The sequence below is a fragment of the Sarcophilus harrisii genome, chromosome 1 (assembly GCF_902635505.1).
Source record: "Sarcophilus harrisii chromosome 1, mSarHar1.11, whole genome shotgun sequence".
Classification (NCBI taxonomy): Eukaryota; Metazoa; Chordata; class Mammalia; order Dasyuromorphia; family Dasyuridae; genus Sarcophilus; species Sarcophilus harrisii.
The window spans coordinates 70,396,681-70,468,769 of NC_045426.1; positions in this window are offsets into that span (position 1 = coordinate 70,396,681).

The following is a 72,089-nucleotide window of genomic DNA, read 5'->3' on the forward strand; positions in this document are numbered from 1 at the left end:
AAACACTATTGGGTTTTGTTCTGTTTCATTTGTCCTTTTTGGTTCAAGATGCAGGGAGCAGTGTCCACTATCATAAATCCTTTGAGCTCAGCTTTCCAAGACAAATGTTGTAGCCAGACCAGCAGAGAAAGCCTGAGATGACATAAATGCTATGTGGTTTACTGTTTAAAATACTGATCTTTGAACATGAATTTCGTGGACTAATGCTATATAGGAATTGAGCTACATTATGAACCTAATCCTAATAACTGATTAAAATGTTAAGTAAGCACAGGGTTAACGAGAGATCCTTAAACATTTTTTTCTAGAGACCTCCTATGTTGACTGATCAATAGATGATGAAGGTGATGGTCCAGTCATTCAACCTCAACAAATCTATCTAAATCTATTATTATTTAGCTCACATATCATTTATATTGTTCTCAAGGATAACATTGATAATTTTTTAAATGAAGTTCAGAAGATAGGTTTTTTTAGTAGAATCTACAAAATACTGATTCAGCAGAAAAAATGTAAAATAGATAAAAGTAAAAGCATTGACTCTAATTGTTGCCATTTTATAGAGAAGTATACAAGGTACCACATTAAGGAAGCCAAGAGTTTTAAAATAATGACAAAATCTAACACATAGAGAGCACTTACTAGTTAAGTGCTCCACAATTTTCTCATTTATCCTTCACAACAACCTTGGTAAGTAAATGCTACTTTTATCCCCATTCTACAGTTGAGGAAACTGGGGAAAACAAATTTGTTCAGAGCCATATAGCTAGTAAGTGTCTGGTGTATTTGAACTCTGATCTACCTGACTCCAGGCCTAATACTCTATTCACTATGTCATCTGTCTGCTCACTTACTATTCTTTCTAAATAGGGAGATATGGTCTCCAATTATAACAGTAGTTTAATGTGCATTATAATCTGTGAAACATCAGAGAGATGAGAGAACTATAAATTAATATAATAAATATCAATGACAATATATTAAGTAGCATTGGCAAATAGAATATAGCAATGTGGTTAATATATTATCAAGTTCAATTTAAGAAAGGAATGCAAGGATAATTCAGTATTAGGATAAAATTTAGCAGCATACACTATATTGATAACAATGTACTTACAAAAATAGATTTTTATGACCAATTCCAATCAATGTTCAATAGAGTTTATTTATGTTGACCCTTGCCATTATCAACCATCAGGTAGATTTCTCCATCTTTCTTTCCAAGTGCACTTGGATATCCCACCATATATGTATGCTCTCAAGTTATATCACTGAAATCTAATGCATCAAGTTTTTCCTTATCCAAGTCCTGACTACGGTCAGTGTTTCTTACAGGTACTAAGTTAAAAGATATGTTGCAATGGTTATTTTTGTCTATAGGTTGGACTAAATGGTCATAGAAGTCTCTTCAAGCTCTCAAATTCTTTGAATCTAAAACCTCAGTATCTTTGACTCCTTTAGTTTCCTCATGTCTTATATCATATGAATAACATCTCCCATTTGTAGTTCCTTTCAATTCTCAATCATAATTCTAGTCTAGGCTCTTATTATATAATCTTACTATATAGACTGGACCTACATGTACTTGTAAAATTATTTTCTAGTCATTCTATTCAATCTTAATTAGAATTACAGGATCATAGATTTTAAGTAAAAAGAAACTTCAGAAGATGTCAAGTCCAATCCCCCCCACCTTTTTCTTAAAGAAGAGGAAATTGAGTAAGTGGTTTGCCTTGGAATCAGTGATATCAAATAAGCATTAGAAACCAAATGGGAACCCATATCTTCATTTCAGAGTCAATGTTCTTTTCATGGTATCAATCAATTAACAAATATTTGCCAGACATCACAGTAAGAATTGGGGACAAAAAGAAAAGAAGGAAAGAAGGAAGAAGGAAAGGAAAAAGAAGGAAGGAAGGAAGGAGGGAGAGAGAAAAGGAAGGAGGGAAGGAAGGAGGGAAGGAAGGAAGGAAGGAAGGAAGGAAGGAAGGAAGGAAGGAAGGAAGGAAGGAAAGAAGGAAGGAAGGAAAGAAGGAAGGAAGGAAAAGAGAGAGAAAAGGAAGGAGGGATGAAAGAAAGGGAAAGGAGGGATGGAAGGAGGGAGGATATATACACACCAAAATATAAAGGACATAAATACATATAAGTGGAAAGAACAGTAGGCAAGGAGTTTTGAAAACCTAGATTGTGGTACAGGCTCTGCTATAATTGAGGTTTCTTCCATCTCTAAAATTCTTTTATTCTAGCTGTGTGACCTTAGGGAAATAGCTTACTAATAAGTCATATTTATGCAATAGTTTAATTAATTACTTTAATTAAATGTTCCCAACTCTTTTCTTACAAAAACCCTATAAGATAAATGTTACAAACCTTATCATATTCATTTTATAGATGAGGAACTTTAGAATATGAATGATTTCTCCATGATTTACATAGTACATGTTAACTAAGGCATGGATTGAGTTCAATCTCCTAATGCCAAGTCTATCACTGTATCCACTATTAGCATCATTTCTCTCAATCCTATTGGGATTTAATTTCCTCATTTGTAAAATTTGAGTTGGGCTAGGAGGGTATAATCAATTATCTTTAAGAGCTCATCTTCTGAAACCACAATTAAAGTGCTATATCTATTCAGCAAGAGACTTATCAATCCAGGGAAGACACTGCAGTCTTAAGTTTTATTACACACACACACACACACACACACACACACACACACACTCCAAATGGTATCCCAATGTCCATCAAAATAAAGTCTTCAGAAAATAGAAAATTTACATATCTACAGCATGTTTAGAATAAAGTAAAAAATACAAATAAAGATGAGAGGAATAAAAATGCCCGAACAGCAAACAAGACTGGATTCTTAGCATTTCAATGTATCACTAACTTGGACTAATTATGAGCCAAGAGAAGAAGTGACTTTAGGTTCCTGAAATTCTACAAGCCTTCTTCAAAAATGACAGAATTAAAACCTTACTACTGACCCACATTGACCTGTTGGTTAAAAGAATGGTTTGGAAACATGAAAAGGGAATGAGAAATCATGGTAAGGATGGTTCTAATTCTGACTATTCCTTGCCAGGAAATTAAAAGAGATAGAGGTGTGGGTTTAATTACTGAGGATAGCATAAAACTAGTATCACTGGGGTATGTGTGCAAATTAGTGTTCACAAAGAAAAATATGAAAAGATATAGAGTTTTGCAGCACTGACAGTGATTTGGTATCTGATGTTAGGGAAAAAAATGAAACAAAGATAGGGAGATGATCTGGCTGCTAGTACTTTCCTCCTCTGCCTTTATGCAGTGTACACCTGATGATCAAAGTATGATGAAATACTGAGAAAAGATGCTAACTACACAGATTGTATTTAGTCCATTAGTTTTTAAGCTCCTTAAGAATATTGCATTTATTTTCTTTGTATACTATTCTATTTATATTCTACTTGTAACAGTCTCCAGCACATAAGAGAAGATTAATAAATGAATATTAATTGATGAATTTGTGAGGTCTTCCTAGATTCTGTTCAAGAAAATTTGAGGACCTTAAAACTAGGGCAAGAGGAATCTTTAGAGTATTAGAACAATATTCTAGCATCTGTCTCTCTATTGTTCTAGTATCCTCTAGAGAACTATTCTTTCCCATTCCATCATGCAGCAATTGTCTTTAGATCCTTTGGACTAAGATATTTTTCCTTGTTGATTATGTACCTGAAGTTTCCTAGGACAACTGTAGAACAAAAGCTATTACCGCATACATTTTCAGGAAGACTTCCTTAGCTTTATAAAGTTCCATAAATGAACTCTCTTCTCTATATTCCCCTGGAATGTTGTGGGGATGGATCTCATGAGGTGGCATCTACTTAAATTACTTTCTAAATGCCTTTTGGCATTATGTAGAGAGTGATATTCTAGTGTCTTTCCTAACAACATATTAGGACAGAGCAATGGACTCTGGATTTGGGAAAAAAGGATCTGGATTTGAATCCACTTCAGACACTTGTTAGCTGTATGATCCTAAACAAGTCACCAACTGGATCTCATTTTTATCCTTCAAAAGAAGAGAGGTTTTGAAAGTAACCTCTTCTGAATTGAAATGAAACCATAACAAAGAAATCACCTAACCAGATTGCATGACTAGATTTTCTTTCTTCTTTCTGTTTTGGCCATGAGGAAGAGAACAAGAACAAGCAAGACAAACTCTGGGCTAGCCATCATCTACAAAAAGGACAGAAAAAGTTTTCTTCCAGGTTAAAATTGAAATTAAGGTTTAATTAAGTTTGATAGATGATAGCTGAATAAAATTGTTATTTTTATTTGTATTTCTGAAGAAATGTTATACTATCAAATATTTAAATTGTGTAAACTTAAATGATTTTTTAATAGAGAGATATATAAAGATAGTTTACACAGTAGTTTCTCTACACTACCATCTGGAAGTATATATAAATATTACTAATTCTACTTCTCAGGGAAACTGAAGCTAATATTTAAGGTATATGTGCATTATGTATATATATATATATATACATAAAAACACACACACACATAAATTGTCTATACATTTTTTAGTCTCCATCAGGATTTTTCTAATTTGCATTTCAAATGTCTAGAGGGCTAGGACTACATCTGTTTAAACTTGCTTTGTAAAGTGCCATACTTAATAAATGCTTTTCAATGAGAACGATTTGGCATACCGATCAAGCTTTAAACTGCATCACAGAGAAAGTGGTGCATAATCAGACAGTTGGCTTTGACATGATCATGCTTTATTCATGAAGCTGTATGACGGGTGGACTATAATTCCCAAATTCCATAGGACTCACCAAGACTAAGCTCACAGAATAGAAATCCCTAAAATCTTAATAACTTGGGTATATGTGACACATACTGAGAAACTATGTTATGGAACCACAATTAGGTATTTTGAAGACACTGAGGCACCAGGGAAGATTCATCCAAATTAAGGCAAAATTTACTTTAGAACAAAAAATCTCTTCTGCTAATATTTGCATCATGAAATTCAAAGCAGTGTCAGTTCTTTGCATCATATGTTGGCCTTAGATATTATACAGAATTCTCCATTCTTATACAAATAGTGCCTCCAGTTTCACTAATGGAGGAAACAATAAGTGGATATGGAAGCAATTGTGGGACATTCATCTATCTTTGCCAATGTAAATGTCAATATTTCTAACATAAATCTTAATTTTCAGAACATGTATTCCTTCTGAAACATAAAAATATAAAAGTTGATGCTATTATGGGATCAAAGGTCATTTTCTTATTTATGTTGTTTGGGACTTATACCACATTTAGTCCAATCCAGTATCTTGCAAATGAGAAAAGTAAGCCCAGGAAGATTCTGTGATTTGCCTCCAATAACACAAGTATCATGTGGCAGAGCTGAAATTTGAAGCCAGATCCTCAGTCTTCGGCTAACATTATTTCAACTGTCTTTGTCACTGTGTTACATTCCAAGTAATGTAACTACTCCAGACCCTAGTGTTCCTCTTTGCAAAATTATTATTAGATATACTCTAATGTCTCTTCCAGATCAAAAGAAAACAAATAGATCTATGTCTGAATTAAAAGCTGCTTATGGACAATACTGTATATCTCTGATTAAAAACTATTCTCCTTTGTTTAAATGTTCAAAGTTAAAAAAGAGTTTGATGCCCTTAAGATGTTTCTGACAGAAAAGCAGTTTCCAAAAAATTGCAGAAGCATGAAGAGACTTAGCTGAGAAGCATTCAACCAAAATGAGGCATTAATAAGGAAGGAAAGGAAAGCTAGTTAGAAGTGAGTGAAAAGAAGGATGGTTTTCAGAGTAACCTCTTCTGAATTGGAATAAGGTCATCACAAGGAAATCACCCAAGCATATTGCATCATTACATTTTCTTTCTTCTTTCTGTTTTGGCCATGAGAGAGAGAACAAGAAAGAAAGACCAAGAAAGAAAAACTCAGGGGTAGGCATCATCCTTTTAAGGGACAGAAAAGAAATGGCTTTCCTTCATGTTGAAAGTAAAATCAAGATTTAGTTAAGTAGTAATAGATAAGAGCTAGTTGCAGAACATTCTTAACCTGTACCTAAATATTTGTAATTCTGAGAAAAATGTTATAATATTAATACTGCCCAAAATTATATAAATGTAAACAGTGATTAAAATGTGACAGAAAGTAACTTCCTTCATATATACATCTGTGTAATAAAAACAACAATAATAATAGCTAATATTTACATGAGTGGGTTGGGAGAACAGGATGGAAGGGAAGAATGATGTTTATGTGTGGGTGGGTTGTAGATGTATGTGGTTGTATTTGATAATTGTTAGAAATTGTGTTTCAGGGCTATTGATTATAATAAATAAAACATTGTATATTAGACAATTTTAATCTATAAGAGAGAGCAGGGTACTATGAAGATAGTAGAACCTATTTAGATTTGAATATGACCTTCTCAGACTAGTTGAGAATCATTTTTCTTTTGGTCCTGTACCTGCTAAAACAGAAGGCTAAAGTAAAAGAGAAGTAGGAAAACAGGTAGTTTCCAGTAGGTTTAGTTCCACCTGAATTGAGTGTACCAATTTCATGAAACAATTCAGTTAGAGAAAGTAGGTGATTACTAATGAAATGGTACTTGTCCAAAACTTCTAAAGAACTTTACTAGAAAACCAGATAAGAATATTATCAGCAGTAGACACTTATATAGATTAATTACCTTACAGATCTACTCTGCAAAATTTAATAGAGCAATTCTATTCCCTTCTTCCAGTGAATCAAATGAATGCAAAAGACAGAAATGGCCTAAGTGCTTTTTGTTTATTTTCTCAATGTGGCTAGGAGTCTTGACTCACAAAAGAGAATATTTCTGAGGCTATGAGGTTGGGCTCAAAAAATGAGTTGTAACCATTCTTCTCTGGGGAAGAAATAGCAAGCTGTAATTTAGCAGAAATGCCATAGATGTCTGTAAAAAAATAAAGAATACATAGCCAACCACATATGGCTTGCAGCAGAGCAGACCAAATAACTCAGCAAATGAGATGAGTGGATTAGAGAAATTCATAGCAAGTTTATCAAACAGCATGACTAAACTGACAGATGACAGCTTTAGCATCAGAAAATGGCTTTTTGGTTGTTATTCAGAACATTTTTATATGACTATATAACTTTGATTTCTTCTTCTGAAAACTGTCTATTCATGTCCTTTGAGACCATTTATTAATTGGGGAATGACTTTTATTTTTTTAAAGTGACTCTTTTCTAAATATTTTGAGACATTAGAAATTAACAATGTTTTTTGATACTACTTCAACAATGAATGGTACATTTTGGCAAAATGTAATTTATATGTTTATCTCTCTTAAATTTATTTTATTTTTGCTTTTGCTTTGTCTGAGAATATGACTATCTAGTCTTGCTTTTTTTTTAAGCTTCAGCTGAATAATAAAAGCTTCTGTTCCAGCCTTTTATTTTCACTCTTTGTCCATCTATTTCAAGCATGTCTATTGTATACAAGATATTTCTGGATTATAATTTCTAATAATCCTGCTATCCTGCTTCTGTTTGATAGGTTAATTCATCCGATTTACATTTAGCTTGGATATGATTTATGATTACTAACTGTATATTTCCTGTATCCCATGTTTTTTTATTTTTCTCTTTTTTTCTTGTCCTTCCTCAAATGTCTATTTTGCTTCTAACCATTGCTTCCTTAACCCGCCCTCCCTTTTATCATTCCCTGCCATTTTGTTTCTCCCTTTCCTCTCCTATTTCCCTATTGGGTAAGATAGATTTCTATACCCAACTGAGAGTGAGGTTTAAGCATTACTTGTCACACCTCTGCTTTCCCCTCCACTATTAAAAGTTCTTTCTGGTACACCTCTTTTCTCTGTTCTACTTCTCCCTTCTCTCTTGTCCCACTGCATTCTTCTCTCTCACCCTACATTTATTTTGTTAGAGATCATTCCACTCACACTCATGCTCTCTATCTAGATTCCTTCTAACTGCTCTAATAATGACAAAGTTTCTTAGGTGTTCCATACAAATATACAAAAATATAAAGTTTAATTTTATTGAGAACTCTAATACCTTTGAATATTTAACTTTGTAGGCTTTCCTTGAGTCTTCTCTTGGAATATTCAATTTTTTATTCAGTTTTGATCTTTCCATAAGGTATGCTTAGAAATCGTTTGAATGTATATGCATTTTTTCCTCCAAGGGATTATATTCAGTTTTGTTGGGAGGTGATATTTGATTATAATTCTCCTGTGCATCCTTCCCCACCCCCACCATAGAATATCATATTTCAAACCCTCCTCTCTCCTTTAGGGTGAAAGTTGCTGAATCTTCCATCATCCTGACTATGGTTCTATGATATTGGATTTTTTTTTTCTGGATGCTCATAATATTTTCTCCTTTAAATGGCAGCTCTAGAAATTGTCTATAATATGTTTTGCTTTGGGGATCTCTTTTAGGTGATAGAGTCTTGCAGTTTCTATTTTACCTTCTATATCTCAAATACAAGAACAATTATCCTTGATAATATCTTGAATTTAATCATGATTTTCAAGTTAGTTGAAAAATTCTTAAATTCTGTCAAATTTATTTTAGGTCATTTGTTTTTCTAATGAGATATTTCCTATCTTGTATTTTTTCATTCTTTTGACCTTATTGTTTTTTGATACCTCATGGAATCATTAGGTTCCAGTTGTAGCTTCCAGTTGCTCAATTTTAATTTTAAAGGAATTATTTTCTTCAGTGAGTTTTTGTACTTTTTCCCCCACTTGATTAGTTCTGATTTGTGAGTTCTTTTTTCCCAGTGAAGTAGTGTATATCTTTTTTATTTAGCCTATAGTTTTTAAATGACTTGTTTTCTTCAATGAATTTTTGTGCCTCTTTTCTCATTAGGCCAATTCTGTTTAACATTTTTTTTTTCAGTATTTGTTGTGCCTCTTTTACCTAATGGTTCTCTTTTCATAATTCTGTTGCAACATTCTCATTTCTTTTCCAAATTTTTCTTTTACCACTCTTACCTCTAACTTTTGGAGAAATTCTAGCTGACCTGGGTTCAATTAGCATTTTTTGATGCTTTGATTATAGCTGTTTTCCCTTTGTCTTCTTATTTTATGTCTTGGGTCTTTCTGGACATGATAGTACCTTTTTATGAGCAAGTTTTTTTTGTTGCTCATTTTCTCAATCTATTTACTTTAAATTTTATGTTAAAGTGGAACTCTTCTCACCAGAGTTGAGGATGTACTGTCCCAAGCTTCTGACTTTCTTTGTGATGCCATTTTTAGGACTATTTGTGTCCTAAATAAATTTTAGGTGTTGTCCTGTGAAAGGTGTAGTCACTGCTCTCCTAGTCTAGGCTGTGTTCTTTACCCAAGAAGTGCTACTGCTCCCTTTCAGTCATAAGTATTAGCACTTCTTTTGGTCCTTCAACTGTGACAAGGGTTTCTGCTTTCTTATAACCAACCACAAGTGCTGCTCTCAGGCTTGGATCTTGCCCCAGAACTGCTTATGAGCAATAGAGATAATAATCAACCCCAGCTACTGGGGCTGCTGCTGCTACTGAAGTCCCAGCCCTCTCCAAATCACTCCAATAGTAGTCCTGTCAGTCTCTGGATCTATGCCTACTCAGTGTTGTAAGCCTCTTTTATGGATCTCCTAACTTGTCTTATTCTAGGAAAAAAATGTTTCCCTCTGACCACTGTTGACTCTGTCACTACAAAGTTTAATCTGAAGTATTATTTTAAAGTTTTTTGGAGTAGAATATTGAAATAATTCAGTTGGGGCCCAGCCAAAAAAGTCCTCCATTTTGTCTCTGCCTCCAGTATTTGCTCTTTAATTAGCAAAAGGTCCAGAATTAATCAGCAGAGTTATATATTTATAAATAATAAAACATGGATAGTAAACAGAATATGATGCACATAATGCACAATGATATATCTCAATTGCTTTTTAAAATTTCTTTTTTAATCACAGTTGAATTCAAATAATGTGGCTTATTAAAAGAAAATAGTGATTAGTTAATTGTGTGGTGCTATTTCAATATTTTTTTAAGGTAAAAGTTGCTCCACCCTGCACTAAATTTCCAATTCCTTCAGGTTTCTACCATCTGGAATAAACCATTTCCCCTATGTAACCTACAGAATCTAAACTAGGCACCACTACATAACTAATGGAAAATAGACAAACTGTTAATTTAATAAGGAAAAGGATTAATCAGAACTTCCCCATAAAATAGTTGCCTGAATGGGAAGCAGGCTGTCTAGGTTTTACATACCTGCTGCAACAAAAAGCCTGACATTTTCAGCAGACCAAGTAATGTCCAAGAAATCTATGAAAAGCTACAGTGATTACTTACAAACTAAAACTGTACCTCCCATCCCCCCCAAAAAAATCACCTGTAAGACCCGAAAATTAGGGAAAGGGTTACAAAACAAGCAGAGATAGGCCAGTGATATTTGTAACCTGCAGGACTCAGTGTCTCAAAGCAGTAATAATGGAAAACACCACTGAGAAAACCCCAAGATGGTGAGTAAGGCTCATGGTAGGAAGCTCTAATACTCTTGAAATTGGCAGTTGGAAATAACCCTCTCTTTGGCAGTTAAGAAAGGAATACCACAGGAATGAGAGTTCTGAAGTTCCTAACACTCTGTCCTGTAATGACAGATAAGCACTCTGAAACTCAAAAGATCTGTGAAAGTCTAACACAGGGAAGCTAAAGTCAACACAGGATCCCAGGGCTCCCTAACTGAGATCAATATGGGCCAACCACCTCACCCAAAAGCAGCATTCTCATTTTCACAACATAATCAGAGAAAAAAAAGGAAAAGGAGAAAGTTCTGAATGTAATGGAAAATTATTATGCCATAAAAAAATGATGAAAGATATTATTTCAAAGAATTCTGGGTGATATAAACTGACTCAGAGTGAAATAAATAGAGCCGGGAAATGTATGCAAGAACACATTGTGAAGAAAAAAAGAGACTTATGAACTCCCATCAATGAAATGATCAATTATGGTTCTAGAAAAATCAATGATAAAACATGATATCTTCATCCTGACAGAGATGGATGCATATTAGGTATAGAAGGAGTCATATTTTTTAACACAATACTTGCAGATACTCATTAGGTTTTACTATTTGTTACAAGGGTTTTTCAAGGTTATTTTTTTCTTTCTTTCTTTCTCTAGATTTAAATAGGGAGAAAAAGGTTGGGAGAGGGGAAGTTACTAATAGTGGTGTCCCAAAAGTGACTTTGAAATTTTTATTTAATGCATAAAAAAGAACAGATGGATATTCAGAGGAAGCAAAATTTGGACACTTTTTAAAAATAATGTATTGAAATTATTATACTTATATTTGAATGTGTACACATATATAAATATGTACATATATTTAAAAGTGGTATAAAATGAAAATTCACTATTTCATAAATGAATCTTTTTATTTTTTATATGTTTAATTTCAAAATGAAAATTGAAAATAAAATATAAAGGAAAATTCTACTCTGCTCCTTCCCCTCAAAAAAAAATCATTAGACAAACCTCAGATATATTTTTTTCATGATGTAATAACAAAGATAATGGCTATTATAGGTAGTTAAGGATTTCCACTTTCCACATTGGAAAGACCAGATGATGAGAAAATCATTCTTCTTGAAAGAGAGCACAGAAGTAAAAAAAATAAATGGAATGGTTCTGCTTTTTTCTCAATTGTCCATTATCCATCCTAAGCCAAGGATCCAGTCTTTCCTTCTTGTTTTTAATATGCATTTTTAAAACTCTTTGCGTTGTCCTGAAAATGTTAATTTCACAAAGCTCTAAAAGGTATCACAAAAGTGATACCTACATATTACATATTGCCTTTTTTATGACTCAGCATGACCCTAGGCTTTTTGCAGGCAATGCCAGAAAAACAAAAGCTCTAGCAAAACCTTCCAATTTGGAAGGATTTCAAATATGGACAAGAAAATGGATTCTGTGTCTGCATCCTAAAAATGATCTGTTCAGAGATAATAGCATAAAGTCAGCAATTGATAATTTATGTATTTATTTTGTGCTACAGCAATTCATGAATACAATGCATGGGGTTAGGATGAGGGGCAGCATTTCAAGTGATGAAAGGAAAGTTGCTAATTAGCTATCATTCAAAGTACTGAGAAAATATTCATGTATGTGTAGCTCCTCACCAACTAGCCAGAAAGATCTTTGAGGGTAGCAAGTGAAGCAACCTTTGCATTACCTTTGAAATTGTTTATTATGTTATAGGTATCAAACTCAACATGTCTAAAACTGAACATATTCTCTTTCCCCCAATTCTTCCCCTCTTCCTAACTTCACTGTTACTGTTGAGGGAACTACCATCCCAACGATAATGTGTGCAGCAGCTACTCCCTGGTAAAACTCCTTGGGCAGATGGGTTAAGCCAGGTTGAGTATAACCCACTTATTATCTCTTAGTGAGTTAGGGGATGTCTTCCTCAAAATGTGAAGACAGCAGAATGGGCAGATTTGACCAAATGTCCCAAAGACTGAAGGAGACATTGAAGAATGCTTAGAGCATCCACTGCTTACTAATCCATTGTCAGTTATCTCAATTGTTGTCTTTCCCCTGGATTTCAGTAATTTTGGAAGAGAAAGAGGTTCACAACTTTGTGCAAATTCTGTCCCACTTCAATTCATGCATAAGTCAAGACGTTGGTGTATGTCATTGGTCTTCTTTGAAAACAAAGGGCAAACAACAACAACAACCATCATCCTGGTTACTCAGATTTCCAACCTAAATGTCATCCTTAACTTTTTGCCCTCTCAGTGCCCCCATCCCATTAGTTGTCAAGTCCTGAAATAGTCTAAAAACATTTTGAAAGGTAAAGAGACTACACAACCAATCCTTTGTAAGATTATAAAATAATCTTCTATATAACACTTTCTCTTCTCTGACACCGCCAGCACCCTTAACAAAATTAGCAAGAATTGCTTTCTTGTTGGTCTTCCAGTCTCATTGCTCTCTACTTCACTTGATCCTCCACTTGTTAGAGGAAAGATGTGATCATGTCAGTTAACTGCATTGGCTCTTGATCACTTCCAAAGTGAATATAAATTGCTCTAGATTTTGAAATCCTTTGATTGGACTTCATAACCTGGTTCCTTCTTAACTTTCCAGGCTTCTTACATTTTACTCCCTTCCATGTACATACAGTTTACTCAATTCTGTATTACTCACCCTCCATCTTCTGACTGCATTTTTATCTCCTATAACTTGAGATTGTTTTCCTCCTGACCTCTACTTCTTAACTTTCTTGGCTTCTTTCAAATTTTTGCTAAAATCCCACCTTCTACAAGAAGCTTTTCCCAAGTCTCCCTCAACAATAATATCTATTTGCCCTGAATTATTAGCATGTTGTCTCCTTCTTTAGACTGTGAGGTCCTTAAGGTCAGGAACTATTTTAACCTTTATTTATATCCAGAACTTAGCAAAATGCCTAGCATATAGTAAGTGATTAATAAAAGCTTGTTGACTGACAGTAGGATTTCAATAATTACCAATTGATCAGTTCATTTAGCTTATTTGGTTATAATGACATATAGTTGTCAAGATAACTGAGAGAACAGAATTGAGTTTCTGTTTGAAGCAGTAAAAAAAATAAAAATAAATACTTCTCCAAAGCTTAACCTGAGCTAGCCAGACAGGCAAACCTACTAGGCAGGGGTAACCCATATTCCCTGTCTTTATTTCTCCCCACCTCTGACAATTCCTGACCAACCAGACTGTGTCAAAGTGACTCAGTAGGAAGGCTGACATAGTCTTTTATACCATTTGGATGAGCTGGGAGTCACCAGCTATAAACCTCATAATAAATTAGTTTTGTGCCAAGACTTAACAGATGCCTTGACACTGTATCCTAAAAACCTCCTGACCTTGTTGAGGTTCAAAAGGAGCTGCCAAAAGATGGGGGTTGCAAGACCAGTGTCGTTAGGCTCCTCAAAAGAATTTGCAGGCTTGAACCCATCTCCAAGTCAAGGGGCGAAGTTTATTGTACTTGTAACGCCAATTGAAATAGGCTAAGTTCCAAAAGAATTTAGAAAAGAACCTAAATAAACATTTATTAGAAAAGACAAATCTGGTTCTTCATTTCACTGATATGCTCATTTTATGGCATAGAGGTAGAGTTGGGGAGTGGTCTAGTATGCACCCCTATTGAATTTTATAGTTTAGAAGTGGGGTTGTGGAATAATCTGATAGACAGCTCACCATTTGTCTCAGAAACCCTGTTATCACTAACCAACAGATTGTTATCTGGCAGTCAGCAATGTTTATAGGACTATACGATAGTATTCTTAAGGCCAGGAGACTTTAGGATCATTGACAGACAGATTGTTAGAACAATAGCACTCCTAAGGTCCAAGGCCTTTACCTTACAGCGGCCTTCCAAAATCCTTGGACGCTGCCCTGACCTGCTGTGCTGGTGCACCTTAGGGACCCCAGCCAAATCTTGGTCTTGAAGGGCCTATAAGGTTCAAAAAATAGTTAGAAGACAATTTGGCAATTGTAGGGTCAGTCTGATTTTAAGGATGGGAGAAGTGAAATAAAACATTCTTTCCCTCCAGTGTCCCAGGAAATTTCTTTTATCTGTCCCATTACTGACTCTAGAATTTGAGTGTTTCCATCTACTCTGTAGCTAGGCATTGTCTCACTTAGAGTGTAAACTCCTTGAAAGAAAGGACTGTTTATATCCTCAGAATTAAGTACCCTGCTTGAGATATATATCAAGCACTTAATGTCTTTTTTTTCATTCATTCATTAACTGGCTGGTCTGCCATCTCAGGATCACTAATTATTAATGAAAATAGGTCGGAAGGTATAAATTGTTCAATATAATTTATCTATCAGCAAATTATGATTTACTAGCAAAAGAAAAGGGGAAAAAATCGTCAGACAATTCTTCCCATGGTATGACAGTAATGATCACTCTCTGAAAAAGAAAACTGTTCCATAATCAGGAATTGACCTTTGCAACATTTCATTATCAGGAAAAGGAAGCAGCAAAAATTATAGCACTCCAGAAACTATGAACTGTTTCAAATAGAATAACCCCAAAGCAGGATTTAATCCAGAATTTTCCACTCAAAATCTGTAGGAATCAGAAAACATAATAAACAAAGGAATGAATTGCTCTAAATGGAGAAGCTATTCAAGTTTCTTTGACATGATTGAAGATTCCACTTTCCTCCCCTCTTGTATCTTCTCTCTCTCTCTCTATTTTGCAAGCTCTACCTCCTACTATTCCAAATTAATTGCAATTTGATGACTCCCAAGATCTTTTTATCCATTCTTTCTCTCCGGGTGAAAGGTTCAAATTCCTTTCAGCAATTCAGCAAACTTTCTAGTTCTTATTTCTGGCAGTGCTGTGATATTACCTGGCAGAGATGTAGGAATACAAGAAAAGAAATTTCAAACTAATAGAGAGAAAGGTGTAAAGAATACATATGTAGATTTTCCTTTCTGAGAGATCCATCCCACTGAGACAAAAAGCAAAGTTTACTTAAGGACCTCTTATTGGAGGGGATTGGGGGTGGCTAAAACTTGATGAGAACAAAAGGAGTGGGTTGAGTAAACAGACCTTCAGAAGATATTTTTTGAGTGTATTTCCATGCAATCAGCACCCTCAACTGAATCAAATCATCCACAAAGCTAGCAATTGGTACTTGAGTATAACAGCAACTTCTCTCTTCAAAAGGAAATCTGCAAAATGCTGAAAATGAAGGAAATCTGTAAAATGCTGAAAATCTAAAGATATATATTGATCTTTAGGATCTAAAGTGTCTTATCTCTGAAGTTTGCTTTGTCTTCTGCTTGTTTGGACTTTTTTCCATTTTTCTTCTTACCACTTCTTTTAGTTTTTCATTTCTTTAATGAGTGAAATGAGATGGTGTTTGTAAAGTGATTTGCATACATTATATGTATTCAACCACCACCACCACCATTATCCTCATTATATAACCTGTCATTCAGGACTAGAACTCGAAGCTCATTTGGTTTGGTTGTTGAAATTTTCTCACAAACACTATTCATTTAAGGTGGAGGGGTATAATGCTCCATCATGGCTTCCACATGGGAATATTACAATATAATTTGTGCCTTGGGCTCCACAGGAAAAGAACAAGGACCAGAATCTCCAGCTCCCATGCAAATATTAATGGTAATATTGCATTTAATACAAACACCTTTTATTTAGCCATCTTCTGTCAAAAAAGGTAAAGCAAAGATTTAAGATATAAGTTTATAATCAAAACAAATATAACTCAATTCATTAAACTATTAAGCATTTAATATACTCCAGACACTGTTCTAAACACTGAGAATGCAAATATGAAAAAGAGAGATGATCTCTACCCTCAAGGAGTTTAAGATCTAATGGGGTCCCTCACAAAAGGAAGCTGGGAAGGGAGAATGGAGTTACTACATAAAAGCCCTGGGAGTCAAAGCCAAGCAGAGCTGCTGATGGAAAATGGAGTTACCTGGAAGGTTGTAAGCCTTCTGCAAAGGAAGGTTTTAGTTCTTCAAACTCTTAATCCTCTCATGAGTAGGAAGAAAAAACTGAGGGCGAGTCAGGAAAGTGCAGAATATAAAAATCTGAGTCAGAATGTCAATGAAATTTCATGTGACCAATTTATATTGAAGCTGGGCATAATGTTTCCAGAGAGTCAAAGCAAAGCAGGACTACTGATGGAAAAACTCTGATAGACCTCCATTTTTTCCAGTTCTTTTTAGGTTTGAAGATCCCCTGGAAGATGAAAATTCTTGCCTTAATATTAGGTGTCACCCCCTCAGGCTCCAGTAATGATAGCCTAAAACCCTTAATCCAAGAGTTTTTGGAATAGCAAAAACTTTTATTTAGTTCAATGTTCTCAGCCATATTCAAGTTCAATCCCAGTAGGAAATGCATCCTGGCAACTACTTCTGCTGATTCTGCAGCCATAGCTACTGAAGACCCAGAAAAGAAAATTTTTGCTACAAAATTTTTGGTATTCACCATCAGAAACTAATATAAAGTTTATCTATGGAAAGATGACATAAAAGCATTAACATTTTCTTTGTTGCTGTACTCTTAAGGACCATGGGCTACATTTTCCTTCTGTGACTTGCTTCTAAAACTTTTTGTAGGTCATTTTTTGTAGATGTTACTCTATGGTTGAGGCTTCCCTGAAAAGGGAAAAATAATTAGAATTGATAAAGTCAATATCTTTCCTCCCAATGAGTTCTATCTTGTATCAGAGATCTTACTTGCCAGCACTCTTCACTCTTACCTACTTAATTAACACAGTACCATAGAAGAGAAAAGGCTAGGTTCACAGCTCTTTATTATGGTTCTATCTCTCGTCACTCTCCTCTATTTGCTTCAAAACACTAATCCAAGAGAATTGAGCCAAAGATGGCTTATCCACATAGTTATCCTTTGCTCTATATCACAAACACTCAAAAAACTTGCTCACTATTACCTGTAAGATCAAAGAGAAACACTAGTTTGGAATTTAAGTCTCTTAACAATGGGGTCACATACTACAGTTATTTCCAATTTTCTTACATATTACTCTCTTCAACAAATTCTGCAATCAAGCCATACTGCCCTGCTTAAAGTTCTGTATTTCAATTTCTCTTCTCCTTGCCTTTGCACTGCATTCCCTATATCTGAAGTGTACTTCTATCTCACCTCTTGGGATCCCTGAATTCCTTCAAGATTCACCAAGTACAACATTTCATATGAAGTCTATCTGATCCTCCAAATTGCTGGTGTTTTAACTTCCCCAAAGTACCTTATATTTATTTATTTATATTTTTGCATGTGCTTATATATTTATATGTTGTTTCTGCCTATCTACCTACACACACACACACACACACACACACACACACACACACACACAGAGAGAGCCATTAGAATATAAGTTCCTTGAGGAACAAAGATATTTTATTTTTATCTTTGAATCCCAAACATTTGGTACATTCTGACACATAGTAAAAGCTCAATAAATATTTGAAGCCTTGATTACTCTTGAGTAGAAATTTGAAATATTAGCCTACAAATCTTATGATTGTGAACAACATATAGTAAATCACCTAAAAATCCTGAAAATTGGAGATTTTAATCATCACTGCTGGGTATCATAGATTAGTACTTTTTTTGTAAAAATGGAAATGTAATGAGTCTCGGTTGCTATTACAACCCTTACCCAATCTGGAAACTGATCCAAAATCATTTATCCCCTGTGGTTCTGGGATAAATAGTGGAGAACCAACTCAGTTATCATAGTTGAGGATCTATACCATCATCAGCTCCATTCTTTTGTTGGCTAAAAAAGAATTTCATCAAATAAAAACTCAAGTTATGTACGTTTTGGGTATGAGCTATTTCTTTCCTCTTGTGTATGGCACTGTTTACCACAAAAATACTCATTTAGAAAGAAATTGATGCTAAGTATAGGAAATAAGATGGATAGGAGAATCTAAGCAATTTCCGTTTTCCATTATTCCTGCTCACCCAAATAAAACAGGAATTCAAACAGGCCATACATCAACCAGTCATACTTAATGTGGAATCAGTGGGCTTGTGAAGACCCAGGATAGGAGACATCACCCCCTCATAAAAGAGGCCAGGTCAAAAGCCACACCTGTGGGTGGTAAGAAGAACTCAGAATAACACCTACTTTAAAATTGTCAGTGCAGAAAATTCTACTAAATTACCTTGAGTTGTACTGGTTTATAGCTCCAATCTTTCAGAGGATCTTAAGTTTCAGACTACTCAAGCAAAGTAGTAGTTGTTTAATTGTCCTTGAATACATTCCCAAGTAACTTCCCTAAAATTATCAAAATAATCAAGTGCAGTATGAAAAATCTCTGAACAGGATGAGAGGAATTTTCACCGTATTTGTGGGCACTCCCAAAGTAATTATTCTTCTTTGAGGTTTTAGATCTTCCATAATTATGCAGCCCTGCTGCCTTCATTCATACCCACAGAGATATGCAATTATAACAAGTCCCCGACACTTTCTTTGGTGCTTTGACCAATACCCAGTGCAGAAAGCCTAGGATTGTTTAAAAAAAAAAAAAAAAAAGATTTTAAAAAATAAATAATAAAAATAATGAGAACTTTAATTATAAAAATATTTTTAAAAAATACTAATTTTTGAAATTCTACATCTAAAGATAAAAGCATTTGACAATTAGTAATGAATTGAACAAGTTCTTTCCACATGTGAATCAAAATCATCCCAGATATCTTCTCTCCTCCTAAAACATCAACATGGCCTAGAATCAAAGCTCTAGGGTTATCTGGACTAAGTTTTATCTTGGGAATTTTTGACAAATCATTCCCTCTGGCCTCAGACATAGAGTGGTACCATAAGACTAAATTTTCTAGTGATCCCCACCTGCTTTCCTATTTCAGGACTTCAACCCCAGGGCTGCACTTTTAATCCTATAGAATTAAAACTCCCTGGAGAAGCTGGAACTCACCCTGTAGAAAAGGATCAGTGCTCAAGTAACTCCAAATGCTTTGTAATTTCAGGAGAACCTCAAGTCTAAAGTAGTCCTTAGAGAAAATTTAAACCCATCTGAGATAGCAAAAGAGTTTAGACTTTGGGGGCAAGTGCCTTCTCTTAGGGATTTTTGAGGGTCATTTTCTGTTGGATGTTCTGTTAACCTGAAGGCTTGGTTGGATGCCTCCCTTTTTCTAGCAATCTAAGCAATGGTTACATTCAGATCTTCTCAAGGGATGATCCTGATTAGGGCCATAAACTAGAATAATTATTTGAGAAAAGCCTTCAAGACAACTTTGAATTCTATTATGTCCAGTGTTTGAGTTCTGAGTTGTAGGTGAAATTATTCTTAATGTTAAATTTTTCATCATAATTTTCTATAATTTGATGCCCATACATTTCTGTATAGTTCCTGAAAGAAGTTTTATCATGCATTGTCTGCAGATGATGATTATATTATCTATATTATCTTTCCTTTTATTGAGAGAAAGCTCCACACAGCATTTTAGAAATCTACTTTGGATAAGTTAAGTAGCTGAAGAACAGGAAGTTCTTCTCCATCATGATTCCCAATAGAATAAAAATGTGTCCTATGCTTTTCACTTTCCAATATCAGCTACCCAAGCACTACATCTATAGGAGCCCAACAAATAAATACATATTTATTGGATTAATTAGCTATAATTATTCTTCCTCACATGAACTTTTTACTCCCAACTAACAGGCTACTAAATTTTTCTTCAGAAAAATTAGACATAAAGGAAATATTTTCTTTAGGTGAATAACTGTTTGGGACAATCATTCATTGAAATATCTTAAAGCAAATGTTTGACTCATTTCAGTGGCTTCAGGGGGTGATGAGAGTTCAGTGACAAAAACTGACAAATAAATAGCATTAGTATTTATTATCATATCTTTAGGTGGTTATAATTACTTGACCTTTAATAGTGTTGATTTACACAATATTCTGAAAGCATTGCAAAAGACAAAAAAGATTAGGGAACCAGTCTAACACAAAGCCACCACTTTAAGGCAGTCCATCCCCTCATGCCCAGACCCTTTTGTCAATCTCCCTTCCTGATGCCTCTCTCCATTTCAGTTCATTCTCCATTAGGCTATCAGTTATATTTATAAAAAGGAGATTGATCATTTTCTCTGTCTCTGTCTCTGTCTGTTTCTCTCTCTCTCTCTCTATTTCTCTCTACATATGTACGTATATGTATATAAAATAGATACATTACTCACACATATATTATTTGCATCCATCCATCCATATATATACATATGGGATAGTTAGATGGCACAGTGGATAGAGTGCTGGATTGGAGTCAGGAAGACTTGTGTTTTTGAATTTATTTAAATCTGGCTTCAGATACTATTTGTGTGATCCTTAGAAAATCACTTAACCCTGTTTTTCCTCAGTTTCCTTTATTTATAAAATAATCTGGAGAAAGAAATGGCAAACTGCCCCAGTATTTTGACCAAGAAAATTCCAAATGGGGTCATGAAGTCAGACATCACTGAAATAACTGAAAACAAAGCAATAATAATATATACTTATGTATGTTATGTCTATACACACAAAAATGTTTGCATGTTGTCTCCACACTAAACTATGAGCTTAAGAGTCAGTCCTGTTTTTACCTTTCTTTATATTCTCAATGCTTTACACACTACCAGGAATATTTAAAAAATGCTTATTGACTGACTTGAGAACCAAGTAAATGTACAGTTGCTAACACAAATAAACTTTTTTTTTTAACCAATAACACACAACTCTGGCACATGAAGATAGCTGAGTTGTATTATTAATCACATTTTTTCTTGCAAGAAGCCCCTTGAATACAAGTTGGCTGGTGAGAGAGACATTATTATATTGGGGAAGAGTGCTGAATACGGAGTCAGAAAAATTATATTTGAGCCTTAGTTTATAACTCTTGCTATGTGACTAAGGGCAAATCACTTAACTTTTCAGAGCCTCCATTTCCTTATTTTCAAAAAATGTATAATTTTAGGACTTGCTTAACAGGATTATTATGAAACTTAAGTGAAATAATGTTTATTATGTAGCACAAATCATAGTTTCTAATAAATACTATTATTATTAGCCAAATCTACATAATGTGATAATGTAATAACTGAGTTTACCTTGCTAAACACTTCAGGCATTCCCTTAGGATCAACAATTTCCTCAAAGTCCAGAGAAATAGGTATAACCCTGGAGAGGAAATGAGATCTGTCTTTAGAATAGTTCAACTTATACCATTAGTTTTCTCACAAGTACATTTTCCTTGCTAGCATAAAATAGAACTAAATTATTTTTTGAGCAAAACACCAAATTCAGTATTTCTCCACTCAAACACAATCTATGTGATAGCAATGTTGTTAAATTATTCCCTCCAAACACCAAAGATCTAGTATTAGTCAAATCTTTAATCAACCTTGACATTAGAAAGATATACAGGGGTGGGGGTGGAGAGAGAGAGAAAGGTAGAGAGAAAGAGACAGACAAACAAACCAACAGATAAAGAGAGAGAGAGAGAGAGAGAGATGCCTGTTTCATAATAAGCTAAAGATTTCAATAGGATTATCTGATTTTTACCAAGTTGTGATTTAATTTATTTACAAGCAAAACCTCTATTGATTCCAACTATGACTACTTCTGGATTGTAATTTTCTTTAAACAGAAGTAAAATACAGAGGAAATGTCTAGTATGTTGTTCAGGCTAAAATGTCTTTTCCCTATACACATAGGGAAAGAGCATTTTGATCAGGTAGACTCTAATATATTTCCCTTTGTTTTGGTGCTGCTAATGATGTCTGGAAATTTGCCAGTGTAAGGCTCTTAAAGAGGAAAAATGGGATAGTCTACCAATGCTTTAACTATTCAATTCACACATGGAGGTCTGATATATCATCTCCTTTTATTACCAGACAGGAAAAGATAATTCTGATGTTAACCACTGCCATTTATGCACATGCACCCACAGACAGACCATAAATGTAGTAGAAAAAGAATCACTAGAAAAAAGAGCTTGCATTTTCAAAGGTAGATTAATCATTACAGGGAATGCCAGATAATCATTACAAAGAAACAAAGACTATGAAACTACCATCAAGTAAAGAATCAGAACCAACAGGGATCAGTCTCTGAAATGAAGATGGTCCAGCCTAATGTTAGGGGTTTAACTAAAAGAAATCTGTCAAAAAGAAATGGAAGAAGACAGTGTATAGAGGCACCAATACATTTTTGTTCTTGAAAATCACCTTAATTCTTTGAATTAATTTAGCTGAATGATAGTTTTAAATAACTAATGAGCTACAGATGTCCAACCCTGAAACTGCAATCAGCAAAAACATAGTCTATCACTTCTTTTCAAGAAGAAAAAGGGATTTTATCTGCTCTCATTTGCTCATAAACTCTGGTGTCTTTGTGAAACAGTTTTAGCACCATCTTCAGAGTGGTGATTTGCGTGCAACCTTGAAAAAGAGGACCATTTTCTATTAAAACATAAGATTATTCTTTGCAAACAATCAGTACACTGCGTTTTTAAAAGAAGAAGATAACCAAGCTAATGAATGGGCCAGATTGGCAACAAGTGGCTTGTTTTTCTGGGGCTTTTTCCCCCTATCATCTGCTATTTTCAATGCTTAAGTTATTATTGCAGGTTGGCACAATATTTTTTCCAGAAAAAATTCATAAACCATTTACACAGGAATCATAAGCATAATATTCTAGGGAGGGAGGGAAATGTGCAAAGATTCTGTAGTTTAGCTAGATATGCTAGATGAAGAATAAAAAGACAGGCTAAGTAAGTGGAGAGTAAGTTCCAAAAGCTAGAACTCTTAGGAATGATTACCAATCAGTTTTGAATGGCAGACACTCAATGTTTAGGAACCCACTTGGTCTAGAAAAAAGAAAGTTTAACATGTGGCAGAGTGATTTTATCCAGTATATGCTGAATGGCTCAACCAAAGCACAGGCTTTGATTTCCCCAGTGTTTAGCAGATAGACTAAGTTGTCAGTCATGGACCCACAGGTCTTGGGTATCAGGAAGAAAAATCAATGGCTACAATACTGGATATTCCAGCAACAATACTACAATAGTTTAAGTCTAGACAATTCAAAATAACGAACCAGAATTCAAATCAAGTTTCCTGGAAACTGAAATGTAAAGCCAAGCAGTGCTTATATTATTGAAATAGTATTTCTTTTCATTTTTTCCTAATACCAAGTTCAAAAAAATTAAGGGATTCCCATTATTGGAATTTCTTTCATTGACACAAATAGATAGCAATTAATATATGATTTATTAAACAAACTCCAGATAGTCACATGAGCCCTTAACTGATAAAGTGACTAATTTGGGATCATATGGCTATTGATCATGAAAGAAAGAATTTGACTCTACTCTTTTCTCATACCCAGTTCAGAACTACATCTACTAAGCAAAGATTCCTTACCCTCCTTATCCCAAACCACCACCAATAAACACAAAGTAAAGACACTTTGGTTTCCACTCTTAACTGAAATTTTAATTAAGCAAATTGAGACTTAGCTGGGTATTCAGTGACTTTTTATTAAGGATCTTAATATATTATTAATCAATCACTTCTAGATCTGAGGATTTCATTGGGTGCTATTATCTGAAAAACAAGGTCTATAAAACCTGAGCTTCCCCACTCTCCTTCTCTATCCCTTAATTTAATTGGATCTGCAATAAAGGTTCTTTCCAATTCATCATCAACAGTCTTGCCTTGTTCCTTGTGATTAGGTGTATTTTTTTTAGCTCTTTAGCTTGATTCGAATTTCTTAAGAATTTAAAATGTGGTTAAAATCAACTATTAAGCATGACAAGAAAGGAGAATTAGTCACAGCATCTGTAGGTCACTTTCAGATCCAAATCTTTTTCAAAATTTCAAACTCTTTTTAAATACTGGTTTTCTCTTCTTAAATTGTATTTGTATTCACAAAAGACTACAATGCATTCTTGCTGCTGAGACCAAAAATTCAAGTGTTAGCAAACTGCTGCTTTCATCTACTTCTTAAACAAATAAGTTATTTTGGTATTCAGATACTATCTAGGGGTAAGTAAGACATAGCCAAAGTATAGAAAATAAATTCAGCATATTTGCCTAATAATCTACCTAAAGGAACAGAGCTAGAATTCACAGAACAGAGCAGGTCCAATTTTAGCATTGATACAATCATGTATTCAGGAGAATGCATGCTAGGATCATGATCGTGTTCCTATCTGGGCATCCCTACCAGCAGGCTTAGGACAGAAAGGATCTCAGGATAAAAACAGTCACAAAACCATAAGCATGGCAAATATGACCCATCAGTCAACACTCTCACAGCATTCTTCCTTCTGATTGCTGACTCCTCAGTATCTGAGTATTTGGCTCTAGCTTCCTCTATTCTTGTATTCTGAATCTTGATCATTGAAATATCCTCCTCCACATAAATTCTGTTTAATGATGATCCTTGGTACTGTAACAGGAGGGTCTCCCAGACTTCACCATCTGAGAATCAAATGTGTTGCATTTTCCAGCACCTTTTAAGTGGGATTGGAAGAGGGTTGTAGGTATCTAGTTGGTCACTGCCCCCCCCTACTGATTTCATTCCTCCAATTGTAAGGACATCTTCTGTTATATAAGGCATCTAGATGGTGCAATGAATAGAATACTGAGATTAGAATCAGGAAAACTCATCTTCCTGTGTTCAAATAGGACCCCAAAATTTTACTAGTTGTGTAACCCTAAACGAATTGCTTAATTTCTCATCTGTAAAATGAGCTATAGAAGAAAATGGCAAATTATTCCAATATCTTTACCAAGAAAATCCCAGCATGGGATCAGGAGTCTAAAATGACTAAACAACAAACAACTGCACCTTGATTCCATTTAGCCATTTAAAGTCAGATTAGCTTTTACAAAGGAATATTGACTTCAAAAGTATAACAAGAACAAATGCATACAAACATCCCCCCCAGCCAGAATTCAAAGACACAATCTCCATTAATCTACCTCTAGTGAAAGGAGGGAGGGTTAGGGTTGCAGATTAACTCAGTTTCTGCATAACATGCGCTCCACCCAAGTTCAAATTCATACACCCTCTTCTCTAGGGACTCTGACTTCTCAATATCTTCCTACCTATCTGATACAGGTATCTAACATCTCCCAAGTAGAAGTCTCTATCTTTGATGATATGGGTATGCTCCAAAGCCCCATTACAATATGAAATGGATTCAGCCATACCCCATACTCCAGCCACCAGTACACTTCAAAGTCATCATCTAGGATGATTTACAGAATTCATAGGATTTGTTCACTTTGGAGAGGGGGGAGACCTGAGATTATGAGAGGCAGCTAGAGCATCCCCATGAAAACAGCACTAGACTTCATCTGAAATTACAACTGGCTTCAAATCCTGACTCCAGCAAATCACCTTAGCATATCTAGTTCTAAATTTCCTCATCAGGAAAATGAGGGAGATGGATATGCTTTATAGCTTTAAATTCTCTGATCTACAAGTTGGAGAATAGTCATGCAATAATAGGTTTATCAGAAGAATGTGTTTAAGGAATGAGATAAATTCATTTTTTGTACTAAACCTGCAGTAATTTATATAGATTATACTACTATTTATATTTGGCCCTTTCTTTTAATAAACAAATTTCCCTCGAATACTCTAAAAATCATTGATTTTGTCAGCAGGAAGAAATCCTTGAACCAGCAGAAATCATAGCATATCTATAATGTGGAAGATAAGGCTTAAAGAAGGACTTAACACATCTAAGAATTAAGTGACCTGCCCAGAGTCACAAATCAGAAGTTTCAAAGGAGGGATTAAACCATAGTCTTTCCATACAAAATGCAGATCAAAACCAAGAATAGAATAAATGAAATCACCACAGGAAACATTTGCCCTCCGAGAGTAATCAATTTTAAGGTTCTAAGAATTATTTACATTAAAAGAGCAAAACACCATTAAATCTCAATATAACCTATTCCATAAAACAAATACTTGACTGGATAATATACTCTCTACCACATAGTACAAGAGTAGTACTAGAATGTAAAACTCCTGAGTGTTTTATTTTTGCCTTTCTCTTTTTCCTCTCTGAACATTTAAAAGGAAGATTGTCTTCAGCTAATCCTTGCTATCTTTATTATTGAATCATAATGCAAGTTATTATAAACATTTGAGTAAAGGAGGAAAGAGATGTTAGGTGGAGCAATGGAAAGAGTAAGGAAGATCTGAGTTCAAATTCGGCCTGAAACACTTAGTGTCTCTATGACCATCAGTGAGACATTTAACTAACTAACCTCTATCTCTCTATTTTCTCATCTGCATAATGGGGATAATATCTTCTTTCTTCCAAAAAATGTGAGAATTCAAGGTGATAGTTGTGAAGCATATTGCAAATTATAACTTCACTTCACTTTGGTTGCCTTAGTTTCCTATCTGTAAAGTAAGCCAGAAGAAGGGAAAGGAAAAACCACTCTAGTGTCGTAGCCAAGAAAACTCCAAATGGGATCATGGGGAGCTGGGAATGATGGAACAAAAACAAAGAAAAGGGAAGTGGGGTGAAGTACTAATTGAGGACTGGGATTTGCATATTGCAAATTATGACTTCACTTCACCTTGGTTGCCTTAGTTTCCTATCTGTAAAGTAAGCCAGAAGAAGGGAAATGACAAACAACTCTAGTAGTGCCTTTGCCAAGAAAACTCCAAACAGGATCATGGGGAGTTGGGAATGACTGAACAACAACAAGGAAAAGGGAAGTAAGGGAGAAGTACTAATTGAGGACTGGGATTTGCATATTGCAAATTATAACTTCACTTCACTTTGGTTGCCTTAGTTTCCTATCTGTAAAGTAAGCCAGAAGAAGGGAAAGGAAAAACCACTCTAGTGTCGTTGCCAAGAAAACTCCAAATGGGATCATGGGGAGTTGGGAATGATGGGAACAAAAACAAAGAAAAGGGAAGTGGGGTGAAGTACTAATTGAGGACTAGGATTTGCATATTGCAAATTATGACTTCACTTCACCTTGGTTGCCTTTGTTTCCTATCTGTAAAGTAAGCCAGAAGAAGGGAAAGGAAAAACCACTCTAGTGTCGTTGCCAAGAAAACTCCAAATGGGATCATGGGGAATTGGGAATGACTGAACAATAACAAGGAAAAGGGAAGTAAGGGAGAAGTACTAATTGAGTACTGGGATTTGCATATTGTAAATTATAACTTCACTTCACCTTGGTTGCCTCAGTTTCCTATCTGTAAAGTAAGCCAGAAGAAGGGAAAGGACAAACCACTCTAGTGTCGTTGCCAAGAAAACTCCAAATGGGATCATGGGGAATTGGGAATGACTGAACAATAACAAGGAAAAGGGAAGTAAGGGAGAAGTACTAATTGAGGACTGGGATTTGAATATTGCAAAGTATAACTTCATTTCAACTTGGTTGCCTCGGTTTCCTATCTGTAAAGTAAGCCAGAAGAAGGGAAAGGACAAACCACTCTAGTGTCTTTGCCAAGAAAACTCCAAATGGGATCATGGGGAATTGGGAATGACTGAACAATAACAAGGAAAAGGGACGTAAGGGAGAAGTACTAATTGAGTACTGGGATGCATATTGTAAATTATAACTTCACTTCACCTTGGTTGCCTCAGTTTCCTATCTGTAAAGTAAGCCAGAAGAAGGGAAAGGAAAAACCACTCTAGTGTCGTTGCCAAGAAAACTCCAAATGGGATCATGGGGAATTGGGAATGACTGAACAATAACAAGGAAAAGGGAAGTAAGGGAGAAGTACTAATTGAGGACTGGGATTTGAATATTGCAAATCATAACTTCATTTCACCTTGGTTGCCTCGGTTTCCTATCTGTAAAGTAAGCCAGAAGAAGGGAAAGGACAAACCACTCTAGTGTCTTTGCCAAGAAAACTCCAAATGGGATCATGGGGAATTGGGAATGACTGAACAATAACAAGGAAAAGGGAAGTAAGGGAGAAGTACTAATTGAGTACTGGGATTTGCATATTGCAAATTATAACTTCACTTCACCTTGGTTGCCTCAGTTTCCTATCTGTAAAGTAAGCCAGAAGAAGGGAAAGGACAAACCACTCTAGTGTCTTTGCCAAGAAAACTCCAAATGGGATCATGGGGAATTGGGAATGACTGAACAATAACAAGGAAAAGGGAAGTAAGGGAGAAGTACTAATTGAGTACTGGGATTTACATATTGCAAATTATAACTTCACTTCACCTTGGTTGCCTCAGTTTCCTATCTGTAAAGTAAGCCAGAAGAAGGGAAAGGACAAACCACTCTAGTGTCTTTGCTAAGAAAACCCCAAAGAGGATCATGGAGTGTTGGGAATGATTGAACAATAACAAAGAAAAGGGAAGAGGGGGAGAAGTACTAATTGAGGACTGGGATTTGCATATTGCAAATTATAACTTCACTTCACTTTGGTTGCCTTAGTCACCTATCTGTAAAGTAAGCCAGAAGAAGGGAAAGGACAAACCACTCTAGTGTCTTTGCCAAGAAAACTCCAAATGGGATCATGGGGAGTTGAGAATGACTGAACAACAACAAAGAAAAGGGAAGTGGGGGAGAAGTACTAATTTGCATATTGCAAATTATAAAAGATTATCTAAATGCTAGATACCATCATCATCATTATTACAATTTACAATCATGGACAAGCATAAAGAGGAGAGTTTAAGGGGGAAAGAACCTTTTCTTAGAAATTCCCTAGCTTCTTGAAGAGGTGTATATAACTGATGACTTCAGCTCACATCTGCTCTAAGATAAATGAAGAGCCAGTAATCCTTCTCTGTCCCTCCCTTGCCTACTGCAATTCAGTCCTATTTTTCTTTTCACTTTTCACCCATTATTCCTGTGTCACCAATTCCTTTCGGCTCAGCTTTTCAGGTCTTGGAAAAGGACAGGGAGGCTGACTCCATTAATGAAGCCACTTGATTCCTGAGGTTCCTACCACTTCCTCTCAGTTTGTCTTTCCCTTATTATGCTTCTTCAGGAATTCTGGGGGTGTGAATCAATTCTGTCTTCTGGCTCAAAGTTTGAAATAGTCTTCAAATTATTTTTCAGAACTGAGAAATGAATGATGTATCTGTAAATTACAAATCCCAAAATGGCAGTCAGTTCCCAAACCCCTATTACATAGGCAAAACTCCTCATTTCACAGAGAAGCAAACTGAAGCCAAAGTATTAGAAGGTGGTTGTGGATTTCCAAAAAAGTAAAAATCAGAGAGATTTTTAATCTAAGCCTTTGGTGCCAGATCTCCTTGTCCTGTACCACACTGATGAAGATATGCTGACTAAAATATGTCATGACAATGATGAATAAATATATACATATGCTTTCATGCTCCTTGGGAACTTCCAAAAATCATCTCTTTTAACATTAGTGCTTGACTTGGGCAAATTTAAAACAAAATGAATATAAGTGGTTAAGTCTAGAACTCATCTCTTTATTTCCAAACAATTAGCTGTATCTTCAATGTCAAATCTAATCTCTGTCCTGCAATAGTGATCCAGAATAGAGAAGAGAGAAAGAAAGAGGGGAGGAAGGGAAAAGTTCTATCCCAAGACCTTCAAAAATGACAGAATAATGGAAGATCTATTGAAAATAGCTAAGCATGGCATCTCAGATCAAGAAATTCCTAAGTATAAAACTGCAAGAACCAAGAAGCCATTACCAACATATCTATTGTTTCTAAGAGCAATACAAGCTTTCATTAAATCAATCAATCATTTCTTGAGCACCTATTATCTGCCCAGCAAGGCACAAGATGAGAGGCAGGATGGTTTTCTAGAGAGAGAGGCTTAATTTTGAAGTGAGGAAAACCTGTTTCCCGTAAGAAGCAGTCTTACATCTGAGATATATTGGCTCTGTGACCACAGGCAACTCACTTAACCTCTCAATGCCCTGGACTCCTCTATGACTATAAGTTACAGACTAGTTGGAGTACGGATGGAAGAAATTTTCCACTTAGGTGAGCTCCTCACACTTAAGAAGTTGCAAGTCCATATTATGAAATAGTTGAAAAATGGCAAAAGTACTTAGAATGCAGAAATATGAGAGGTCAGAGAACTCTTTTCAGTCCAGAGGGATAGCAAATTTAAGATTATCTGGGCAGCACCAAGAGGCAGGAATTCTATCCTCTCACATTATACAAGCACACATTTGTACCACAATGATTCTCTTTCTGTCCATAGAGAGTCTTTCCCTGTATTAATCAAATTATGTCACATCAAAAAGGAAAAAAAAATGTGTGGGGAGGGAAAAGCACTGCTTTAATTTAAGTTTAAGGAGGTAGGAGAGGAAAGGGCAGGCAGGTAGATAGCACTGTGGATAGAATATTGAGCCTGAAGTCAGGAAGAGTCAAATCTGACCTCAGACACCAGTTATGTCTCCCTTCCCAAGTCACTTCACTTTGGTTGCCTCAGTTTCCTATCTGTAAAGTAAGCCAGAAGAAGGGAAATGACAAACCACTCTAGTGTCTTTGCCAAGAAAACTCCAGATGGGATCATGGGGAGTTGGGAACGACTGAACAACAACAAAGATATGATATGGAAGTGGGGAGAAGTACTAATTGAGGACTGGGATAAAGGTATATTTTGACATCCAAGTCAAATTCAAAGGGCCTTTGTGATATAAATAGCTTGTGTCAATTAGTAAACATTTTCTGATGGAGGTGATAATGTCTGCTACTGAAGTTCTTTATTAGATGCCCAATACAAGTTTATTTAAATGGGTACAGCCAAAACAGAGGACCAAAGTAAATATTATGGGGATGATAACATTCTATTTTAAAGAAATTCACATATACCAGTTGTTCCAAAAGTCTTAAGTAAAATTTTTAGCTCTCATATTTTATTAAAACTGCACAAGATTTTGAGAATGACTTCTATATAGTCCGAAGTCTTCCTCATCCACAGATTCCCTGAAAACTGCCTGAGACTCAAAATATGCCTTAGTATATTTAACTAACTATATTTAATATATATATATATCAAACTATATTTAAATCCATAGTTAATAATCTTTGCTAAACTTCTATGTTACTACACCAGAAGACACATTTACTCAAAGCATTTAATTAAATGGTATTAAAAGAAAACAAGAAAAATCCTTCCATTACATACATAGTGGTACTACCTTTTCCTTCTCTTCCATTTCTATAACACTAGTGAGAGAGGTGACATTTAGGGAATACTTAAAGCCAAGAAAATTAATACTTTTGAGGCTTTGGTGGGGGTGGATAATATGTTCTTTTGAACTCTCATCATGCCCTGGACTCTAAACAACAAGGTTCATAAAAATTATTGCAGAAACTTTGCTTAGAAAAATATAGGTCAAGACAAAACAAGAAAAAGGTGTTTTTGTTTTTGTTTTTTTCCCTATACAAACAGATACTAAAAGGAAGTGGCACTCCCTTAAAAACCCAAATCTTTCCTAAAACTATTTTAACTTATTACTTCAAATGTGTTTTCCCTCTGGGTATTGAGAGTCCTCACTACTAAAATTCTACTTTGGTGCCTTAATCTGATCTGTAGGTGGCCCTCAGTGCCCAAAGGTGATGTCTGAAAAGTATGTGCTCAGTCAAGTGGCAAGAGTAAGAACTTGGTGACAGACTAAACTGCTGTCCAAAGATCAGACAACTGAAGTTCAAAGATACTCAGCCTCAGAATGCTGGCTGTAAAGGGCTGAAACTCTTGAGTTGATGTACTGAGGAGAACAGCTGAGCACTTAAGGCTTAACTACTGATTGGACAATATTCTATTAGCATATGCTTGGAATGGCCCTTTCCACTATTCTGTGCTGGTTCAATCTTTTGGTGCATACAAAAAATTGTGGGAAGAATTAGGGTAGAATAAGACAAGCCAGGGTCACTTTGGCAGTAGAGGAAGAGAAGGAAGGGCCTGCATCCATCCTGTTCACTTCTACCCCTAAAGACCAAGAATAAAGACCAAGGACTTTTGCTTATCCTGACTCCGGGTGACTCTTAAGGATTCTAGGGTGCTTAATAACTCGATCTTCACAGCTGGCCACCAGGAAATGACTAGAATTTTTTCCCCTTAAATTGACAATTCATGAAGATTTTTTTCAAATTATGGAGAGATTGTGTTCTCCTCACAGCTTACATGCAATTGTGATAAAATCATAATTAATTTAATCACATAGAAAGTGCTGAAAGAATTCACAGAATGAACATCACAAAGAGAAAACAGAGGAAATAGGAAGAAAGAAAAGGAAAAGAAAGAAAAAAAATCCTTGTGCCATATAAGCATAATCAAGCAAAACAAATTCTCGCATGAACCATACCCAAAAATGTAATTCTCATTCTGCATGTTAATCTAGATTTTCTCTATCAAAAAAGTGGACAATATCCTTTAGCATCATTCCTCTGGAATCATGATTAATCATTGCAATGACTAGAATTCTAAAAGTCTTTCAGAATTTCTCTCTCTCTCTTTTTTTCACAATATTGATATTATAAATTATTTTCCTGGTTCTGCTCACTTCAGTCTGTATCAGTCTGTGTAGGTCTTCCCAGATCTCTCTGAAATAGTATTTTTTTTATTTTCTTATAGCACAATAGTATTCTATTACATTGATATAGAATAATTTGTTCAGCCATTCCCTAATTTGAGTATTCTAATTCTTTGCCACTATTAAAAAAAAAAAAAACTAATAATAATGTTTTGTCTTGTATAAGATCGTTTCCTCTTCCTTGGATCTTTTTGGGATATGGGTTATGTAATGATATCACTGAATTATAGGATATGCAGTTTAGTAACTTTGGGATATTACCAAACATCTTTGCAGGATAGCCAGACCAATGCACAGATTCACCAATAGTGAAACATCAATAGGTTTGTTTCCCTGAAGCCCCAAAGCCATTTATCATTTTTCTTTTTTTTTTGTCACCTTTGCCAATCTTGTGACTGTGAAATGGAACCTCAGAATTTTATTTTTTCATTTGCATTTCTTTTATTAGTGATTCTAAACATTTTTCACAAACAAATCCAATATAGCTAAGATTAGAATGGAAATAATTAGGAAAAAAATCTTTACCATATATTTCTTTAATAAAGGTCTCATTTTTAAGATATATGAGAAACTGATTCAAATTTACACTAAAAAGAGATATTTTCCCAGTTAATATATATATGATTGAAAGATATGAACAAGAAGTTTTCAAGGGAAGAAATCTAAGCTATATTCAGATATTACTTTTGAAATTTCAAAACAAATCTACAAGGTTGATGATATAAATATCAGGATATCCATTTTACAAATAAGGAAGCTGAATAATAGGTGACATGAGCAGCCTAGGGGTCAATAAATGGCAGAGCTTACTTTAAAGCCTAGGCCCACTATTTCCTTTTTTTTTTTTTTTTTTTTTTTAATAGCCTTTTATTTACAGGATATATACATGGGTAACTTTACAGCATTAACAATTGCCAAACCTCTTGTTCCAATTTTTCACCTCTTACCCCCCCCCACCCCCTCCCCTAAATGGCAGGATGACCAGTAGATGTTAAATATATTAAAATATAACTTAGATACATAATAAGTATACATGACCAAAACATTATTTTGCTGTACAAAAAGAATCAGACTCTGAATTATTGTACAATTAGCTTGTGAAGGAAATCAAAAATGCAGGTGTGCATAAATATAGGGATTGGGAATTCAATGTAATGGTTTTTAGTCATCTCCCAGAGTTCTTTTTCTGGGTATAGCTAGTTCAGTTCATTACTGCTCCATTAGAAATGATTTGGTTGATCTCGTTGCTGAGGATGGCCTGATTCATCAGAACTGGTCATCATCTAGTATTGTTGTTGAAGTATATAATGATCTCCTGGTCCTGCTCATTTCACTCAGCATCAGTTCGTGTAAGTCTCTCCATAGGCCCACTATTTCCAAACCCAGTATTCTCTTCTTCTAAGAACTAAACAGGTAAATATGAGCAATCATTGAAAAATTCACAGCTAAAAGAACAAATCATCACCTTTGATAATGAATGGAAAAGGAAGCTAAGGCATTCTTTCTTTATTTGACCATTAGCTGGGCATTGTATATGGTCTGCAGGTTATTTTAAAAATATATAGACTCTACAGAAATATAGATGTACAAAAATGTAAATAGTGGAATAGAGTGGAAATAGTGAATAGAGGGAAGAGAGGAGAGAAAGATTTAACTGAATTCTTTTTTTTTTGCCCCATCAGAATAAAGGCTTTTTTCTCAAGCATCATTTTTTTTTTTTTTTTTGTTCCTCTTGTATCTATGTATTTCAGTCTGGTATTTGAAAAGAATCAAGTATTGCATTATGATTTTCTATAACTGCAGTGTATTGCAAGAGGGAAAAGATGATTTATTGTTATGCACATTACACAGACTTATACAAAGCAGAGTGTAATTTCCTTCTGAAGACACTATTGTATTTGTGTTGGCATGAAATAAACATAGACCACTATTTCTCTAGTATTCACAAGGAACCCAGTTACTCACTTATGCCCCAAGTCACTTAGAAGAAAATCTATGAAATTTTATGAATAAGAGTTTGACCATTCACTCTGTCTCTAAATAATTTAATCCCAGATTCATGTATTTTTTGTTGTTTTTTTCAGTATTTTGATAAATACATTTCAATATATTTGATTTCCTTTGTTATCCCATCTTCTATTTCATGCATTTAAAAACATCATTCTGTAGAGTCTATAGGTTTCATCAGAGTGCCAAAGGAGTTTATGACACAGCATGTCATGAGCCCCTTCTCTGCATTCAAAACCCAGCCACACAAGACATTTGATTCCTTGAAATATGACTCAAAAATGGAAGTTTACAAAGAAACCAAAATGAATCCAAGCTTCTCCCAACTCCAGGTATGCATTTAAATAGAAGTAATTGGAGTAGGTGTTCAGGGGGAGAGTAGATTATACAAATAAGCTCCTCTTCAAAATTTTTCAGGGCTCAGGTAATCTTTTCACCTATGCAAAGACCAGATTCAGTATGGTCCAAGTACATTCTGCCTTGACAGATTAAGAAATCCCCTTTTCTAAAGAGGAAATTTAAAGTAAGTTTAGGATGTTCTCACTTATGATTTGCTATTAAGTTTTTATGAAACCTGTTTCCAAGGGCATAATAACATAACTTGGTGATGTGCAAAGGCCCTTTTAAAGTGAATGGGTGATAGATGGCACAAATTGAAGGTTGTCTTGAATGTTTGCCATCTTTCATCTCATGTCACTTTTCTGGTGCATTTTAACAAATATTTTTATTTTTTCTCCATGTAATAAATTTAAGGTTGTCAGCTGAGTGATTCCAGTAATACTAGATATTATTGGGTTTTCAAAGTAGACAATAACTTCAGCAGTGCAAAAATTTATATCCTTTGACACAAGTTTATCTGATCTGCAAGGAGTTCTTATCTGAGAGGAAACTAGCTCATAAAATCAGAAGGTGAACTGAATAGATCAATTAGAATAAGCAAAAGTTCTTTTAATCATCAAATAGTTCCTCTGCTATATTTCAAGTCTTCTCTCTCATGCACCTTCCCCTTCCAAGTAACAAGAAGTCATGCCCTCAGGACCTGGCTCTTCCTTCTTTGCCACGATAATCTAATAGGTTTGGAAGGGAATGTTTTTTTCTGCAGTTAGACATATTTTCTTTATTAATATCATTCTCCAAAAATATACATAATACCTCCCCATTTAGTCTGACAAAATAATTTTCTCCCTCTTCCTTTCTGTATCCTTCAAATATATGTAGATAACCATAACACATCCACCCTTGAGTCCACAGTGAGCTAAATGTTTTTCTCTTCTTGTCATCTCTTACCAACTTAGTCATTTTCATAATTCTCTGAATTCACTCCAATTTGTCTGTTTTCTTCCCTAAAACTAAAATAGGTTGAGTCATAATTTAAAATGGAAATAAGACATATATACAAGTTTTATATACTTTGCTAATCTTGTTGACATTACTATTGTAAACTCATGGCCCCCCAAGATTATTGTTTTTGTTAGATAACTTATAATTGTTACAAATGAAGACTAATAGCTAGATGGCATGCTTAACTCGGAATCAAGAAATTGCTTTTGTTATTGCTGCTCATTCATTTCAGTTGCATTCAATTGTTTTTTTACCATTTGAGATTTTCTTGGCAAAGTACTGGAATAGTTTGACATTTCCTTCTTCAGTTCATTTTACAGATGAGGAAAAATGAGGTAAACAGGGTTAAGTGACTTTCCCAGGGTCACACAGTCAATTTGTGTCTGGGGACAGATTTGAACTCGCGTCCTCCTGATTCTAGATCCAGTGCTCTGGAGGCACCATAGCACCCAGCTGCCCAAAGATCTAAGTTTAAATCCTACCTTATTAGCTATGTGAATAATCACTTTATTCTTTTGTTTCTCAGTTTCCTTAGAAGTAGGTTGGATTCAATGACCCCCCAAAGTCTCTTCTAACTTTAAATCTATGATCCTATAAGATTATCTGAACTGTTCTTCACTCTTATTTTTTCCTAGAAGAAATGTGAAAAATGAGTTATGGTGCCCTGAAATGGGGGGAGGAGGTTTGAATGAAATAATTTTAAGTTCAATAATACCTTAAATTTATATAATACTTTATAGTTAAAATTGCTATTTATACTCTTATTTCATTTAATCCATACAGCATTATGAAGCTGTGCATGTTTTATCACCTTCATTTTACAAATGAGAAAGAATGAGTCTCCTAGATCATAGATTAGAGCTAGCTGGAAGATATCACAGAGAGCATAAAGTATAATATATTCAATTTATACATGAGAAACTAAGACATAGAGAGGTTAAGTTACTTTCAAGTAACTAATTGTTTGAGATAACATCTAAACTACAGCCTTTCTCACTCCAATTCCAATACCCTACCCACTGTAGGGAGTTCAGCTAGTAATAGCCAGAGTATTGTCACCTTAAATCCCTGGCTATTTGTTTTAGTTGTTTGCTTGTTTGTTTACTTGTTTTATTTTTTTGTGGGTATGTTCATGTGTTGTGCTGGTCCTTGTGAAGATAATCAGGAAAGGAGTTTGTCAGCCTTCAGCATACTTTTTTGGATGTTAAACCAAATTGTCACAGTACTCCAAAATCTGGGGAAAATCGACACTATTAGAGAGTTGTCTGTGGATGATCTATGCTATCAGACTCGTTGAAAGTTTTATACATATATGTTAGTACCATATCATTTCCACCATGCTCAGAGTGTAGCCATGAGGGACTTACAGTACATATTGGTTCCAGCTTGTATTTCCAGATTTATATATTATATTCAAGCATTTCCAATCCTGTCAAAGTGACCTCCATGCTAATTCTCACTCACACATCTTCTGCATCTGTGCCTTTTTATTAGTACTCTGCCATTTCTATAATATATCCCCTCCTAACATTCACAGCTTGAAATGCCTAGCTTCTTTCAAAACTTAGCTCAAGTGCCATCTACTACATGACATTTTTTCTTTATTCCTCCAACTATTAATGTCTTTCCCTAACAATTTTCTTTCTTTGGGGGGGGGTGTTAAAGGATATGTATCATTTTATTTTATTTTTAAAGCTTTTTATTTTCAAAATATATGCATACATAGTTTTCAACATTCATCCTTGCAAAACTCTTGGGTTCCAAATATTTTTCTCCCTCCCTTCCTCACCCCCCCCCTTAGATGGCAAGTAATCAATTTTAAATATGTGCGATTCTTCTATACATATTTCCACAACTATCATGCTCAGTAATTTTCTAATATTGACATAAATGTCTCGTATCTATTCAATTTATTTAGAATAATACCATCACAGAATTTGAGCATTGGAAAGGACCTCTGTGATGACACAAGAAAAGACTTGCCAACATATCTTAACATATTTGACGGATTATTGTAATAGCTTCTCCTTCAACAGCACCAAGGAAGGGAAATCCACTAACTCTCAAGGTATCTTAATCAATTAAAATTTCAGCAATTATTAGGAAGTTTTTCCTAATATCAAATTAAAATTTGCAGGATTTTTTGCAATTCCTCCCCATTTATCTTTACTCTTGACTTCCCAGAAAGAACAAAACAAGATGAATCTCTCCACCTCATGACAGCATCCCTTTCAAAAAGCTTTTACATTCCCATTGAGTCTTCTTTCATCTAAACTAGGCATTCATCCATTCTTTATCTCTCTTCTTTCCCATATTTTTGTGGCTGCCTTCTCCTGGATATTCGGCAAAGTAACAATGTCCTTCTTAATCTTTGATGTCCAGAAGCAAAAACAGTATTATGCATGGGGACTTATTATGGAAGAGTACAGTGGGACTACTACCTCCCTGTTCCTAGACAATGTGCTATTATTAATTCAGCATAAGATCACATATTATTTCCTCCAAAAGAATACAGCCTCTTTAAGGAAAAAGAATGCTCTAATTTCTTGTCTTTGTATAACTATTGCCTACCACAGTGCCTATCATATAGCAGGAGCTTGATAAATTTGTGTGTGTTTGATTGATTGGTTGGTTGGTATTGGACCTCAAAACCAGGAGAATCATAAGACTTGGAGCTGAAAAAAACTTTGGAAATTACCTAATCTAACCCCCCTTTACTTTATATTGGAGAAACCTGTGAAGGCCAGGGAAGTAAAGAGTTATGCATTGTTTCCAAGTTTCAGTGTGCCTTCCTTTTTGGTACTTAAACATAACTTTCTCTTCCCTTTCATGCACATTCACATTTGGTGTCTTCTGGCTTCTCCCTGAGCCAAACAAGTAAATGCTCATCAGCTATTTGGAAGTTCAGATATTACCACTCGGACATCTAACATCTGAAGCAATTAATCTCCAGGGCTCATCTCTGCTAAGCTACAATGAAGAATCAGCTCTAGGACACCAATGGACATTTTTGCCTATTCTGACAACCCACCAATTTACACTCTAAATTTCCTGATACCTCAAGGATCATCTTACTCACTTTCCCTTCAAAGGTTAATCTTAGTGTGACTCAAGATTGTCACACTAAGAAACCTTTGGCATTTGTACTAGCCCACTCTCTTATCCATATATTCAGGCTTTGAATTCATTAACATAGAGTACATAGGCCATAAGCAAAGTTAGTAATAATAACTAGCATTTGTAAAGCATTTACTAGGTGCCAGACAGTATAGTATGCTAAATGCTTTACAAATGTTATCCTATTGATCCTGGAAGGTAGACATTAGTATTGTTATTATCATTATCAATTATACAAGTTTTTAACCTGTATAGCAGTAAAAGGGGATATTGCTTTGTGATTTAAGAAGGTAATGGAAAAGAGGGCTTCTAGGGGCTGATATGGCAGAATAAGTAGTAAATTGCAGTATCTCTCCTATATAAAATGGTGCCTGCAAACAAATACTAGAACAGCAGGAGAAGCAAGAAGCCAGGATGGAACAATCTTTTAGCCTAAGAAACTTGAGAGATTGGCAAGAAAAGTCTGTCTCACCTGGGTAAAAAGGAAATACGGTTCAGGATAGGAAGCATCCCAGGATGCCAGCAACAAGTCTGCCACAGCAAACCAGGGAAAGGCAGACATCAATACTAGAAACTCCCAGATGCTTCAACATTGGCAGGGGAATCGGCAGACTATAGGGACAGACGTCTCCAGAAGCCAGACCACCATGAATTTCAATGTAGCACTGTAGGAGTGATGAAGTATCCCATCTACTAGATAAACTGTGATATCCCTACAGCATCCATCAGTGCCAGACATTCCCCACTGGACCCTCTAGGTGCAACATCAGACAGAAGGATCTCCCTTGGGCCTCAAGGCAACATCAGTGCAGCACCAGGTAAACAAGTAGGTCCTGCCACCCTGACACAAGAAACTTAAAACAGTTCCCTTCCACCCCAAGAGCAGAGATCAAATTTAAAATAAAAAGGAAAGGCCAAAAATGATGAGCAAAAAACAACAAAAAGAAAGAGAATGACCATAGAAAATTATTAAATTATTATGATGACAGAAAAGGTTAAGAAATAAACTCAGAAAAGGACAACAATGTCAAAATACTTATGGGCAAAACCCCAAACAAAAATAGAAAGTGGTCTCAAGTCCAAAAAGAAGTTATGGAAGAACTCAAAATGGAGTTTAAAGATCATGTTAGAGAGGTAGAAAAAAATGAGAACAGAAATGAGAATTACGGGAAAAAAGAGTCAGTAGCTTGGGAAAAGAAAATAAAAGCTTAAAAAGTAGAATTGACCAAATAAAGAAGGGAAATACAAAAATCACTGAAGAAAACAACTCCTTAAAAAGTACAATTGTCCAAATGGAAAATAAAGTACCAAAAACTAAGGAAAACAACCCCTTAAAAGTTAGGCAACTCTATGAGACATCAAGAATCAATTAAACAAAAAGAATGAAAAAATAGAAGAAAATGTAAAGTACTTCATGGTAAAAACAACTGACATGGAAAATAGATCCAAGAGAGGCAAAGTCAGAATCATTGCACTACCTGAAAACCATAAGCAAAAGGAAGACCTAGACGTCCTCTTTGAAGAAAATAGTAAATTTTTTTTTAAAACTTCCCTGATATGTTGGAACCAGTGAGCAAAATAGGCATTGAAAGAATCTACCAGAGTATGGAGCTAAGATAATGGAGTGAAGCCAGAAAGCTGCTCGAGCTCTCCCAATTTCCCTGGAAAACCATATGAAACTGAACCTCTGATGGAATGAAACCATGATCCAACTCAAGATAGAATGGAAGGACTTCAAGAAAGGTCAGGTCAGTCTCACTGGGGTAAAAGAAGGGGTGTTTAGTCCAGCTCAGTTAGTCTGGGAGAGCCCCAGTGAAAAGGGTCTTAATCACAGCAGATCAGCAATTGAGATCCTAAGTCTTGGCTCAGCAATGGAGCAAATCAGTGGGGCAGCCTCCAGTCCCAGCTCAGAAGGCAAATTCTGGGAAACCAGACTGCTTTCTGGAAAGAGCAGGCAAAGCTATCCCCTCCAAACACAAGGAGGCCCCTGTGTTCAAAATCAAGGCTTAGAGCTGCAGGGGAAACTGGGGACAGCACCACCCCTTTTTACCCCAGGAGCAGAGCTTGACCATAAAAGTAAAAAAAAAAAAAAAAAGAAAAAAAGAAAAAAAAAGAATAAGAGAGAAAGGAAAGAAAATGAGCAAGAAACAGAAAAGAACCCGGACCAAAGAAAGCTTCCACAGTGACAGGGAAGACTAAAACAACAATTCAGAGAAAATCTCAAATCGTGATATAACTGGTTTTAAGCCCAAAGAGCCTTGTTGGAAGTGCTCATAACAGATTTTAAAAAGCAAATAAGAAAAGTAGAAGAAAAATTTGAGAAAAGAAATGAGAGGAATGCAAGAGAGTCAACAACTTAAAAAAAAGGCAATTCCTTAAAAAACACAACTAGCCAAATGCCAAAAAAAAAAAAAAGAAAAAAAATCCACTGAAAAAAATCAATTCCTTAAAAATACAATAGGCCAAATGCAAAAAATATCCACTGAATTAAGACTCCATCAATCACCTCAGGAAAGAAATTCCCAAATTAAAACTTCAAGAAACACAAGCAAATTTCAGGATTGATAAGGTAAAAAAAAAAATACTATAAGTGGTGATAAAGAAACAATTCCAATATTAGAGAGCCATAATTAGGATTACACAAGATTTAGCAGCTGGCAACATTAAAGGATCAGAAGTCATGGAAGATATTCCAGAAGGCAATGGGACTGCAATACAAAGGAACACCACCCTAGCAATGCCAGACCTCAAACTGTATTATAAAGCAGTAATCATCAAAACTATCTGCTAAGAAATAAAAGTGATGAATCAATGTAAGATATGAATAAGCACTTTTCAGAAGAAGAAATAAAAAGTCTATAGGCATATAAAAATACTATAAATCACTTGATTAGAGAAATGAAAATTTATCAGATTAGCTAATACAACAAAAAGAAAATGACAAATATTGGAGAGAGAGTGGGGAAATTGATGCAATAATGAATGCATTGCTAATGGGCTTATGAACTGATCCAACCATTCTGGAGAACAATTTGGAAATATCCTTTGATTCAGCAATACCACTGCTAGGTCTATATTCTAAACAGATCATCAAAAAAGCAAAAGGACTTAACATGTACAAAAATATTTATTATGGCAGCCCTTTTCAAAGTAGCAAAACATCAGAAATTGAGGGAATAGCCATTAATTGAGGAATGGTTAAACAAGCTGTGGTATATAAATGTAATGGAATACTACTCTGCCATAAGAAATGATGAACAGGCAGATTTCAGAAAAACCTGGAAAGACTTGTAAGAATTCATACAAAGCAAAGGAATAGAACCAACAAGACACTGTATTTAGTATCAGTAATATTATGTGATAATCAGTTATGATCAACTCAGCTCTTCTCAGCAAAAAAAAATCCAATACAAGGACTCCTGGAAAAAAATGGTATCCATGTTCAAATAAAGAACTGATGGACTTTGAATACAGATTGAAGCATATTTTTTTTTTACTGACTTTAATCTTTTTCATGATTTTTTTCCTTTTGATTGCTTTCATTTTTAAAACTATGACTAATAGTATATATACATTACTATATATATATATATATATATATATATATATATAATAGTATGACTAATACAGAAATATGTTTTACATGATAGCAAATTTATAACATCAAAATGCCTATCATTTTAGGAAGAAGAAAGAAAATTTGGAATTAAAAATGTTGTAATAATGAATTGCTATAAATTGTCTTAATATGTAGTTGGGAAAAATAAAATGCTAATATAGAAGGTTATGGCCAGAATTTTTTAACCTTTTCTTAATATGTCACAGATCTTTTTGGCAGTAGGCTGAAAATAGAGTTGTGCTGGAGCCAGCTCCAACTAACTCCTGAGAAGTGATTATTAATTTTTTTTTTTGAGTATTTACTACTCTGAAATCAGCAAATACTACAAATAGAGACTTGATTTATGGTTTTTGCCAGTTTTCCAGACTTGAATAAAGTGATGTGTGAATAATTCAGATTAAATTTTAAAGTGTTCAGTGTTTTTTTTTGTGAGATGATGGTTAAACACTTAACACATCCTTGGGTAAAACGAGTGCATCTTTCCTCAGAATAATTACATTAAATATTACAAGAAAATACTAAATTTCAGTTAAAGGTTACTGAAAATGATTTAATTTTCTTATCTACTCTTTGTATTGTACTCACTGTGTCAAATACTTTTTATAAATATTATTTAATCTTAAAAACAACCCTGGGAGGTAAGTGCTATCATTATCCCCTATTTTGCAGTTGAGGAAACTGAGGCAGAACCAGGTTAAGTGGCTTGCCCAGGATCACACAACTTGGAAGTAGATGAGGACAGATTTTAACTCATCTTCCTGATTTTGGATTCAAAGCTCCGTCCAATGCAACCTAGTTGATGATATCTTTTATCACATACTATGGATTTATGCCTTTTGTTCATTCAAGAGATAGATTTAACTGTATCAAATCACAATCATATGGAGAAAAGCAGTCATCTAAAGTCATATAGAAAAAGACAAATAACCTTATCTTACATTATTGAGTGATTGTCTCAAGATAAAACATTATGTTCCAGAAAGCTTTTATTAGAACCTGACAGATCTCATCTTTGAAGTGATTGATTTCAAGGTAGCAATAATTAGAATCAATTTCTAGTCTGGCTACACCATTTTCTGGATATATCCTATCTTGTTTATATTACTTTGCTTGGTTTTGATGCCAGAAAGAACTCATTACATTCATAAGGATTTCTAAGTCTTAATAGGCAGCCAGATCATATTCAATTAGTTACCTAGTGTTTGTACTTTGTTTTTACTCTTTTAAGATGTCATATGGTAATGAGTGCCTTTAAAACTTAGAGGAAATTTTTGCATTTTACCATTTTAAAGTTAAATCAGATAAAATAATTTTATTGACTATTTTTTTCTGTGTAATATAATTGATATTACATTTCTTACCTTATTTTTGGGTAGGACAGAGGCAGAAAAGAGAGAATTCAAAACTCCAAAAAATTTTTAAAGAATGTCAAAAATAAATAAATTTATGCTTAAGAAATAATTTAAAGAAATTACTAAAATGAACTTGCATATATCATATCTCTGTACTGTCATCAGATTATCTCTTAGAGGTCAATGATAATGCTGGTTTTCAGCTTTATAGAGCTCCTATTGCCTACTATAATACCTTGTACGTAGTCAGTGATTAATAAATATTTGGGGAATTGAATATTGTTTACATTACACTCTCAAGGACATGGAGTAGATATATTTGCTCTTCCTGTGGATGCTGTGTGTATTTTGTGGGAGAATATGTCCTAAATTTGTGGGGAAAATATTATTTTAGTGAATGCTTTCACTACATCATCTTAGTAAATGTCTTTGCCAAGACCCAATTGTGTCTTGGAGATGAATGGTGATGGCAGGTACTGTAGTGGGAGCTCATAAGCTAGAAAAGTAGGACCAAAGATTGACAGGTTATCCCCTTAGACTGTAAAGTAGTACTTTGTGGGAACCTAGCCTGAGAGTAAGAGTGCCAAATTGAGAAATTATCCCAGAATTGTAGCGCTACATATAAATGAGTTATTTTTTATGGTGAGTATTCTTGTTCAGGTAAATGGGGGGTATATGAGCAATAACATCCTTGCCAACTCCAAGAATCTGTACTTGTAGATAGTAGAAAGAAGAAAAACAGTGCAGCCCAAGCCATCTTGTACTTTGTTTTTAGCTCCCCAGTTAAGAGGCACAGAATCAGGAAGGTTTGAGTTCCAATCTGCCTTAGACACTATGTGCCCCTGGGCAAATTATTTACCCTCTGCTTTCATCTATATCCTCATCAATAAAGTAGAGCTAATATCTACCTCCAGGGTTGTTGTGAGGTTCAAATGAGATAATTGTAAAAAGGCCTAGAATAAGGCTTGATACATAATGTGTATTCCCAAAATGTTAGTTTTTATTATTAGATTATCTTCCTATACACAGAAATGCTATACTTAAAAAGTATTCAAAAGAATTATGAAAACAATATAATTAGCAAAATCGTCTGAATTTTGAGGTACCAATAAGTTATTTGTCCTTCATTTTTGAAGGGGGCATCATGGGCAATGTCTTGATTTGCTCATAGCGAATTAAGCGAATTAGAATTGTGCAAGGTCATCAGCCTCACTCTTTTTTTCCTGAGCCATCAAAGTCCAGGGGAAGGACAAAAGTCAAGAAGACTGGCCCTGGTCCAATATAACAGTGGATGACCTTGGTATCTTTGATAACTAACCAAGCTCTAAGCACTCCACAATAGCTATTTTCATTTACTTTTGCAGCTGTTAAAACCAATTGTTCTCATCCACTCATTCTGCCAGGAAAAATCTTCATATGCTTGGGGCAGATATTCCCTAACTCACCAACAGGTTTAAGTTACCCTCAACCTACTTTGACCATCTGCCGAGATGTTTACCAAGGAGTGGCCCCTCCCTGAATGTGCTACAACTATAGGAATCACATGTGAGAATTGGGTGAAGGTGGAAACCAAAGCCAGATGAACAGCTCTGAAAAGGGTTTGATAAGTAAGCTCTTATTCCAGATGGCTCTATCCTTTCTGAACCCCTCAAGTCATTTTCTTTGAGAATATATAGCATATTTTCTTAGAAGCCTTTAAGCAACTCTGAATTCTTATTTAGTGTTGATCATTCTTCCATAGCAAAGACTACAAGTTATATTAGTTACTTTTTTACATTTTGCTTTTCTCAGGGAAAGACATCAATGTAAAAAATAGATGTTTTCCATAGAGTGTGGTATCCATATTTCACAATTTCAAGTACTAAAAAGGAAATGTTTTAACAGAACTAATAGAAAAAGAAAGATAAGGAATAATGCATAACAACCAGCCAAGTTTTGTACAGAATGAACTTTGTCAAACTTGGCTAAATCAGAGAATTGAAAGGAAGAAAAGTAGAGAGTAATTTTTTTTTCTTAAAACCAGACCTGTGATTTCACTGATATAGGAAATTCAGGGTGAGGAACTAAAAGCTAATAATCCAGCACAGGACTGGTTTTACAGCTTACATTCTTAGTTAGTTGTCTGGGGGCAGTTAAATGATTTTCCTAGCATCATCCAACCAATATGTACCAGAAATAGAATTTGCATCCAGGTGTTCTGAACCAGATCTGACTCAGATTAAGTCCAAGGATTCAAGTTTTTTAATTGGCTTTATTATTGTTTATGATGGTGGTTGTTGGGAAAAAATGAGACTAATAAAGAACATAACACTTAACAAACTTAAATTTATGTAACAATATGGAAAAGATATTCAACAAAGACACTGTGTTAATTCAGTAGGGCTCAACTCCCCTCACCTATACATTTTTCAGGCCCCATTGGAAAGTTTTGATAACTTACATGGCAATGTAACATCCATAGAGCCTAAAGAATAAATACTATTCATGACCTGGGTTTTTATACTCTTTATACTTTTAAGTGTCAAATTTTATCCTTTTAGCTATCAAACATGTGGCCCACAGGCCACACAACATTCTTAAGTAGGGCCTGAACTAATTACAATGTAGTTCCTTTCTCATTTTAATGTGTTGATTCAATATTTTAGAAAGAAAAAAGGAAATATGTAAATTTATGTAGTTTTCAAAGTCAATATATGGCCTTCAGGGATCTTTGTGTGATTTAGTGGCCCTTATTTCTGTTTATATTTGACATCATTCAAAATCACATCAAAGGCCAAAGCATTAGTCTTTACCAGGTAAGTGTCAAATATGATTGACATTTTTTAAAGGAAAATATAGTCTTCAAAGTAGAGCCCCAACCAGATCAGTAGCAAATGTTGTTCCTAACCAGCCATGTAGCCATCATCAACTCACCATAATCTATTGATACAGCAAGAACCATATAATCTTATTTATTATTTTTTTTTTTTTTTTTTTTTTTTTTTAATTTAATAGCCTTTTATTTACAGGATATATACATGGGTAACTTTACAGCATTAACAATTGCCAAACCTCTTGTTCCAATTTTCACCTCTTACACCCCACCTCCCCTAAATGGGATGACCAGTAGATGTTAAATATTTAAAATATAACTTAGATACATAATAAGTATACATGACCTAAAACATTATTTTGCTGTACAAAAAGAATCAGACTCTGAATTATTGTACAATTAGCTTGTGAAGGAAATAAAAATGCAGGTGTGCATAAATATAGGGATTGAATTCAATGTAATGGTTTTAGTCATCCCCAGAGTTCTTTTTCTGGTATAGCTGGTTCAGTTCATTACTGTCCATTAGAAATGATTTGGTTGATCTTGTTGCTGAGGATGTACCTGATCCATCGAACTGGTTCATCATCTAGTATTGTTGTTGAAGTATATAGATCTCCTGGTCCTGCTCATTTCACTCAGCATCAGTTCATGTAAGTCTCTCCAGGCCTTTCTGAAATCATCCTGTTGGTCATTTCTTACAGAACAGTAATATTCCATAATTTTCATATACACAATTTATTCAGCCATTCTCCAACTGGATGGACATCCATTCAGTTTCCAGTTTCTACCACTACAAAAGGGCTGCCACAAACATTCGTGCACATACAGGTCCCTTTCCTTCTTTATAATCTCTTTGGGATATAATCCCAGTAGTAACACTGCTGGATCAAAGGGTATGCACAGTTTGATAACTTTTGAGCATAGTTCAAACTACTTCCAAAATGGTTGGATTCATTCACAACTCCACCAACAATGAATCAATGTCCCAGTTTTCCCATCCCCTCAACAAGTCATCATTATTTTTCCTGTCATTTTAGCCAATCTGACAGGTGTGAGTAGTATCTTAGAGTTGTCTTAATTTGCATTTCTCTGATTAATAATGACTTGGAGCATCTTTTCATATGACTAGAAATAGTTTCAATTTCTTCATCGAGAATTGTCTGTTCATATCCTTTGACCATTTTCAATTGGAGAATGGCTTGATTTTTATAAATTAGAGTTAATTCTCTATATATTTTGGAAATGAGGCCTTTATCAGAACCTTTGCCTGTAAAATATTTTCCCAGTTTATTGCTTCCTTCTAATCTTGTCTGCATTAGATTTGTTTGTACAAAACTTTTCAGTTTGGTATAATCAAAATTTTTCTATTTGTGGATCAGTAATGATCTCTAGTTCTGCTTTGGTCATAAGACCTTCCCCTTCCACAGGTCTGAGATGTAAACTATCCTATGTTCCTCTAATTTATTAATGATTTCATTCTTTATGCCTAGGTCTGAACCCATTTTGACCTTATCTTGGTGTCATGGCGTTAAGTATGGATCAATGCCTAGTTTTGCCATATTAGTTTCAATTTTCCCAGCAATTTTTATCAAACAGTAGTTCTTATCCCAAAAGCTGGGATCTTTGGGTTGTCAAAGACTAGGTTGCTATATTTGTTGACTGTTTATCCCTGAACCTACTCTATTCCACTGATCAACTAATCTATTCCTGTAGCCATACCAAATAGTTTGGTAACTGCTGCTCTATAATATAATTTTAGATCTGGTACAGCTAAGCCACCATCATTTGATTTTTTTTTCATTAATTCCCTTGAAATTCTTGACCTTTTGTTTTTTCATATGAACTTTGTTATTATTTTTTCTAGGTCACTAAAATAGTTTTTTGGGCGTCTGATTGGTATAGCACTAAAGAAATAGATTAGTTTAGGTAGTATTGTCATCTTTATTATATTTGCTCACCCTATCCAAGACCATTTAATATTTTGGCAATTGGTTAGATCAGACTTATTTTGTGTGAAAAGTGGTCTGTAATTTTGCTCATAAAGTTTCTGATTTTCCCTTGGCAGATAGATTCCTGAAATATTTTTATATTATCAGTAGTTACTTTAAATGGAATTTCTCTTGTAACTCTGACTGTTGGATTTTGTTAGTGATATATAAGAATGCTGATGACTTATGTGGGTTTATTTTATAATCAGCAACTTTGCTAAAGTTGTGGATTATTTCTAATAACTTTTAGCAGAATCTCTGGGGTTCTCTAAGTATACCATCATGTCATCGGCAAAGAGTGATAATTTGGCTTCCTCATTTGCCTATTCTTATTCCTTTAATCTCTTTCTAGCTCTTATTGCTATAGCTAGCGTTTCTAATACAATATTAAATAGTAACGGTGATAGTGAGAGCAACTTGTTTCACTCAGATCTTATTGGGAATGGTTGCGTTTGTCTCCATAGCATTGATGCTTACTGATGGTTTTAAATAGATGCTGCTGATTATTTTAAGGAAAAGTCATTTAGTTCTATACTCAAGTGTTTTTAATAGGAATGGATGTTGGATTTTATCAAATGCTTTTTCTGCATCTATTGAGATGATCATATGGTTTTGTTAATTTGTTATTAACATGGCCAATTATATTGATAGTTTTCCTAATATTGAACCAGCCCTGCATTCCTGGTATAAATCCTACTTGATCATGAGTGTATTATCTTGGAGATGATTTTCTGTAGTCTTTTGCTAATATCTTATTTAAGATTTTAGCATCAATATATTCATTAGGAGATTGGTCATAATTTTCTTTCTCTGTTTTCAGCCTACCTGGTTTGAGTATCAGTATCCATGTCTGTGTCATGAAGGAATTTGGTAGGACTCCTTCATTCCCTATTTTATCAAATAATTTATATAGCATTGCGGGCATTTGTTCTTTAAATGTTTGGTAAAATTCACATTAAATCCATCTGGTCCTAGGGTTTTTTCTTAGGGAGTTGTTTAATTGCCTGTTCTATTTCTTTTTCTGAAATGGGACTTATTCAACAATTACTTCCTCCTCTGATTAGTCTGGGAAGTCTATATTTTTGGAGGTAGTCATCCATTTCACTTAGGTTATCAAATTTATTGGCATAAAGTTGAGCAAAATAACTCCTTATTATTTCTCTAATTTCCTCTTCCTTGGTGGAAAGTTCTCCCTTTTCATTTTTAAGACTACTAATTTCATTTTCCTCCCTCCTTTTTCTAATCAGATTTGCCAAAGGCTTATCTATTTTATTGGCTTTTTCATAGAACCAACTCTTAGTTTATTAATTAGTTCAATAGATTTTTACTTTCAATATTTTTAATTTCTCCTTTTAATTTTAGAATTTCCAATTTAGTATTTGATTGGGGTTTTTAATTTGGTCTTTTTAGTTTTTTAGTTGCAGTCCAATTCATTAATCTTTTCTTTCTCTGTTTTATTCAAGTAAGCCTCTAAGGATATAAAATTCCCTCTTTTACCGTTTTGGCTGCATCCTCTATTTTGGTATGATGTCTCATCATTGTGCATATGCTTGAGTGAAATTATTAATTGTATCTTAATTTTGCTAGCTTCACCAATCATTCTTTAAGATGAGATTGTTTAGTTTCAATTACTTTTTGGTCTATTTCCCTAATTTTTTGATTGAATGTAGTTTTTATTGCATCATGATTCTGAAAAGAAGCATTTACTATTTCTGCTTTCTTTGCATTTAATTTTGAGGTCTTTTATGTCCTAATATATGGTTCAATTTTTTTGAATAGGTTCCATGACTGCTGAGAAGAGAAGTATATTCGCTTCTATCTCCATTCATTTTCTCAAAGATCCAACATACCTAATTTTTCTAATATTCTTGTTTAGCTTCTTTAATTTCTTTCTTATTTGTTTTGTGGTATTGATTTGTCTATTTCATTGAGAGTGCACAGGTTTGTGATCTCCTACTATTACAGTTTTGTTGTCTATTTTCTTGCAACTCTCTTAACTTCTCCTTTAGGAAGCTGTGCCATACCACTTGGTTGATATATGTTTAATATTGATATTGCTCGTTGTTTATGCTACCCTTAGCAGGCTGTATTTCCTTCCTTATCTCTTTTAATTAGATCAATTTTTACTTTTGCTTGATCTGAGATAAGGATGGCTACCCCTAGTCTTTTTTTTTGATCTCTCACCTGAGGCTAATGAGATTTTGCTCAGCCTTTTAACTTTACTCTATATGTATCCCCTGCTTTAAATTGTTTCTTGTACACATATTGTAGGAGTTCTGACTTTGATCCAGTTCTGCATTCTGCCTCACGTACTTTATGGGAGTTCTATCCCATTCCATTTACGGTTGGAATTTCTAAATCTTATTTCTGCCATCCTATAACCCCAGATTTGCTTACTTGCCTCCTCCACCCTCTTTCCTCCTTTTAAGCTTATGTACTCTTTGTATCACGATTTACTGTATCCTTTTTTAATCTCACACTCATTCCATCTTTGGTCTTTTCCTCTTCTTCCTTGATTTATTTTGAGATCATTTTCTTTCTTCCTGTTTTTAATAGAAAGTGAGAATTCTGTTTCTTAAATGTCATCTCTGAAAATGTCATAGTGTATTTTTCCTTTGAGCTATCCATCTGATGTGAGATTCATCACAATGTTCCGTCCCTCTCTAAATTCTTTCAGATGTGATAGAGTTTCCTGTGACCTTTGTGTGGATTGGTTTCTCTTTTTATGCCTATTCCACCTTATTCTGCCATCATCCTTTTCCATATTACTTCCCTGTTTTTTTTATGGTTTATATCAGTACTATCGATGAATTTTTAATGTGTTTTTTTGTTATATCATCTGGCAGAATCTTGATATTTCTAAAGTTATTTTTACTCTTTTTCTGCATCTTTGAGTTTATTCTTGGAAGTCAATTTTCTTGTTTAATTCTAGTTTTTTCTAAGTCTGCATTAACAAGATGGAATTCATTTGTTTCATTAAATGTCATCTTCTTCTGGTTTTGAAAATGCTCATTGCTGGGTAGTTATGATCTTGTTCATTTTCAAGTTCTTGTGCTTTCAATATCATTTTCTTCAGAGCTTTCTACTTCTTTCTGTATGTAGGCGCAGATCCTGAGTTGAATCGTATTGTTTGGTCTTAATTTCTATTTATAATGGTTTTTTTGGTTGTAATTATTTTTCCTTTATCTGATTAGTTCTAAATTTTGCACAATATTCCTTTGTGTTTTATTTTAGGATCTTCTCTGTAGAATGGTTGTTTCGATGAATTCTTTCAATGCCTATTTTTTCCTTCTGATTCTAATTATCTGGCAGTTCTCTTTGGATGATTTCTTTGTAAATAGTATCTAGGCTTTTTTCATCATAGTTTTCGGAAGGTTCTCAATATTCCTCAGTTTATTCTTCTAATCTATTTTCCAGAGTCTGTATTTTTTGAGCATTATGTAGGATAGATGTCATGTTTTTCGTTTGATTTCTTTGGTTTTGCTTGACTGTTCTTGCTGTCTGCAATCATCATTGATTTTTCAATTTGTTCAGTTCATTTTTAAAGATGTAGTTGTTCTTCATTAGGCTTTTTTACTTCTTTCTGCATATGTCAGCAATTAGAGTTTTTGAGATGTATTGTTTGGTCTGTGAGAATTTTCCATTTCACTAATTTTTTGAGTGATTATTTTCTTTTCCAATTCAACGATCCTATTTTACGTAGTTCTTGATGTGTTTTCCAATTCTACGGATCACACTTTCTGGTGAATTTTATTGCTTTCAATTCCAGGCAATTCTTACTTGTGGCTGTGATTTTTGTATTTTCCAGAGTGCACCATGTACAGCTTCCTGGAATTTTGAACCTTTTCCACATCGTAATTTCAGTGAAGAATGTTCTCTTGGAAGGACTTCTTCCTTTCCATTTATCTTGTAGATTGAGAACTTTTAATGGTCTCTCTAGTGGAGCATTATGTAAGGAGGACAGTTCATGCATTTGTGTCTGCAGTCTCTTCAGGTTTGCTTGACCTGTCTTTTTCTGCATAGAAGCTGTATTGCTGTCTCGCTTTTCATCCTTTTTATTCATGTTTTAGAATGCAACTTTAGGGTAGGTCTCCTAGCAGGTTCACTTTCCATCTGACAGAGCAGGGATGATTTAAATTTCGCTCCGAGGTAATGGAGTGCTCTAGAGAGAGTCTTTTGTCCTCCAACAGGATTGTGGATTCAGTCAATCTTGGCTGAGCTTATCAAAGTCATGTGCTTAATGGTCTATGGATTATCAAATTGAACTCTAGGCTAGGACTAAGTGGTGATCATAGTGTCATGCCCCCAGGCGAGAGCCTACTATGGCGGACTGGAGCTACAGCTGAGCCAGGCCCTGACAACCGGAACTGCTTGCCCCAGTGTCTAAAGCAAGTGAAAATCGCCTGAAAAGGCTCTATGAATAAATATTCAATGAGTTGTTCCACTGGCGAGATTGGTGCTAAATCCAGCTGCGTCTCCTGCGTATGCGATCGTCAACTACCTCAAGGTAATAGATCTATACTGGGAGTTGGGGTCAGGATTTGTTGAGATTCATTGATAGCATTTCTACCATCGGTTAGAACTCTCAAGGAACCTAATTTCTTCTGTTCAGTCAAATGTCTTCTCTGGCCCGACTAAATTCTAGCCTTTTTTGGACGAGACTGCAGATTTATCTTTTGGCAAAGGTGAGTTTTACTACAATTATCTTCCCAGTATCTGTAGCAGTCAAGACATTTGTAATGAGTTCGATATAATATCTGAGTAACGAATTAGTGTAAGGAAAGAGCTTTAGAAAAGTCTTTGTGTACTAAGAAAATCTCCCATCTTGGTCCGCTCCCCTGAATCATTATTTATTAATGACAGTCATAAATAAATTGACTTTTCACTCATAAGTTTGATACCTATATTTAAATAATGTCATCCCTTATATTCTCAATGCTGAGAAATTTCTATATGGCAGGCCTACTAGGGCTTTACTTCCAGGTTTCCTCCCTTTAAAAGAGGAGAAGGATTCAGCTACAGCATGTTAAAGAAGTTAAAGTGAAATTTAATGAAAGGAGGAACGTCTTTATAGAATTAAATATTTAAATGAGTTTGTTCATAGAGGAGATTTTTTGTGTGATCTAAATTCTCATCTTTTTACATGGTAAGTGCATCTGTCAAACCTCTTAAGTGTTCAGTATTATGAATACATATACCTTAAATTATAGTATTTTTAAAGTGAATTTCCATTGAAATATGCATACAATTTTTACAATCTCTATAGAAATCTCAAGGCAACTATATTTTTCTTTAATGTAAAATGTCTTTTTTCTAGACATGACTACAAGTTCTGCCTTTTTTATGACAAGGTGACAGACTTTAACATCTTTTCACAAAATATGAATCCACACTCACAAAAGTCATGTACTTGCCCCAGTACTTAGCCACTGTACTAAGAGCAGTTGAGTGAATGTTGAATCATTGAGTTCCTGAAAGTAAGAAAATTTAGTTGTAATAGGGAAAGTATAGATACTTTTCAGCCAGATCACACAGACTTTGGTGAGATAAATAGGAAAAAAAATTCCCTTTTGGTGGCTTATGCTGAAGATACAAGCTATATACTATAATGATCCTACTCATAAATAAATATGGTTTCTCTTTCTCACATCATTAACTTTTTGAGTTCACTATATTTCTATTCATTCCTTCCCCTTTAATACTCCTACAATGACCTTCTCTGATGAACATTTCATAAAGACCCCTATCCTACAGGGCTTTTAAGCTTCCATGTTTCCCTCAGCCTCTTTAAAAAAAAGAAGGGAGGAAGGAATGAAGAAAGGCAAAAAGAAGGGAAAAAAAGAAAATGTACCTGTTTTATATCTCTTCTCCTGAACTCTAGACTCTGAGCTTTCTAATGTAGCAATTTGGTTAATGTAACCTAATTTATTTGCACTGAAATATTAAAAGGGCTATCAAGGACTTCAGAATTTCCCTTTGCCCATTAGGAAACATCTTCATTTTAACATAGACATCATTCAATTCTGTTCAACAAGTATTTATAAGTGCCTACTCTGTGCTAAGCACTGGTGATACAAAAACAAAAATCAACTTCTGCTCTCAAGGAATTTACATGCTTTTATTTTTTCTTTTTTAAATAATAGCTTTTTTATTTTTCAAAAGACATGCAAAAATTGTTTTCAACATTTATCCTTGCAAAACCTTGTATTCCAAATTTTTTCTCTCTTCTCTCCCAAACTTCCTTTCTCCTAGACAACAAGTAATCCAATATAGCTTAAACATGTGCAATTCTTCTAAACATATTTCCATTTATTATGCAGCACAAGAAAATCAGATTTAAAGGGGAAAATTGAGAAAGGGGGGAAAAAGCAAATTATAACAAAAAAAGTGAAAATACTATGTTTGATCCATATTAAGTATCCATAATTTTCTCTCTGGTTGCAGATGGTTCTCTCCATCACAAGTCTTTTGGAATTGTTCTGAATCACTTCATTGCTGAAAAGAGCCAATGCCATCAGAGTTGATCATCATATAATCTTCTTGTTGCTGTGTACAATGTTCTCTTAGTTTCTACTCAATTCATTTAGCATCAATTCATGTAAATCTTTTCAGGCTTTTCTGAAATCAACCTGTTCTTTATTTTTTATAAAAGAAGAATATTCCATTACATTCATATACCATAATTTTATTCAGCCATTCCTCAACTGATGGGCAGGCATCTATCCAGTTTTTTGCCACTACAGAAAGGGCAGCTTACATGTATTTTAGAGATGTAAATTTTAAAAACATATACAAATAAATATACAGTATAGTATGAGAGATCACAAAGAAGTAGAAAAATCAGGATTAAAGTTAAGGTTGGTAATAATACAGCACAAAGCATTTCACTGACAGAAATTTCGAGACAGAAGAGCAGTTACTGCTATTAAGGATCAATGGGACAGAGACATACAACAGCATTTTCATTTCTTCTTACCATATATGTATGATCGACTTTAATGATCTTGGAGCACATTGTATGTGTGCCCTACATATATTTATGCACACAAATTCTGTCATGGCAAGTTCTATCTGAAGTTGAATTTTGTCAGTGCAGTTAAGGGAAAAAAAATCCATGCACCAAGGACTTTAAAGAGGGTCAGTCATACATATATAATAAGAAGAAATCAAAATGGTGCATCTTTTCCTTCACTTCTTCATAATTATAAATGAAAATGCACTTCCTCATGAAATATTCAATGCTTTCTAACTCACAAAAGGAAAAGGCATTTGAGCAGGGCATTCCTGAAAACTGCCCACTTTGGCTCTTTCATATCCCCAAACAGTCTTTCTATATAGCTTCTCCATTTCAGAGCCAAACTTCTAAAAAGGATCATCAACACTCATTGTTTCTATTTCTTCATTTTCCACTCTCTTCTTAATCCCATTTGACATCAAATCTCACTACTCATCTATCCATCGGTATTTCCAAATGTCTTATTTCCAGTGGCCTTTTTTCAGTTCAGATTTTTCTTGACTTTGTTATACCTTTCCTCATGTAAAAAAAAACTTTTTAATGCAGGTAATACAAATATAATTATCCCAATCTAAGTATGAAAAAAACTGTGGCTCAGTTTCTGTGACTTGCTCAAAGTCACTTAGCTTCTAGTTGATAGAACTAGGTCTCAGAGGAATCTTTAGACTCTGAGACTCCTGCCCAACCCTCTGCACCATTGCTATCAGGAGAAATCCAAACCTAATCTAATTCAGCTTTTTTACATAAGGACATAAATGAGCCATCAGCAGCACTTGAGCTACAGAAATCCAAATTGCTTAGTAGATTGCCTCTAAGACATACACAACCATTTGCTACCTGTTCATGAGTATTTCCCCCCCATAAATCGGTTTGCCCATAAATGCTGAATTCCTCCTGTTCCTTTTCCATGTTCTTGCCCTGCACAATGTATCATTCCATTAGCCTACGGCTTAGATCTGATTTAGCTATCATCATTTTTTTGTGCTTAATAATGTTTACTAAGCTTTTAACAGAGTTCTTACATACAGCCAGAGCCAGCCTAGCAACTGTAGCTAACAGGATAGGAACACAGCCATTCGATGCAAAATAATTGGCTTATATAATCTCAAGCTATTTGGAAAGTAAAAGGGAAAAGGGGTGGGGATGCAGCTCACAAAATGAAAACAACTAAAGAGAAGAGAGGGGTCAAGTTCCAATACAGAGTGAAAAATGCCAAGCGTTTTGTCACTCTTGGGAGCAGGAGTTTGCCACAGAGTAGTTTTGGAGTAAGAAGAGTAAAAGATCTTAGCAATGAGAGACCTATAAGATGTTATGGAAATCATCTGGATCAAACCTTTTGAGATCCAGAGCTCGGAGCAAAGGAAGCTGAGACCTCCGGGAAGGTCAGCAGCTGTTCCCAAAGGTCACATGGCTACTAAATGACAGAGCAGGGAATCCAACCACCAAGAAGGGCCCCCACATTTAACAGGCCACCCTAAATTATTTCAGTTGGGCACTAATGATGACATTCAAAGAGGAATTTTTATATTGAAATATAAGGAGGCAAGAATTTTCATTTTTTTAAATTTGTAATCCCAGTACTTACCTGAGAATCCAGCATATAGTAGATGCTAAACAAATCCTATTTAATCTCATTAATGAGAGCACCATAAAATGATAGAATGTCCAAATCCCCAAATCATAAAGGTCCATTCGGATATAGCCAAAAATCCCCTAATACATACAGCAATCTAGACAAGAATTCTCTGAACCCCCTGAAAACCTCTAGATGCAAGGAATGCATCCCTTCCTGAGGAATTGTTTTCCTCTTTGGGAGTCATTCATACACTGTGGTTTCTAAGAGCTTTTATTAAGTCTTAGAGTAAGAGCCTAAGATACATACACACACACACACACACACACACACACACACACACCCCTACCATGCTACTGTGTGCTGTCTTTCGCTTCAAGGCTATGCCCAAAAGATTTAGAACTGAGGGAAATTCACTTGTATTCAACAAACTACTGTTAACCATTTCTTATATGCTACAGACAGGCCAAATTTATTTTTAGTATCCCCCTGTCTCTCAATTCTTTCTGCAGTACCCAGGCTCCAAAATCCTCAGATGACTAGAGTTACCAAGTCCTCCATACTGACCTGTCAAAATCTGTTTTCTGGGACAGATTGAATAGTTTCAAGAGCTAGGTTCAAAACTTTACTCCTCCATTATTCTTCATGTGACATAAAACATTTTCTTATTTGTAAAATGAGAGGATTGGAATAGATTACCTCTAAGTCCTTTCCAATTCCAGTTATATTTTCCTATGAATGAATGATAAAAAATAAAAAAAAGCTCCAAGGAAGGGAATCTCATTACCAAGGTACTAAAGTGCAAAGGCAGTGGTATAGAGTTATTATCCATAATGGTTTGTGGGGAAATAGGCAGAAAAAAGTAATTTAACTAAGAGTTGTTTCTTTTCCACTCTACTCCATCCCACAATGCTGGCTAGAGATACATCTCTCAGGCACTTTCATTATTTCTTTGTTTTATGTTAGAGATGGAAAAGCCCCTGAAGATCATGTGGTTCAGTCCCTTTCTTTTACAGATCAGTACATATGGGTTCAAGGAAAATAGATATATGATTAGTCCAAGACTATAGTGCTACTAGCTAATAGCAGAATCAGAATTAGAACTCAGGTTCCTAACCCTTAATCTGGCACTCAATTGTTTCATTCTTTTAATTTGAATCTCCAGTGTCTAACATTGTAGTAAGCACTTAATCAATGCTTGTTGAGTTTTTAAATTTTACCCATATGCAACAGTAGATAATAGGAATTTCAATATTCTAATCACAAAATGTATTCCTGCTGCTTCCTACAACCATTCTCACACAATCCCCCTCCTCTCCCTCCTCTCACAGGGCCCTTCAGAGAGCTGTTAATGAAGATCAAGGTTCATTATGCTCCTTCTTCATCATCGTTCGATGATCAATCTTTCACTTCCTATCACTGAACTCGGTTTTCAAACCTTCCAACCCTAGGAGGGATTTCAGTTACAGTCTGACAGAAAACTAATCCTGGGTGGTCAGAATCAGTTCTATATCTATGAAGGTAGAAAAGCCCTTGGAGATTTGAAAAAAGAACGAGGGAAATTCCATCCAGCTCTGGGTTAACAGGGAAAGGAGATGCCATTAGGAAGCCTAGAATGGGGTCATATTGCCACCTACCGGTCAATAATTCTCTAATGCCATCAGCCTGGACTGGTGCAGCTGATTCTATCCTGAAATTGTTTAGAAATGATGGGAAAGAAATGTATGTGTGCATGTATTGGGAGGAGGTGGCGAGAGGAAGGAAGGATTCCATATCTCATTTCTGGGTTTCTGGAAGACAGGGCTTTTGAAAACCGAATAAGGGGAATAGATGTGTCTGTTACTAATAGAATAAAGAGTCTTCAAGGTCCAGAACTCCCAGACTTAGTGACAAGGATTAGGGACTCATGAAAGATAGATGCCGTCTCAAAGCCTCTGGCAGACTGTAACAAGCAGAGATTCCTAATGACCTTAAGCCTTAAGCTGCTGTCTGAATGTAGAGAATAGATATTTGATTACATAAAAGGAATGTAGGAGCAGTATATTCCTTAAGAGTCCTTAGGATATTACTGGGTATTGCCAACACCCACTACAAGATTTATAGAATTGTAGATTAAGACCTGGGAGAAACCATCTAGCCTAAACCCCTCAATTAATGTTCAAGAAATAGTACTGGAGTAGATAAATTACTCATCCAGAGTTACACAGGTGGTTTCAGAGCTGGAATCTGAAACCTCATGCCCCATTTCCAAATAGAATTATGTTTTCTCCTGCACCTCTCAGGGAAAGAGAGAGGCAAGTAGTTAAACTAATCTGGAAATAAATGAGAGAAATTCAGGATTCATTCAGTTTCAACTTTATTCATTAGGCAAAGCTTCCACAGTTTCTTTGCAGACCCTTTTCTGTTAAGTAATCAATTCTTTATTATACCAGGAAGGGTTATTAGCACTTCATCTTGCTTTCAAGGTCCTGATTACATCAATTTCTATTTTTAAATCACTCTTTTTGTTAGTATTCAAGTTCAGATCACCTTCAATTGAAGTCAAAAATTTTTGTGGAGTACCTACTATGTGCAGGGCATTATGATAACTATAATGTCACAGTCCTTACCATCAAAGAATTTAAATTCTACTATATAATAAATCATATCAAACAAGGTGACAAATTCAGATAAAGGGGCATTGTGCAAAAAATGTTAATCTAGCATTTGCTGTGTCATTATCTAATTGTGATTTTAGACAAGATACTTAATCTTTCTAGGCCTTTAAAGCTACCTTCCAGCTCTTCCATGAAATGGAATCAAATTTTTGTTGAACTGATATTTTGTGGCATTGAATGCATGTAATGCAATTGAAATGGAGAGGCTTATATGGTATGTGTGTGTATTATATATATACATATATATATAGCTATGTGGTATATATATATCATATGGCAATATATAAGCATATACATATATATGTGTATATATATATATATATATATATATATATATATATATATATATATATATATGGTAATGATATTGATGAGGATTTCATCTGTATTCCCAAATCAATTAACTATTGTAGTGCCTCCTTCTCTCTCCTCTTATCTTTGGGATATATTCAGCTTGTTTTTTTAGACAAGGGTATGAAAGCTTGGGAGAAGCTGCTTCTGATCATGCATAACAGAAGGATCTTCTCCCCTCCCACAAACACGCTTTAGAGCATGTGCAGGGATCTTTTTGTAGGCCTGGATAATTAAGGGGTTCATACTGTAGGCAATGAAAAGTCTTAATTAGCCACATATTGAAAACTCCACAGATTTGCTAAAAGGGTAATCCCAGACTCTCAGTTTTTTAATTCTTTGCTAGAATGGAGAACTATTGTAAACTCCTGAGTGGAAGAACAGTTACCCTGTCTCCCACCTAGTTGCCATTTGTTCACAAGTTAGAGAGAGAGTGTGTGTGTGTGTGTGTGTGTGTGTGTGTGTGTGTGTATTCTTTCCTGATCTTAGGTGAATTTGCTGAAAAGGGAATTCTAGAGAAAATAAAGAAGCCAGAGCTTCTTGCAAGAAGAAGGAATCAACTAGTCCTTTGCCAGCATCATTTAACTAGAGTTCCTCTTGTTCTAACTTTTCTTTTGCAGGCCTCTTCACGTTCTACTCTTCTCCTTCATTTCTTTGCCTCAAGAGATCAATAAAAATTCAAAATCTCAGAAATGTATGTGACTCCAGGACACTTCCTCTTCCTAAAGGAGGCAGAATTTGTCACTCCCCCTCACCTCCAACTGGGCTGTGAAACTCAGCCCAATTTGTAGCATTCATCCCAACAAGTACTGGAAGGCTTAAGTTTTGCCTTCATTTATGCAAAAGCAATTATTTCTTCCTACCCTAAAAACTAAGGGATGACATGTGAAACAAGCAACAAATAATCTAAGCAGGGGGAAAAAAAAGCAGTATTTTTTATCTGTTATTATCCTCAATCAAACAGAGAGGTGAATTCAGGAAACATATAGCTGTCAAGCTGTCTCTAATTGGTGTTTTATTCCATTTTTCCACAGAGTATCTTCATTGTTTTATTTACAACATATGGATTCCAAAAATGTTTAAAATTTAAATATAAAAGGGACATTTTAGATTTTTCATTTTAATTCAACACACACACACACACTATATATATATATATATATATATATATATATATATATATATATATACCTACTAGGTAAAGAAGGCAATGTGCTAGAAACTTGGGAGTGAGGGGAAAGAAGGGAGATACCAAGTTTAGATAATAATTTTGAAAATAGCATACTGGAAGCTTTCAGTAGCTTAGGATATATGGCTGCAAAGAATTATTTCGTATCTACTTATGGCTAGCTTGCTCTTGTTTCTTATTCTGTATTCATATAATCATTCCTTGTGTGAATCAATCTTAGAAAAAGGGGCAGAGGACGGCCGGGAAAATTGACATCTTGGAGTTGTTTTTATGCCTACAAAAAATCTTATGTATAGACTCATAAACTTGCAGAGTGAGAAGGGACCTTAAAGGTCATCTGGTCCAGTCTTTTAATTTTCCAGATGATGAAACCAAGGACCAGAGAGGTTCGAATGACTTGGCCAGTTTCACATAAATAATAAATACCATATCTGAGATTAAAACTCAGGTCCTCTGGCCCTCAATTCAATGTTCTTTCTATACCATGACATATATTAATTCATCTGAACTTCACAATAACCCTGAAAACGGGTAATTGTGATTCTCATTTTATAGTTGAAGAAAGATACTCAAAGACATTAAATGACTTATTCATGTTCACAAAATTAATAAAGTATCAAAAAAAGGAATTAAACCCACATCTCCTTCCATAAATCCAAGCCCAGCACTCTTACCATTATAAAGTACTTCCCTCAAATACTCTATCAGTCTAAGAAAGAGGCACCTGCATTATACACACACACAGCCACCTCTAATAATTCAGAATGTCTCATTATTGTCAGAGATCACTATCTCATATCTCAATGAATATATAAAAGAAAACCCCACAGCCAGACTCATTGCCTTTTGATTATTTTACCATTTGAATTGCCCACCCTTCTCCTCACTCTTATAAAGGCAAATTTCTCAAATTTCTGTTTGAGAAAGTAGATGGTGCTTATAGACACATCCAGGAAAAAAAATAAATAGAAGGTTAAATATTTATTTTTACTAGATGAGTAATGGTTTCAATTATCCTTATCCTTCCATAACTTCCTGATTGTGAATATCCAGTCTGTTTTTAGAGTATTGCATGAGCATGGAAACTTGGTATCATCACAAAAGTTATTTCTCCATTAATGGTGGCATTTTTTAAGTCACCTGCCCATCAGTAGTAGTTGTCTCAGGGAAAAAGCAAAACTCTTCTGAGCCCAGTTCTCCCTACCCTGCCAAGGAGACTGCTTCTCTATATCACAGGACTTCATTTAGCAGCCTTTAGGTATATCTGATTGCAGCCTGTGTATAATTTCATTAAGCCCCACAAATTCTTTCCTATTCATTGACTCTGTACCAGTATTTTTTTTAAATTAACCATGAAAATTAACAAAAGTCCACGACCCTGTCTACAAGAAGTTTCAGTAGAATCAAAAGAGAATATTGGTAAAAACTAAAATACAACCCATAATTGTTCCCATTTCAAGCATTGAACCTAAATGCTTTTTAATACATCATTGCTTAGACCCTGAGAAGCAGAGGAGGGATGGCTGAACATTTTTTAAGCTGGTAAACATTTTTCCCCAAGCTGCTCAGCCATGCAGATAAAATTTTTAAATTGGATTTTTTTTTCCTTAAAGAGAGACAGCATTTTGGTCCCTCTAAATTTTAGGGGCAACTTGTAATGCTATTTATAAAGGTTCTCACAACTGCCATCTGTGTATTTATATTATTAGGGGTGAGTTGACTTCAATTTTCAGGGAATATAACTAGATAAGAGGGCTTCCACTTCCTTATTACAAAACTTGTCAGTAGATTTATTTAGTCTGATTTATATGTGCCACCAGAATTTTACCCTCCCCCCTTATCTGTTATAGAAATTTAAATTAGGATTTCATCCCTTTTTTGTTGAAAGAAGAACAAAGCATTAGGGTTGTTGAGGTGTCTTCAAATCATTTGGAAAACTAGCTCTGTCACTTAACAGGAAAAAATAAAGGTAGGAATGAGTTTAGAAGAGAGACTTCTCTGGCCTGGACTAATATCTCAATCTCCAGGTCTGTATTTAATACATCTACCTAGATCAGATAATCAATCGACAAGTACTTATTAAGTAATCACCTACTATGTTCCAGGAGGTATGCTAGCTTTTAGGGATGCAATTACTAAGAATGAAACAATTCCTACTAGCAAAAAAATTGACATTCCGCTGAAGTAGACAAGAAGAACATATTTTGTATGTAATATAAATATAATGGATGTTCTGTCAGTCCTTGAAACTCAACATGTCCCAGACCAAATTACATATTATCTTTCTGATAAGCTCTATCCTTCTTCTAACTTCATTATTTCAAGCAGCAGCATCGCACTTAATTCCAATTCCCATTAAAAACTAAAGAAAAAAAAAAGGGAGAAGTGGTTTTCTTTGTACCCCACAAGAGATATTTGACAAATTGTTTGGATTGGATTCAGGAAGTCCTAAAGTGAAACTCTGCCTATACCTTTATTACTTGTGTAATCACAAATAATCATTTAACATCCCTAGTTGTGTGACCCTATGCAAATTACTTAATCCTGTTTGCCTCAGTCTCCTAATTTGTAAAATGAGCCAGAAAAAGAAGTGACAAAATACTCCACTAACTTTGTCAAGAAAACTCCAAATGTGGTCACAAAAAATTGGACACTACTAAAATGACTAACAAAACAATTTTCCGTTTGCCCCCAAATTATTTTATATGGATAGTTGCCTATTCCGTCCATTGAATAACAGCAGTTCCTCCCTTAGATGCCTGCCATATTATGGATAGTTTTTGTTTCTATGCAACTTTCACTTTTTAGCAGATGGAATCTGAAAAGTTTTGTATGTGAATTGCTACAACTAACTCATAGTTTTCTCAACTGTGAAACAAAAGTGTTAGACCTTCCAGTTCTCAATCTGTGATCCACTGACCCTTCCATCTTTCTCATTCTCATATCCAGTTAAACAAATCCTATAAAATCTAGACTTGACATCTTTTGCATCAATCCCTTCCTATCATGTGACTACTTGCCTATAAAAGCTCTCATTACCACCTGTTTAGCATAGGTTACTAGTCTTTAATTAGTCTTTTCAACTCTACTCTCCCACTCATCAAATTCACCCTTCATATTGCTGCCTTCTCTAGGTTTCTTAATGAGTCATAGAGGTCTTGTTGCTCCTCCACAGAATACAAACTCTTTAAGGGCGAGGACGATTTCATTTTGTCTTCAAAGCACAAAGCAAATTCACAATAAATGTGTTGAATTAAATTTAATTATTTCATACCCCTCAACACAGGCAGCTGTTTATACAGTGAATAGAGTGCTGGGACTGGCGTCAAGAAGACCTAAGTTTAAATCTGGTCTCAGACACTTAATAGCGATGTAATTCTGGAGAAGTCACTTTGCCTCAATTCCTTCAACTATAAAATGAGAATAATAGTAGTAACTTCCTCCAAAGTTGTTACAAAGATCAAAAAATGTAAAAGAAAAAAAAAGTGCCAGCTCACAGTGGCTGGCACATGGTAGATATTATATAATAACTTATTCCCTTTTTCTTCCTTCCCCAATTTGACGTAAAAAGCAAATTTTCATTCAAGACATTACAGAACCTGGTACTGTTCTACCTTTCCAGGCTTATTTTATATTAATCTCTCTCATCCTATATATACCAGATAAACATAAGGCATTACAGGCCATAGTAATGCCCCTGAGAGAAAGATAAATATCTATTGAGTCATTCCCAAGTCAATATCTAAAAATAGTGGGAAGGACTAAAGAAATAGTCTCATATGTGACTATTTCTCCAAAGATATCATTGATTAATTTTTGACTTAAAAGGGGTGACTCCCCTTTGCTTGATCTACAGACCAGATTGCTAATCAACTTGTTATTATTCTTGTTCAATCATTTTCAACTCTTTCTGACTCTATGGACTATACCATCCACAAAGTTTTCTTGGCAAAAATCCTACAGTGTTTTGCTATCTCCGTCTCCAGGTAAATAGAGATTAAGTGACTTGCGTAGTATATATAGCTAATGTTTGAAGCCCTGTTCTGAACTTGTCTTCCTGACTCTAGGCCCAGTTCTCTATCTACTAAATCACCTAACTGCCTAGTTGATAATCACCTTAGTTAGCAGTAAAATTATATGTGAATATATATTAGCTATGGGAATAAATCTTCTCATTTAATTGGCAATTTAGGGAAAGATTATAATCCACTGGGGAAAATGTTCAAAAGAGAATGATCAGTGAATACTTAAATTACTTTATTAATAATTTTATTTTTCAAACATTAGAGCAAGTGATGAAGGAAGTTGCATTTCTGAATGGGATTCTTACCAATGAGGAAGAACTTGCTGTCAAAGTAAATACATAGCCCATCAGTTGGAAAATGGCTGAATAAATTAATGATATATGAATATTATGGAATATTATTGTTCTGCAAGAAACAATCAACAAGATGATTTCAGAAAGGCCTGGAGAGACAGGAACTGAAGATGTGAAGTGAGTAGAGCCAAAAGAACAGGGTATATGGCAAAAATAAGATTCTATGATGATCAATTCTAATGGATGTGGCTCTTTTCAGCATCAAGGTGATTCAAGCCAGTTCCAATGATCTTGTTGTAAAGAAAACCATCTACACCCAGAGAGAGGTCTGTGAGAACTGAGTGTAGATCACAACATAGTATTTTGTTTTTGTTGTTGTTGTTTGCTTGCATTTTCTTTCTCATTTGTTTTCCTTTTTGATCTGATTTTCTTGTGCAGCATCATAATCATGGAATATGTATTTCATCTGTGGAAGAGTACTGACAAGATCAAGCACATCTAGAAAAGAGCGGCCAAGTGTATAAGAAGACTTCAAATCATGTAATAGAAAAAATGGTTGAAAAAAGCTTAGCTTGTAGCCATCAGGAGGCATGGAGTGAAAATGTCAGAGAGAGGCTACATTTGTTCTGTTTGGGTCCAAACTGAAAACTGGAACCAACAGTTTATGAATAGGAATATTTTGTTTCATAAGGAAAATTCCTGATAAATTGAGTTGTCCAACAGTGGATAAGGGAGTCTCATGAGAATGAACTCCCCATCTCTGGAGATCTTCAAGCAAAGATCATATAATTATTTGCATATTTTGTAGGTGAGCTCTCTTTTAAGATATGAGTCAGATTTGATTATCTTTAAGGTTCTTCCTAGCTCTGAGATTTTGTGATTACATAAATGAGTTTCACCATAAGCATAGCCTTCTTTGATCTAAACGGCATCTTAAGAAATGAAGAGGAGTTCAAAGAAACATGGAAGGTTTGTGATCGATAGGAGTGGAGAATTAATAAAATACCCCAAATAAAAATACCAAAAGGCAATCGAGCTTTCATTAATTATAATATCCATTTTTGTGCAGTGGAAGAGAAGATGAAATGTATTATTCTTTCCTAGTATACTGTCTTACACATATTAAGAACTTTAAAAATGTCATCCATCTATCTATCCATCTATTCATCCATCCATTCATCTGTATCTACTCAATTATTTAAAAACTCTTGGTAGATAAGGTCTTGATAGGTCAATGATTTAAGGAACAGTTTTGTCTTGGTGTTGTCAAATGTGATTCTTACATTCATTGGTTTTTACTGAATTATGTTTCTTTATTACGAGGGAATAATTTGATGATGGTAAGGTAAAGGGGATATATTGGAAAATAATCAGTGTATAAAAATAACTTTCAAAAAAACTTTGAAATTAAATAATAATCAATACAAAACTGTAAAGATAGTATTGGGGAGTGCACTGGCACAAAAATTTTACAGACCAATAATTTTCAAAATATAATGAAAGCTGAAATAATTGTGTAACAGCATAGGTTTAAGAGACCTGGCTTCAAGCTCAAATGGCATCATATCATAACTGAAAATGATTAAGGCAGGAAGGCAAAGGAGAGAAAATTATTATCAGTTATAATTATGTATTTTAAATTCAGAAAAGGAATCAATGATATTTTACAGAAAGGTCAAGATCACACTACTTGTCATGTCACTCTTATACTGCTGCCACATGTATTTTCTTTATTTCAGAGGAGGAGCTCAGTAAATTCTCAATAAAGATATGCTATATAATCCTAAATCTAGTCTTGCAGCATCATTCTTTTCCCGCTGTCATATTGCTTCATGGGATAAACTAGGACCTGAATCACTAACCCACCTTGGTATGCAATCTATCTCTTGTCTATGTCAGTTCACAGAAATCAGGGCTCCCATTACCATCACACTTGCCAATGCACTCTCCAACCTCATCCTTCCCTCCTTTTATCTCCCTAAAACCACATGCATACATACCAAATTCAGTTCTCAAAGTATCCAACGCTCTCTCCTTTTCTATACAACCCCTTAATACATTTTCTGGCTTTATCTTATTATTTCCCTACAAACTCACTCACTGTTCCACCCTGGCTCCTCATCACCCCAGATCAGTCTCTAACCAAGCTTGACCAAACAGTAGGCCTAAGGTTACATCCTGACACTTTTAGATAAACCCTCAGGGCTATAGATATATTCGACACCCTTCAGCCTCCAAAGAACAGCTGCTTCTCATTTCCATCTGAATTCCATAATATTCTGGGCTCCTGACTTCAGCATAACTCTTCCTCTCAAGGTAGATATTGCCTGCTTCTATGGTTAATCAGTATACATACACTCCCCTTTCTGTCATCCATGTTGAAAGTTGATGCCCATGACTCATTTGAAATCTGCAGTCATTTGAACTATTGAATTATGAGACAACTTGAGCTCTATGTATTTTCAGTTTGGATTTCAAAAATTAAAGGGTTCCAAATGGAAAAAAGGAAAGCGTCTCTCAAAGTTTCACCCATTCACATTCATCATCTGACATTTATTTTCTCATGCTTTTTATTCACATCCTGAAGACTCTCTGAAATGAAAATGAATGTCAATCAAAAGAAAACAGAGCCAGGAAATGAGAAATATTTACTGTACAGTATGTTACCATAGGAAAAAAATTAGTTCAAAAACAAAAGCAGATGGACAAATTAATTGGAAAATTTGAAAGCACACCTTTTGTTAAGTTCACTTCTTAGTGTGTAATTATGGGAATATATTTAGATGGAAATGAAGCCTTTAGTGATGGCATTATTTTGAAAAAGTTTTAAAAAATAGGAGAACACCAGGGCTTATTGTTGCAGCAATTCATATATAATATTTTTCAGATCCTATCTGCTAAAAAGTAATAGCTGCATGGGAACAAAAACTATCCATAACACAGCAAGCATCTAAGGGAGGTTGTAACCCTGTCTGGGACTGATCTTATTCTGTGGACAAAATAGGCAATTTCTCACATAAAATAATTTGGGGCAAACAGGACGTTTTATTGTTCAGTCATTTCAGTTGTGTCCAACTCTTTGTGACCTCATTTAAGGTTTTCCTGACAAAAATACTGGAGTGGTTTTCCATTTCCTTCTCCAGCTTACTTTACAGATGAGGAAACTGAGATAAACAGGATTAAGGAACCCGAGGCCAGAAAGTGACCGAGGCCAGATTTGAACTCAAGAAAATGACTTCTTCTCTCCAGGCCCAGCACTTTATCCACTATACCACCATTGCAAAGGAACATGGGCCCCAGAAAGACTACAAATACCCCTAAATGGGATCTCACAGTTATTTGATTTTTCATAAAGATATGAATGGCTGAAATCTAAGCCTCTGAGAGTAGATTTAGATTTGGGATGGAGGTCAGGGCAGAGAAAAAGGGCATATAAGGACACTTGCATCCTAAAAAGAGGTTGGGAGGAAGGGAGGAGAATAGCCAAAAAAAAAAAAATGAAACTGAAAGCATTGAACATGTCTTTATATTGAGGCAATTAGCCATCTGTTTGTGTCTTCAACAAACTGTGATTCATGCTCCTGCTAAATGAGAGAGCCAGTAATTCACCAACAAACACTGAGTCACAGTCACAGTCCAAGACTGTGCTTATCTACACAATTCTTTTTCCAGTATAAAACTGTCACATAGCTAATTCTAAGAAGCCCCATCCCCTGAATGTTAGTATCAGGATCTACTTGCCCACAAAGCCAAATTTCAGTCCTCAATCACTGGTTTGGATCAAAAACAAGAGAGGGGACTTATCTAGTTTCCACATTTTGGATCAAGTTCAAGTTTCCAGTGGGCTTCTGTTTTAAAATTTCCCTAAATCATTAAAACTAGGTAGTAAGAGAAAATATGGTAAAGTGTCATAGATTCCAGAGGACTTGATGATACCAGTCTGTTTGGTTCTAACTTTTGGAAGGTACAGGTGAACCAATCAGCAAGTACTTATTAAGCACCTAATACATAAAGGGTATTCTGCTAAGCACTGGGGTTACAATTACAAAGAACAAAACATCTCTACACAAGGTAAGCTTGATTCCAATGGGGAACCAATAGATACATACAAAATATATACAGCATAAATGTAAAGTATATGTATACTTTATATACATGTATATATAACAAGTAGTCATTTGGGAGGGTTGGTCACTAACTACTGATGGGATCAGGAAAGACTTTGTATCAAAGATGGAACGTGTATTGAATCTGAAAGAGAGAAAGGGACTTTGAAGTAGCAGTAAGAGGGGATTACATTCCAGATGTATGGGATAACTAGAACAAAGGCACAGTGATGGGAGAAGAATCATTGTGAGTAAGAGAGAGAAGGCTAGTTTGATTAGTCCAGGGCTTTTTAAGCTTTTTCCATCAATGACCCCTTTGCATTCAAGAATTATTACATGACCCCTTCTCAAATTTGAATTGAGATATTTTAGGCAGCATTTGCTCATGCACAATGCAAAGTGCACATGTTGGGTCCAGCACAAGGCTGCAGGTGAAGTCATGGGATACAACTTGAGCAAACACCTTGGATGTATTATACGTTTGATTTTGAATTAATTTTTGGTCATTGCATCCAAAAATCTTTTCAATGTTGCTAAATTTTCTCATCATGTTCACATTTAGTTATATGACCCCATATGGAGTGTCAACCAACTGTTTAAGAAGCTTTGGATTAGACTAATGAATGTGGGAACTGAAGTAATATTCCATGAAACTGGAAAGACAGGTTAAGGTTTAGTTGTTTAAGCTAAACTACAAACTATTAAACTATGCTCAACATAATTTCCATTTTATCCTAGAGTTGGTTTACTAGAGAGATCACATAACTAAATGTGGGCTTAAAGAAAATTACTTTGACAGGAGTATATAGTATATGAGCTGGAGTGGTAAGAGATATGAAGCAAGATGCCCAATCCAAAATCTGTTTTAATAGTCTAAGCGAGAGGTACTAAAGGCCTGAACTGAATTATTGGTTATACAAGTACATTGTATTCAATTTTTGAATCCTGTGGAGCACTGAGGTAAACTCTATAACCTGTCAAATTTGACCCTGGGCAGAACAAGTTACACACCTTGCTTTGATGATGGAGCTTAGAAACAGCTAGGGAAGCAGCATGATCACTCTGCAGAATCAGGCATTGATCATTTGATCACTCTGGGCTTCCTACCTTCTTATCAGGACTGCAAGAACTCAGAAGTGGGATGAAGCAGGAGACTCCCCACTAGTAGCCTAAAAATACCTGTAGCTGAGAGGCAAAAGGAATTTAAAATCAGGCCAAATTTTGGTCCAGAAGATCAGAGGTCTGACTGACCATGGCAAGATATTGAATGTAGTCTTGTAGCCTTTTGAATAATATAAGGCGTTCCCTCTAGGCTGATAGGCACTAACCAAAGAAGCTATAGTTTGAATTTGACCATTACATTTTATTTGACTTTACTGAAAGTCTTCAGCTAATTCAAAATATCTCTGAAACTAACATAAGCCAAATTTCTTGCGAAAATATAAGGCATTCCCTTGTAGGTGGATAAGCACTAACCAAAGAAGCGACAGTTTGGATTTTGACCATTACAT